This window comes from Arvicanthis niloticus, chromosome 22, assembly GCF_011762505.2.
Source record: "Arvicanthis niloticus isolate mArvNil1 chromosome 22, mArvNil1.pat.X, whole genome shotgun sequence".
In the NCBI taxonomy this organism is placed as follows: Eukaryota; Metazoa; Chordata; class Mammalia; order Rodentia; family Muridae; genus Arvicanthis; species Arvicanthis niloticus.
Genome location: NC_133429.1, coordinates 23090998 through 23163086, shown reverse-complemented (window position 1 = coordinate 23163086; position 72089 = coordinate 23090998). Strand labels below are relative to the sequence as shown.

Here is a 72089-nt window from a genome sequence, read left to right as displayed (position 1 = left end):
GAAACTGGAATTTCTCTTCAATGAATACATTGGTATTGTGAAGTAATGGGCAATAGGTATTGTACTTTGATAGCTATTATATGGCTGGAAACATGTGATCTTGAGTTTCTGCTGATTTTATACTGGTGGAAGCTGTGTGTTGAACATCAGTGAGAAATGGAATTTCTGAGGATTGTTTGGCTGCCATAGCTTCCCTCATAGCTGAATGGTTCTGTCCACTTCAACAGGTGCTATACGTCATTTCACATTACTCTACGTTGTTCAGGCTCAGAGTGACTGTAATCAGAAAACATATCTTAATCAGAAAACATATCTAAACTTTGTCTCAGTCTGGAAAACAGAGTCATCTTTCATCACTTTCAATGGTCAAGCACAACTCAACAATCTGAACCCATTGTCCTTCATGGAGACAATGCATCAGGACTTTTCAAATAATCATCATTTTAAATACAAGAAGGCATGAGACACAGGAAGATTGGATTTCTTAAAAAGTATAACATGGTGAAGAAAGAATACAGGACCTGATCAGATTATAGGAAGGGGCAAGAGGCCAGGGTGATTATATTGTACTACTGCCCAAAGCAACCAGGAAGAAGACTGTTATGAATAGTGAACATAGATGCAGAAGAACAGACAACAGTCTGCATTTATTCTTCAGGAACATAATCATTATACCCTTCATAAAAGGCATCCCAAAGCACTTGGGAGGCAGAGACAGGCGGATTTCTGAGTTCGAGGACAGCTTGGTCTACAGAGTGAATTCCAGGACAGCCAGGACTACACAGAGAAACCCTGTCTCAAAAAAAAAAAAAAAAAAAAAAAAAAAAAAAAAAAAAAAAACCCAAAAACAAAACAACAAAAAAACTCCAAAATCAAAAGGCATTCCAAAAACTAATTATGATATGCGAAAAATTACAATGCTATAAATTACATATATGTGAGAATTATCTTATAGCCTTGAGATTTTCTGTATTAGTACAAATCAGTATCTCTAGGAGAATATATATAAAAAGATCATTTGACTTTCATTACCCCTTTTTAAATGACATTTACTTATTTGTTTGTTTGTGGGTTGCTGGGAGCAATGATAGAAGCCAGAAGACCACTTTGAGAGGTTGGTTCTCTCCTCCAAGGGATCAAACTCAGGTCATCAAGGCAAACAGCATGCTGATTTACCCACTGAGCTAGCTCATCAACTCACATTGGCTTATTTCCTTTTAGAGTTGTCAATAGAAGTTACATGTGATTGCACAGGGATGGTCAGATGTCAATGAATGAACCTGTGTTCTTTTTCCCTCGGGGGAAATTAATCTGTGAATTTTTCATGTATATCCCCTTAGATCATTTCTCACAGAGAGGCAAGCTGCTTTATTTGGATATCAATAAAATTAAAATGACCACAAAGATTCAACAACTTTACTTTTATGAACTAAAAGTTTAACGTAATTATAGAGAAGAAACCATTGCATAGAAATGCATGCTAACAGATACAATGAAGAGACAGTAAATCTAGTTAAGTAACAGATAGATGTGCGTTTATGCTGAGTTAGAACCATGTCTACCATTGCCATGGGGTGAGGAGTAATTTTAGGTTAAAGTAAAAGCTCAACTGATTAGCATGTTCATCTCATCAAAGTCTAGAAACCCAGATTAAGGACATCCTGTTTCTTATCAGGATCAAGGCATCATTTTATAAAACGAAGCCCTGAGATTGCAGTGGAAATATCTCCTTCCCCTTAAATACCTATGGGAAAGAGACTTCTAAATGCTGCATTTGTTTTGGCTCAAAGGCAAATTGTGGGTATCTGAACCCTCATCAGTTTCACAATTCTCTGTGGATTAGCCCTGTTTCCTCAGCAATTTTTCCTTAATCACAATGGAAACTTGGGCAGAGATCTGTTTATATTTTCCACCAGCAAAATGGTACTGTGCGAAGAAGCACTCTGTGGTATTCAAGGCACTTTGCTGATCTCTTCTTCTTGGTAGTTTGGAACAGAACATGTATAAGGCTACAATATTTGGTTGCTCTCAGAGCTCATTCCAGAGCAGTTTGTTCAAGTCTCAAACCACAGGATGGCTGGCTCTCATACAAACATCAAAAACTTCTCCTGGGATAGTATTTGAGCATGGTTGTGCATCAGCAACCATCTTCGTTGCCACAGCTGGACACCTCCAGGGAGCTATGTGATCCATTTCTGTAGTCCGGCAATGAAATGAACACTGATGGAAATAGTTCACATTTTACATGTACGCGAGCTTTTCTACTCTCTTCCTCGAGCTGTATTTGTTTTTTTTTTCCTTTATCTATTCTTCTCCATCACTACTTTAAAATTTGTGTCTATCCTTCCAGATTATTATAACAGGAAACATTCTTTTGCTATTTGAGAACGCAATAATAGATCACTGAAAAGGAATGGCATACATTTTCAAAAGTGCTTTGTGAGATTCCACAATTGATTGCATAGTCTATGCAACAGACTTTTGGTAAAAGTAAAAGCACTTTCTTGAAAGTAGTAAATAACACAGTAGAGAAATCATGGCCAAAAAAAGGGCAAAGAACACCTTTAAACATGCTGTGTAAGTTAAGAATTTTCGAAAAGTGTTTTAAATATGAGATGACACCATCAACTCTCTATGAACTGGGAACAAAACTGCATATTCCCTAAAAACATGTGGCTGAGAAGCACCTCACATATCTTTTTTTTTCTTTTTTTTTTCCACATATCTTAAATAAAACCGACTTCAATAATAAAAGCTTATTTATGCATATGCTTTATGCAAATTTGAACACTACTACTTTTGTCAGTGAAATGCTGCTTCCAGTGCTGGTCTAGCCTCTCAAATCAGCCTAAGATAAAGATCTCACACAGTGTTACATTTCAAGATAAACATTAAGTCCCCTTTAATCCCAGCACTTGGGAGGCAGAGGCAGGCGGATTTCTGAGTTCGAGACCAGCCTGGTCTACAGAGTGAGTTCCAGGACAGCCAGGGCTACACAGAGAAACCCTGTTTCGAAAAACAAACAAACAAACAAACAAACAAAAAACCATTAAGTCCATCTTCCTGTGAATTCCAAAAGGAGATAACTGGTGACAAAGTCATCATGGCACAATGCCAATACTGTCTCATAAACAACCTTGGATTTTAATCCTTACTTTACCAATAACTGTGTGGTTTGTTTTGTTTTGTTATTTTGTTACATTTTGTTTTGTCCAGCTATCATGAAGCCTGGAGATTTCTTCATTGACCACTGAACTAAGATAATGAGAATGGCAAAATAGCTATTTCTAGCTTTGACCCATCCCCCCCGAGCTCTGGAAGCTCATCTTTAACCCCTTAGTTGACATTCCCAACTGTATTGCTAAGTACCTTCTCCAACTCTTTATAGCTGAACCAATCTGATTCTCAATTTCTTGATTACCAGGTTTGAATAAGGAGATGTGGAAAATGTCTGTGACATTCTTGACTTTGTCTTCATAAATGGTAGCATCTTCCATCTATTTTCTCAGAGCCAAAGAATAAGCCATGCTTCTTTCTTTTGAAAGCGTGTATCAATGGTAGTCTATTCTGTGTCTGTACAGTTCTCTCATTGATCCAAATCATCCCATTCTCTTCAACAAAGTCCCCTGAGAGAAAGCAAGTTCTGTAAAATGAAGAATGTAATGCTTCTTGCTCAACTGTTTATGCCTATTGCATTCCTAATAGTCATCATGATACCAGGCAATTGAGAGGAGAAAAAAGAGCATTAAATAAAATGAAGAAAGAAGAAAAGAAAGGGAAGAAAGAAGGGGGGAAGGAAAGAGAAAAAGAGACAGAGAGAGAAGAATTTCTTAAAGATTATACAAAATGAAATCCTCATGAACAATGAAATGTTACATTACACAGCAAATGAACTTCAGAAACTATCCGAACACAGACTTACTGACTCTCTTGATGGGACAGAGAAATTAAGCAATTTAGAACTGAGTGTGCATGGCTTTTCCATTGAATAACTATGTCACAAACATGAACCTTAATTGATCTCTTGAGTTGTGTTGCAATAAAAAGAAATATGAGCAAAATTATTTGTGTTTACCCTTGACTGTCATGTTTTAAAACATAGTAACTCACAATTTTTCATTCCTTTAGAATAAACATCACATCCTTTATAATACTGAAAGTGTTGTTTCAAAAGATATTAAGAACAGTACTTATAAAAGTTTATTTCTTCTTTTAACAAAGTAGGCAGTTCCCTGAGTGATTTTGTTTCTGCTTATTTTACTTTTCATTTTTAAAATTTTTAAATGCATTGTGATCTGATCTTAATCTTTCTCTTTCCTGAACTTCACCCAGATCTACCCAACTGTCTACTCATCTAAATTGATTCTTCTCTCTCTCTTCTCTCCCTCTCCCGTTCCCTCCTTCTCCTCCCTCCCTCCCTCCCTTCTCTCTCTCTCTCTCTCTCTCTCTCTCTCTCTCTCTCTCTCTCTCCTTCTCACCCTCCCCCTCCCCCCACCTTTCTCTCAGTCTGCTCTGACTGTAGTATGGTTGATATATCCATTGACACTTTATTGGGAAAACCTGATTTCCCCCTTTCCAAAAGGTATCAATAACAAATAACTTCTTCTTGGCTAGAAGATGGGATTGTGCCCATTTTTCCTCCCCAGTGCTGGGATTTTGTCTGGTTTGTATCTGTGCAGTCTCGTATGTACTGTTACAGTCTCTTTGAGTTCATAAATGTTTCAATTCTGTTATATCTGGAAGATGCTTTTTCCTTGAACTCATCCATCATTCCTGCTTCTTACAGTCTTTCACCCTTGTTTTCTGCACAGATCTTTGTACTAAGGGGATTGATAAAGACATCCCATTTAGAGCTAAGTAACCCAAACTGCCTGTCACACACATTATCCTATTACCTACAACAGTGACCTGGCTGTGAGACACACTGATACAATATTGGAACAAATGTTATGGGAGTGAACAAACACTTAGATTAGGTTTAAGACCCACTCCATGAGAGGGAGTCTATACATGACACTGACTAGGTCATGGAACTAGGAGAAAGTCTACTGGTATTATTCTGCAGCAATAAAATGACTCCTAATGACATCCTCTTGCTTATATATCAGTATACCATTCAACTATCATCAGAGAAGTTTCTTCTGGCAGTAGATGAAAATTAACACAGAGACTCAACACTGGACATTGTTTTTCATTTTAGATATTGAATCTAAAACTCTGAGGAACATCTCCAAGTGAATGTGGTCATGTTAAATGATGTTGCTTTCAGAACTCATCTCTCCCTTTCTTCCAGTCCTCTTCATTGAAATAACAAATAAGTACAGCCTATATTACCGTTTTTTCTCTATTCTCATAAAACATGTATACACAATTTTGATTTTGTTTCAATTTCCTAGGATTATGTGAGCTACAGAGCTGGATAAGCAGGAAAATTCATTGTTTCTAATCCTGATAACCTGAGTTTTATCTGCAGAACCCACAGGGTAGAAGGAGAGAACCAAGTCCCACATGTTGCTCTATGACCTATGCACATGAGTCGTGACACGTGTGCACAATATCATACACACGGCTTCACATAATACACAAAACAAATAAATGTATGATTTAAGACATTTTAGACATAACATTATAGGGATTACCCTACAATTTGCTTTCTGACAAGGATTGGAAACCTACACAGTAAATACATGTGACTGAATATTTTTTAATGTTTACAATTTCATACACGTATACAATGATCAATGTTCCTTCTTTTTCCTTTCTCTGACTCTCCATATATCCATCTCAACATACTATCCTAACAATTTTGTCTATTTTCCTTCTGTTTCTTTTTAATAATGCAACTTCAATTAGTACTGCCTATATGTGCATAAATGTGGGAGCCATCTACTGGAGAATAGAAAACCTCCCAGTGGTCATGTCCTTAAAAAATTATTTTATGCAGCTTTACATTGAATGGGTGTGTCAAATTCTAGTTATCTTTTCTTCCACTATAAGTATTTTCTAATTTTCAGGATCTTTTTAATCCATAAACAAGGCTGTTATAACATCTCTACATTTTTACCTATAAACGGATGTGAAATGTCTCTATTTCTTCCTCTCCCTTTGTCATCATCTCTTCTCATTCATACTTTGACTCCCATAGGATGTGCTTCAATAGTAGACTGCTAGATTGGTGAATAGAGAATGTATACATACATACATACATACATACATACATACATACATACATACATACTTACCAATTCTACCATATTTTCTCTAAGTTTAAGACTTTTTTGTTGTTGTTGTTTTCGAGACAGGGTTTCTCTGTGTAGTCCTGGCTGTCCTGGAACTCACTCTGTAGACCAGGCTGGCCTCGAACTCAGAAATCCGCCTGCCTCTGCCTCCCAAGTGCTGGGATTAAAGGCGTGCGCCACCACTGCCTGGCAAGTTTAAGACTTTTAACCAGTGTGACTTGCTCTATATGCTTGAACACTTTCCATCTTTTGAAATGTCCTGCTGTGGAAGTCATAGCCTTGTTTTGTAGACTCTTTCAATCACCCCCAAAGCATAACCAATTAGTTTCCTTGATTTCATTCTGCTATGATTATACTCTGCAGAAATTTTAGCATTCTGAATTATTCAAGGTAAGAATATGTCTTCAGGTAAAATGAAGATTTACATCCAAATTAATGTCCTCGGTTTCTGTGCCTTGCTTTAATTCTATATCAATCCTAACCCCTTTCCCACATGGTGCTGCTCAATTTTATGTGTGCATATGTTTGTGCTTGTGTGTGCATGCATGAGTGTGTGTGTGTGTGTATGTGTGTATGTGTGTATGTGTGTGTGTGTGTGTGTGTGTGTGTGTCCACTTCTTTTTTTCCAGTACTGGGATTTTGTCTGGTTTGAAATTGGGAATGCCTTGTAATATATATGTGTGTGTCTGTGTGTGTCTGTGTCTCTGTGTGTCTGTGTCTTACACACACATATATACACACACATACATACATATATAACATATGTATCATATTATATATGTAATATATCATACATATATGCATATGTATGCACATATATGTATGTATATCTCACTAATGGCTTTCTTGTCTTGGTTCAATAGAATTTTCTTCTACCTTAGAAGTGACGACTCCAGGAATATTTGACACATTGCATCCTTACTCTCTTTGCATAAAGCAGCTCACCGTTTGTTGTTTCTTTTCCAGTGTTAATGTAAGGGATTTGGGAGATAGCTCAGTCCACCGTGCACTTGACTCATTTGTCTACTGAGCACAAAGAAGCATACAGACTTGAGTTTACTCACCAGTAGCCATGTAATAAGTAAGCGTCTGTAATCTCAGCACTGCACAGGTGCAGTCGGGTAAGTCCCTGCAGCTCAGTGACCAGACAGGTTACCTGTCTAAGTGAGTTTGAGACTAGTGATGGACTCTGTCTTGCAAAAACAAAGTGGAGAGCTATCCTCTATCACATGTAAATATTTGTACCTGCACACACATGAACCTGCATACATGCACATGCATACACAAATACACACATGGCGGAGAGAGATTAATATAAGATTGGAAATTTAGATTGGTGGTTAGGCATCATTTTTATGGAATGTGATAACACCCTAGTCACCACCCACAGCATTATACACACAGACAAAAAAAGTTAACACAAAATCTGAAAATTATTTTTATTATCCATGTTTAGGTAGTATCCTAACATCAAAACATACATTCACATGCTTTTAGGAAAATCTTATTAGTATTTATTTGTCACTTTGTCCTACCTGAATTCACTGCTACCCAGGTACCCATGGTATCAGAACACACTCTACCCTCTTGACAAGAGCATCCTCCTCCTTTCCCATGTGTGTGTATATATGTTTTGAGATAGGGAATCATTATGTAGCCTTGACTGTCCTTGAACTTATTATGTAGACTAGGCTGGCCATGAACTCATAGAGATCTGCCCGCTTATGCCTCCCAGAGGCTAGGATTAGAGACATGCACCACCATGCCTGTTGAGCATATGCACCTTGTCTTGATAGTCCACCGTGACCTTGAGTCATCTGTGATTAAATCCATGGCCTATACTATAAAGCCATCCGTGACAACACTCTAAAAGATACACTGTCTGTACCTGCTAGGCATAGTGTAGATGTTACAAAAGAATGCAATGTGGTAAAGTCACATGAGGACAAAGACTGTTATGAAAAGCCACACCAATTTTAGACCATAGGCTTATGAAAACAACGTAAACCCAGCTTAGGTCCTCAGCTGATATATTAGTGGTAAATGTAGTATCTGTTCACTTCATGGTCCAAGAGGGACATAAAGGATTGGGATCCCTACCTCTATATTTCAGAGAGGAGATGAGCCTGCCTTTCATTCTAACTGCCTTAGAGTCTAAGATGACTCCTGTTTGCAGTAGATCCTGCATCAGGAGCAAGAATCTTCTCACAGCTACTCAGTCTGGGAACTGCTCTAACTCTTCAAGCTGGACCTCTTAACCATTTTCATCCCAATCCTCCACAGCCTCGACTTTCTAGAACATCAAAATGGATTAAGGGTCCATTAAAAAGGTAACTCCCTCTGTCCTTTCCTTGTCAGAACTACACCTACACAGAACATCAGGGAGGTGGTATTTTCCCATGATAGAAACACAAGGAGTCATTAGACATTAACTGTGTGTGTGTGTGAACACTGCTATGAGGTAACCTAGCTATCTACCAGGAATAGGAACCGGTATTGTTTCCAGAGATCTTACAGTTTCTTCTTTTCTGTTCACATATACACATGTAGTCATCCAGACCATTGGTGGACACATTCAGAAAGAAATGATTTAAGGGAGCTTATCCTGTTAAAAATGGCAAGGTGACATTCTGTTTATTGAAGGAAGAGAGAAAGCAATCTGTAAGATGAATATCCAGTGCAGTATCCTTGCGACATAACAAATGGACTGCCATTGGGATGAGTAGAAATGAGTTGGAACTCTAACATATTCAGAGCGGGCTGTCTAATCAGACGTCTGAGCCTGTACCTTATACAGACTATTAAAAACGATTGATGATGCCATTTTTCTTATAAGTGGCCTTTGAGCCTCTGTTGCGGTGTAGTCTATATCAAAGGAAGCATCTTAAGATGTCCACTTGCTTATTTGTTGTGAATAGTTGAGTGGTGTCCTTCATAGATGCTAAATTCAAGAGCCATGGTCACTTATGGAGTGCATTCTTGGGTTACATAACATTCTTGGGTCTGTGCTACATATGGTTTGGGGCAATTAAGATATGAATCTAGTGGCAACATATTATATAAACAATGCACGTCAGACAGAGATTCAACAAGCAGTACTTTTAGTCTGCTGCTCAGAATCATAAAGTTAAGAATATGCTTCCAATTATTATTTTATGTTTGTTGAATGTTTTGTTAAACATAATACAGCCTTGTTTTCCACAAAGACACTGTACGTTTTTACTGTGCTCCACTTTGTCTCCTGAAGGAATGGCAATGGGATTGCTATGGCTTGAATTAGTTTGTATACGGTTTTTAAAGGATACATCAACAGGAGATCATGATGCTTAAGAAATATGATAAATATTTGTTTTTATAACCTGACCTATACATTTTAGAGCACACTAGTTTATGCTTTAGCAGATGGTCAGCTACTGAAAATCATGGATCTTCATTTCATTTGAAGCTAAGCGGTAAGTGGTTCTATTGGACCTGACATGACATGCTTACTCTTAAAATGCCTTTAGTCATTAGTGTTTCCGCTAAATACAAAGATCAGTCACTTCCACATCCCCCAGTTCTTGATGAGAGTAGAAGCTAAGTTCCACAAAGAAAAGTTAGCATACGATTATTTTTTTAATATAGTACTATATGTTTCTTTTTTCTTTTTTTAGGAGGGGGCGGGGAGAAAATGGTTTCTCTGTGTAGCATTGGATGTCCTGGAACTCTGTAGACCAGGCTGGCCTCAGACTTAGAGATCCACCTGCCTCCGCCTCCGCCCCGCTCCGCCCCCGGCTCTGCCTCCGCCTCTGCCTCTGAATACTACTAAAGACATCCACCACCACAGCTTAGATTTATATGTTTTCTTATATTAATGGTTAATTATCAATAATTTAATATTAATTAATAATAATTAACCATTATTATTAATGTGTGTGTGTGTGTGTGTGTGTGTGTGTGTGTGTGTGTGTGTGTACACTAAGAGTTGCCACCAAAGGCTAGAAGAGAGCATCAGACTCTGGACCTAGAGTTCCAGGTGATTGTGAGACTTAAATTTTAGTTCTCTCCAAGAGCAGCCAGTATGTTTAAATGTTGAGCGGTTTTCTTCATTCCAGTTTATAACTCACAGACCAAAGATTTTAGGCTATTTCCCAAAGCGCTACTGTGAGAAAGTTTAAATGTTACAATACCATGACACTAAGAAGTAATTTTAAACATTTAAAAATATACACAGGAAATGAGAGAAAGAAAAAAAAATCACAGATTAAATGGCACCGCTTACACACAGAGAAACAACAGGTTGAATTACAACACCAAATTAAATCTGGATCCAAAAGCCGATTTGTCTTCTGTACATTTTTCATGCGGTTTGGCAACTTTGGGGCCTTGAAGGGTAGCAGCCTGGTTATAGAAGCAAGCACTCACAGTATGTGTTGGAAGATACAGACTCTCAGATGATGTTGAAATCCTTCCTAAATGAACGCTGTACTGGAAATAGCAGGAGCCTCCTCAATCATTCCAGGATGGCCGATCTTGTCACTATGGCTCTGACAGTGTCTAGAGTACTCTTATGAGTCAGATGGCTGGAAGAACCTCCATCTGAAGATCCCCGAAACTAAGAGCGTTCGCTGGTCTCCCCGCTCCTGCCAATGACATACAAAGTAAGGGAGCTCTGAGTGACTTGTGCAGTAGCAAGCTATGGGTCATTGTTGCATCCCTTTATCCTCATAATTGTATGTGAGGAGGACTATTTCTGTCTTCCATTCACATTTAAAAAAAATGAAAATTAAGACTCTCATGACTTGCCAGCATCTACACTATGGGGCGGGGGCAGGACATTTTATCACACCACCATAGTCCAGTTTGGTTAAAAAAAAAAAAAAAAAAAAAAAAAAGCCAGAAATCTGGGACTGTTCTCCTTCACCCCCGTGAGTGAACCACTGTGAGACGTTTAACATCTTGGTTGCTTCTGAAATTAATTTTTTTCTTTTCATTTATCAACATCACCAGATCAAATTTTGCCACCTCTTGCTCTAAGGACAATCTCTCTCTCTCTCTCTCTCTCTCTCTCTCTCTCTCTCTCTCTCTCTCTCTCTCTCTCTCTCTCTCTCTTGCTCCCTCCCTCCCTCCCCCTCTCTCTGTCTGTCTTTTCCTCTCTAGTTTCCATATCACCCTGCTATTTCCTTCTTTCCTTATGTTTCTTTCCCTCCTTTGAAAAACACAGATATTTACATAACAGTTGTAAAATTACAGTTATAAAGTATCAGTTTTAACAGTAACAGTAGCAGAAAGCAACTTTATGGCTGGACATCACCACAACATGAGGAACTGTGTTTAAGAGTCACAGCAGTAGGAAGGTTGAGAACCACTGATCTAGATGACCTTGACATTTAAGTAGGACAATTGTAATCCCTCACTTGTCACCACTACTAAGTTAGATGAACTCAGTTAGATACATCTACTCTGTAAACCCCTTTCTGAAATAAAGTAATTAGATTAGCATTCATACTAAGTCCAATGGCTACTATATGAACAAAATGTTGAAATGCATGTAAAATGTTTAGTGACCTAGTCAGTATTAAGACCACAAAGTAAGGATCAATCATTATTACAAGGTTGCACAGTAACACAATAGGGTTCAATAATAAATCAGTAAAGATACAATTTTTTTTACCTAATTTTTCAGTGTTCTTTTCATCTACAATGCTTATTTCTTCTTATTATCTCTTTTACTGTGGCTTTGATGAGAAGCCAGTGAAAAATTCAGCCTGAGAATGACTGTTACTCATCATGGAAGTGTCACTGTCCCCTCCAGATTTCAACATCACACTTATCAAAGCCACATAATGTGGACCAGAAGGAGAAATACGCCTAACTCCTGCTATAAGACATTATTGTTTTCATGAAATAGTGCTATTTATTTCATCCTGCCCTCTTAGGATTGCTGTACCAGGAAGCCTAGAAGAATGGAATTACTAAGTTACAAACCAGGCTAAGTGTCATAGTAAATATTGTTTATATTTCAGCTTAGCCATCTCTATTGTGGTTGAAATGAAGAACACACGTGTTTTGAAAACATTCTTAGAGACCATTTCCTCAAGGGAGAGATAAGAATTTTACACATATCTAACTATGAAGAAGGAATTTGTGCAACTCACTGAAGATCTTAGCCAGTGAGTAAATTGAACAGCACACACAGGCAAATTGGCCTGAGATGCCAATCCGCCTGCCTTGTGGTCTCCACACTGATGCTGAGAGCAAAATGGCTCATCACCCATAGCTGTTGTCCTATGCACGTGGCCCTTCTATTTTTCTTCCCTGGGGGCATGCTCAAGGCCTCACTGGTGGTCAGTTTCTCAATGAGTAAATAAGTCCTGCTTCTTGACACACATTCCACAGGCAAGCCAGATTTGAGAAAACAAGAAGCCAAACATGCCAATAAGAAATAATAGAAGGCTCACAAACCACAAAGAGTTGGGGTGGTGGTGCTGAATAAGGGGACTTTGCTGAAGAGCCAGTGCAAGCATTACTCAATGTTCTTTTTCAGTAAACATCCTTAGAATGGAAGCCTTAGATAGTGGATCTCGCCAGCTATTCCCAAGCAAATCCATCGGGCCAATTGTGGTTTATAGTCCAGGATTTTGTTTTGCTGTATCATCTGTGTACTTTTTACTGTTGTATTTCTTTTGGTTAATCTTCCTTCCTCCTGGGAAACAAAACTCTGCAATAACAAACACTGTCTGTGGTAAGTCCCTAAAATTCCAGCGCAACAGATTGTAAAGCCTGCTGGCCACTCCAAACACGAATGCACTATTTCTCACTTCGGCCACTCATTGCCAACTCTGTCTTGCATGTGTCGCTTTCTCTGGTTGCCCATCACCAACTGCTCTATGAAAAAGAAATTTTGCCATGAACAGTGCTTCAATGAAAATCAAAAAGTTATTTGACATCCTAATCATATGAAGACTATGTCATTTCTTCCTTATTGCTCTCCTTCTGTCCTACTCTATAAAACAATTAAGTAAATTTTTAATTGTGTTTGTGTGTGTGTGTGTGTGTGTGTGTGTGTGTGTGTGTGTATGTTTACCTCAAAGAAAGCTGTAGAGAAAAATATAATGGCTTGAACATAGTAGATCATCTTGGGATACATTAAACAGACTTTATTAGAAGTATATTTTACTTAATAGGAATTCACTTACAAGAATCCTGAACTCCCCAAAAATTAATTAACCAAGTCTCAGAATCACTCAACGAACCAGATGCTCTTGAAGAGAATCCCATGGTACCAACAGGTAGAAAGTTCTCGCTGTTGGGAAAAGCAATTGGGAGTGCAGGGAACTCTGGCTACAGCAGCAATTTTTCTTAGTGTGCTAGAGGACAGGCTTGATTTCTGCTTGCTATTCTGATGTGATTATTGACACCATCCTGCCATCCTCAATGAACTCTGCTTTTGAAAGGAAGTTATGTGGGTATTCCAACTGAACAACTGGAAGGCAACTATTCTTCCTGTAAAGAAAGGCAGCCTCTACTAGTTTTCTGGATAGCCATGATATCCTGTCCCCTTTCAAGGGAAGCCAGATCTAGATTTTAGGAACAATCCTCTAATAGTTAGTGCTAGATCAGCTGTATGAGTTTTCTTCATTTTCATTTTGTAGAACCAAATTTTGTCAATGACAGAAGCTCCTACGTGTTGCCGATGTACAAATTCTTTCAACCTAGAGCTTCTGCAGTCTGGGAGACTCCTATACTGCCACATGACTCTCTGGTTTCAGTGAGCAGACCCAGGTTTACTTTAGAGGTGTTTTAAAGGTCAGACAGGTCTTATTTGACTACTTTGAAAAGGAGTATTCATAACTAATTAGGGAACCTAAGCAAGAGATGGCAGTAAAAGGGCAAACTCATTCTTAATAAGCTGATTGGCTGACATCTGCCTTTAAAGGCTTTTTCTGTTGCTGGCAATCCCGTTCACAGAGCAGCTGTTCTGTGCCCGGCGCCCGTTCAAGCTTTTTAATTTGTGCATCTGCAAGGTTAGTACTGATAAAAATGAAAGATCATTGGAGTTATCACGCAAGTCTTACATAAATTGAATATAGGTTTGGAAAAATTGTGATATGAGCAGGATCTAATCAATAATTGGGTCAGGATTACTGGATACGTTTCTCATCATAAATCCTGTGATCTCTGGGACTTAAAGTCCTTTTGCTAAGTAAAAATGAACAGCTTAGGATTTTTTTTTTTTAGTTCACATAGGTTGCTAAAAATACAGGTACGCTGTCTATACCATTAATAAGTGTTTGAATGGCTCTGTACACAAAAGGAAACCTATATGACAATAACAATGGTTCTCTGCTCTGCCCCTCACAACATGTGTGTTGTATGCATGTGTGCACATGAGGGTATGGGTCCACCAGCCTCTGCAGGTGTATGTGACACAAGAGCTTGACTTCAAGGTAGTCTTTTGTCATTCTCCCTGTCCGTTTTTGGAGATAGGGTTCCTCACTGAACCCAGGGCTATTCTAGCTAGATTGGTGGCCAGTGAGTCCCAGAGGTACTACTGTCCTACGGCCCCAGCACTGTGCTACAGGTATTTGCTACTATGTATGTCTTTTACATAGGTACTAGGTGTCTGAACTGAAGTCCTCATGGTTGCATAGAAAGCGCTTTCCCCACTGAGTGATCTGCCCACCCTTATAGTAATTTCTGTAGAAGCTGAGCTTGAGACAATAATTTTAAATGTAACCGTACTAGAAATCATTTTGGTGAAGTGTGTGTGATACGGTGAGAATTCATTCAGTCAGAAATGAACCTTGACTATAATCTAGTCTGCTCTCCTAAGGGGCTCTAGAACTTGGGTTTTATCACAAAACTGTACAAGCATAGGAAAGCGTAGCTATCTTATCTTTCTCCTGAGGATTTCCCAAGACCATGACTCCCATTGACTGGAGCAGGATATGGGTATTAGTAATTGGCAGGTAATACCTGCAAAACCAGGTAAATAGGACTTCTAGTAGTCAGAGAGATAAGATTTATCTGTGACAGCATCTGCTCCACAATTATGTGATAGAGGTTCAGCTAAATAGTTCTCTTTCATTTTTTATTTAACAATAGTTTTTCTTTTTCTATCATCATCATCATCATCATCATCATCATCATCATCATCATCATCATTAACTTTAATCATTTTTTACAGTTCAGTTTTTATTCTCTTCCAGGTCCACCATCTGACAGTTCCTCATCCCATTCCTATTCCCCCATCTCCAAGAGGATATTCTCACCCCCATACACCCTTCACAGACACCATGCCAGAACTCTCCATTCCCTGCGGCCTCAAGTCTCTCAAGGGTTAGGTGTGTCTTGTATCATTGAGGCCAGACCAGGCAGTCCTCTGCTGCATGTGTGACAGGAGCCTCAGACCAGCTAGTGTATGTTGCCTACTTGGTGGCTCAGTACCTAAGAGATCTCAGGGATCCCAGTTAGTTGAGACTGCTGGTCTTCTTATAGGGTCACCCTCCTCCTCAACGACTTCCAGTCTTTCCCTAATTCAACCACGGGGGTTCCCGACTTCAGACCATTGGTATGGTGTAAGAATCAGCTTCTGTCCCAGTCAGCTGCTTGTTGGGCCTCTCAAAGTGCAGTCATGCCCTGCTCCTGTCTGTTAGAACACTATACATCAGTAATAGTGTCAGGCCTTGGAGCCTACCGTCAAGATGGGTCCCAAGTTGGGCCTGTCATTAGACCTCTTTTCCTCAGCCTCTTCTCCATTTTTGTCCCTGCAGTTCTTTTAGACAGGAACAATTCTGTGTCAGAGTTTTGACTGTGGGATGGTAACCCCAACCCTCCACTTAATGCCCTGTTTTTCTACTGGAGGTGGATTCTACAAATTCCCCAGTGTAGGGCATTTCATCTGAGATCCTTCCCTTTGAGCCTTAAGATTCTCTCACCTTCCAGGTCTCAGGTACATTCTAGAGGGTCCCCACACCTTCAGAGGTTGAATATTTCCATTCATTATGCTGGCACTTGGGGCTTCATTCCTGGTCCCCCTCCTCAATACCTGATCATGTTCCTCTTTTCTCCTCCCTGCCCCCTCTCCCACTCAGGTCTCTCCCTCCCTCTGTTTCCTGTGATTCTTTTCTTTTCCTTTCCAAGTGGGATTGAAGGAACCTCACTTGGCCCTTCTGGTTGTCAACCTTCTTGAGTTCTGTGGACTGTGTCCTGGGTTTTCTGTAGTTTTTTTGGCTAATATCCACTTATTAGTGAGTACATACCATACATGTCCTTTTGGGTCTGTTACCTCACTCAGGATGATATTTTCTAGCTCCATCCATTTGCCTACAAAACTCAGGATGTCCTCGTTCTTAATAGCTGGATAGTATTCCATTGTGTAAATGAACCACATTCTCTTTATCCACTCTTCCGTGGTGAGACATCTGGGTTGTTTCCAGCTTCTGGCTATCACAAATAATGCCACTGGGAACATAGTGAAACGCATGCCCCTGTTTGTTTAACAGTATTTAAATTAGATGGTTATTGTTTTCTGGACAGGACAGTATTTTCTTCTTTGACTGAATTGAAGAATTCCTATAAGTATTTATTGTCTCCAGTAGATGATCTCCCCCCCTCCACTTATTTCCACTCCAGGGATAGCCTTCAAATTAATCTATATACAAAAACATCTTCATATACTTCATACACTTTGAATCTCTACATTTTAAATCATATTATTTATAAAGCATCACAGTGTCATGATGCAATCAAGCAATTCTGCCAGTCATTATGAGACTACTGCAATCAACTGTGTCATATTCCATAGTGCAAAATTACTGACAAATATAGACAAAGGTATCTTTGTTTCTCATAGTAAGAAAGTACATCATTTTTAAAAAGCTTTCTGAAAATAATACTACAAAAATGTTCATGTGTGCGTTGTATGGCTGTTAAAAAATGATATTAACAGTAAGAACTACAATGCCTTTAACAACTAGTTTATTGGGAGACAAAGGCCATGGATTTTAAGTTCAAGGGCTGTCTGGACTGTGAAGTGGGTTCAAGGGTCACCTAAGGAATTTATATTTTTACTTACATTTTTACTTACTTGCTTTGTATGCTTGTGTGTATATGTGTGTAGGTAGGTCCACATGTGCTAGAGTATGCTAGGGAGGTTAGAGGAAAAGTTATAGGAATCATTTCTCTCCTTTCACCATGTGGGTCCTTGGTGGTCAACCTTTGTTGTCAGCCTTGCTAATGGAACCCTTTGCTCAATGAGACAACTTGCTCGCACCCAAAGGTAACTCATTGAAACTCCTTTGGCAATGTAAAGCAATGAATGATATGGTGGCAATACTTGTTTAGCATGTACAAGGCCCTAGTTTTAGTTAATGGTATTGTGGGAAAAATTCATTGGTCATATTCTTTACATTATTTTAAGTGCCTATTATAATGACCAACGCCTTTAAAAATCCAGAAGTCATGTCTAATGCATAATTTCTCAATTAAAAACAATGAGGAAGATAGTTAATTAATGTCTTTTGCTGTATTTTTAAAAGACAACAAAACCCGAGCCAACCAGGTTTACATCATATGATTTGGTATTTGCGTTGCCACTCCCCACCCCAACGCTTGCACCAGAGGACAGAGGACATAACTGCTGGTGGTTTGGAAGCTTTTGTGGAGCTCTGACACTATATTTGGTGGCACAAGTGAATTGGCATTTCTCAAGGGAGCAAATGAAACAATCCCTCAGCAAGAGAGTTTTCTTTTTCTCAGTCCACTAAGGGTCTGGGAAATGAGCTACATTACCGTTTGGAAGATTCAGAATTCCAACTCTGGCGTTTTCCTTGGTAAAAGTGAACTGTACATATTTTCCAGTTTTTATTAGATATGCCCAGAACCTTACGAATAAGAACTGAAACGTAAACTCATCTATCCAGTCTATAAAAGACCAAGAACATAAAAGGTGCCACAATTAAAATTTATTTTAAGGTCTCTTGTTCACGAAATAGGCCACGGTAAGTCAAAAGAGGCTTAATATATCCTCTGTGCCCTTTTTTTGATAGCGCTCCTGCAAGGCTTAGAAATGAAAATAGGGATCCAACTTGTGGCTCAAATGTGCCTGAACTATCCTCCCCCTGTGATCTATCCCCAATCCTCATCCAGTTATCCATCTGAGCACACCCCCAATGCAGCTATGTGTTTTGTTTCTGAAAATAAGAGAGTATGGTCTGCACAGCTCTCCCCCTGTCTGCTACAGAGGGTCTATGTTCAGCCTATATTCCATCTCTTTCATAGAAATGAGATAGATGAACAGCCGAGGAGGCTCAGGAATGGAGTAATGATGACATTTCTGTTCCGTATCTATGGTGGTTTGAATATGCTTGGCCCAAGGAGTGGCACTGTTAGGAAGTGTGGCCCTGTTGGAGGAAGTGTGCCACTGTTTGGTGTGGTCTTTGAGACCTTCCTCTTAGCTGCCTGGAAGACAGTCTGCTCCTGGCTTCTTTTGGATGAAGATGTAGGACTCTCAGCTCCTCCAACACCATGTCTGCCTGCATGCTGCCATGCTCCTACCAAAATGATAATGGACTGAGCCTCTGAACCTGTAAGCCATCTGAAATTAAATGTCCCTCATAAGAGTTACCTTGGTCATGGTGTCTCTTCTCAGCAATAGAAAAACCCTAAGACTCTATCCCAGAGTAAAAATCCTGAAGGTTTAATTTTAAAGGGTAAGTCTAAGAATATCTCCATAAAAATAATCAAATAATAAAAATATCTTTGCATTAAAATAGGTTTGGCCAAAATGGTTACAATAAAATGTCAAAAGTCCACATAACCTAGTTAAAAACATGTATTTGGGAGCCAAACCACCAGTCAGTCTGTTATATAAACCTAATATCTCTCTCTCTCTCTCTCTCTCTCTCTCTCTCTCTCTCTCTCTCTCTCTCGGTGTGGTATGGTATGTGTGTGTGTGTGTGTGTGTGTGTGTGTGTGTGTGTGTGTGTGTTGTATACAATGGAATCCATAATCAATATTATTTGGCTTTTAGAAGACAAATGACAATCAACAGCGTCATATAACATGTAGGTAAAGCAGGACTTCAATTGCTCGGCACATTGGTAAATCTCTGAACCTAGCTTTTACTTTCAGCCAGTCTCTTCCTGAACATATCTCAATTCAGTCGCACAACTTTGCGTTGTCAAAGCTAATAATTGCTCATGATACCTCTAGAAACTATGCTGTGGACAGCTTGATTTTGACTGTTTGGTCAGACTCGATGCAGAGAGCACACTCCTGTACACTAGCTCTCTTTCAGTTGGTGAACCTGGTCATAATTTGTAAGCCCAGATTCTGATTGTAAGGTATTCTGACAAGTGTATCCCATAGTTTCAATTCTACTTCCTCTTAATGCACATTATTCTCAGTGATGGATGTCAATACTCTCTCTCTCTCTCTCTCTCTCTCTCTCTCTCTCTCTCTCTCTCCCTCCCTCTCCCTCCCTCCCTCCCTCCCTCCCTCTATCTCTCTCTCTCTCACCCTCCTTCCATTTCTAGTTCCCTTTTCTCCTCTGTCTCTTTCTGTCTTCCCTGTCTATGTCTCTTCTATCTCTGTGTATCTCTATCTCTTTGTCTCTGTTTTCAGCTTTATCTCTGTCTGTCTCTCCTTAGCTTATTCCTATAACTCTATGAATACCACAGAAGTTCAGCACATTCATTGTTTCATTGCTTATTGACTCATCATTCTTAATGAAATGCCTGTATTGGAAATGTGATTATTTTTCATTAGAATTTGTGCCTTCCTTGAGGTTTTATTTATTAAATCAAGCGACAAGCTTAATGGTGTGAAAAACTGCAGAAGAATATGGTCCCAGTATTTTATCTAATCTCACGTTCAGCTGTTTCCTTCAGATTGAAATATTCTATCTTGGACAGAGAAGGGAGACTCGTGAAAGTTGGGAAACTCACAAACTTCATTCACAAGGCATGGGAAGATAAGAGAATTTCAAGACTCACAATCTACCTCCAAGGTTGTATAAGTAATAAAAGATTGTTATGGGAGAGGAGACACTCCAGTGTAGCTTGCTTAATATTAGACAGCTATGCAACTTTCATGAGTTATTACAACTCAAAGCAGAGCGTTTTATTGATACAGCTACCCTTCAGTCACCTATGATCCCATAAGAAACACCCCTTCATCCATACTGCTATAGCTGACCTCAATTAACTCATCAGTTCATCATACCTCTCCACCCCCCTCTCCCTCTAATTGAAAATAACTGTTTTTTATACACTGATGCTCAATCTTGGGTGAATTGACATTTGCTCACATCACTCCCTTGTGTTAGCATGCTCCCTGTCAATGCTTTGACATGTCCCTATCAATAAAGAGTATTATTCTTTAAATATCAACTATTCTAATAACTTAACTTTATTGATAGGACATGGTAACAATGAAAAACTATTTCTGAACATTGATCCAGGAGAACATATGGCTTTTGATCTCTCAGAATGGTGTTACTAGAATTAACATTTGAGGAAGCCAGATATAGTCACTGGAAAAGGAAAATCAAAAAAAAAAAAAAATAAAAACCTTCTCTACCAATAACACTTAGATCAACTACCCAACACCAGCACTGAGAGTTGGGCAGATATGTACATTTCCAGAGTCACCAGATGACTAGTTACATGAGGAGATCCAAGTAAGAGCAGTAGTAGAACAGCCAAATTAAATCAGCTCAAATTGCTAACCAACAAAGTCATAATAAAACAGATAAAGCTAGTGTATTTTTAATAATTTTTGACATACTAATAGATCATGAATTAAATCTAACTAAAGATAATAAATAACACACAATGCTTTTAAACAGACACAGCTGCTAGTAATTTTTGTTTGCTTCAACCAAATTCAGAAAATTGTTTTCTTTTTGAGTCTATGATGTTCCTTCATTATTTGGTCCATTCTTATATAGTATTTATAGAATGTTTTATTAATCTCCTTTTTTAAATAAGACATAAAAGACACTACAACCATCCTCATTATGTCAATGAGGACACTGAACCCAGGACAGTGGGTTCAGATGACAAATTTGGGATCAAGGCCTATTGCTCTATGGTATATGCTTTGCTGCCTTACAGTCCCTCTGCCTGGCTGCAGCAATATCATTTAATATTGGCAAGAATAGATTAAATTTAGATTTTACATTATTAAAATCTTTTACTCTTGATATGTTTGTTTTTTAAAGAGTCCCAATCATGATTAGGGTTCATTCTTCATCATAGATGATAGATAGATAGATAGATAGATAGATAGATAGATAGATAGATAGATGCATACATGCATACATACATACATACATACATAGATGATAGATTGACTGACAGACATACAGACAGATAATAAACAGAGAGGTAAATAATAGATGGATAAATATAAATGTATGAATATATACATGTGTTCATTTTAAGTACAGTTTTGCTCTAAAATTTCTGATTCACTTTCCAGCAAATTTTTATTTAGCAAAAATTCTTTGATGTTTACTAATGCTTCGACTCATTTCATGAACAATCTGCACCTTTTATCTCTGAATCATCTAGGCCTATTTTGTCAATGAAACTCAAAATTGTATTTAACACTTTTTTATTAATAATTTGAAAATGTTGCATGCCCCTCTTCTGGATAAATTTTTCTTTCCTTCAAAAGAAAAGTTTGAAGAGAATATTTGTGTCTTCTTCAAGCTAGTCCCCTGCTCCAAAAAAAAATTTTTGTGTTATGTAAAGTTTATTAGTATCTCAGGTCATTATAGTTCAAAATAGGATTTGTAGTCTCATTTAAAATTCTAATAAAATGATGCATTGCACACTAGGAAAACAGACCCTAATATAAAATCTAATTTTTAAAATAACATATTAAAACAAAATCTTAAGTGAAACTTATTGAAACTGTGGGCAGTTCTTTTAAAGCCTTACACTTTTAGAAGCATTACTATAGTGTAATTGATAAGTGAAGTCTAGTCAAAGTGGCATTGGAGTGAGAGGAGCTATGTCATCCATCTGTCCCAAACAGATACTGCCTCTATAGACTTTCGAAAATATCGTCATAAAATACCAATGAAAATTAACATTTTGAATACACTAACTGGCGTAGCATTTATTTAACATCAATAGTGTACTTGGAATGGTTTTTTTATTCCATGACTTCTGCTAAAATTCTCACAATGGAAGCAGTCATGTTTGTTATCTCTTATCAGGTGTCCTATGCTGGGTATTCAAATGAACTTGTAGAAAGAAGTACGTCTCTGAGTCGTCCTTACTTTCATTGTTAAAGAAGGTATCCTAGGGAGGAAAGAGAAGGCAAGAAGATGTAATTACCTTACATTCTCAAATATAATTTTTTTAAAAAAATTAAGGAGCAAAAAAGAAAGTATCAAGTTCAGCCCACTGCTCAAATGTTATCTCTAACCTACAACACAAGACCTGTATCAGCAGCAGCATCAGATTTTTACAAAGGAATTATGTCAATAATCTTTTAATATGCTTTGGAATGAAAATCTGCTTTAGTAAGGTATACAGAAGACTCTAGGGAATGATAAAAATTAATACCTATTAGTGAGACATGCAATAAAATCTTCTGTTGGGAAGAAACCAAGGGAAGCTGTGTAGATTCCCTCAGGCTAGCCTCTCCTTCAGTCCTCACTTCGTGCAGAATAAAAATGTCATATCACAAAGTGACTAATTCCAGTGCTTCAGAGGCTTGCCTTAATTTCTCTTATGAAATGACATGACAATTACCTTATATCTAACCAAAATGTACAACATAGACAGAAATCATAATCTCTACAAATAATATCTAAGATGTGGAGTAGATAGCAGATAATTACCAGAAGAGGTATTAATTTACTTGTATTTTAATTTGGAAAAACTAGTAAAATGGGTATCTACCAATACCAATGGTATTTCTACCAATATTTTCCATTTGTTTAAAGTGAAGAAAATGGCTATGCTTTATAATCACACAGATAATAAATAATATTGTAAAATAAATTAATACTCTAAGTGCTAAAAGCATGAGAAATATTATTTCCCTGGGATGATCCCCTAATTAGATATCTAATACCAACTGAAATATGAGCTCTGAAATCATGCACACACAAATAACACTAAAAAGCTGAGAAGGCTGTGTTTATGTGTGTGTGTGTGTGTGTGTGTGTGTGTGTGTGTGTGTGTAACAATAATAATTAAAGAAAAGCCATGGATTTGAAAGAGAGTTGGGGAGGGGAAGAAGGGGGAGAGAACAAGGGCAAACATGGGTTGGGATTGGATAGAGGAAAGGTAAAGAAGGGTATGTTAAAATTATAGTTTAACTTAAAAATCTTTTTAAAATTTACATATGGAAGAAGAAGAGGAAAGACTGTAATGGCCAGGGAGTTCATTGTGAGGTTGTGATTTCTAGTAGTGTCAGAAGCTACATGCATAAAGTCGCCAACACAACTGTCTAAATATGAGGTGAATAAGGTCAACAATGGTAGCTATATCAAAGTGGAATGAGGGAAAAACCATACAATCATATATATATATATATATATATATATATATATATATATATGTATATATATGTGTGTATACATATATGTATATGTTGTTATAGGTTATACTTTATATACACATATCTACATATACCTATATAACAACAATTATTGAAAAAGGAAGTCATGAATTTGAAAAAGAACAAGGAGAGGTATATGAGAGGATTTTAAAGGAGGGGAGGGAAGGGAGAACTTATGTAATTATATTATAATCTCAAAAATAAAAGAAAAATACATACCCTAATATCAAAGCCCATCCTTACCGCTCCTTTTTGTAAACTCAAGAGTCGTCGAAGACAAATTCAACATGTAAAACCAATGAATGCCATGACTGATGTTAGAAAAGCAGCAATGGTCACCAATGGAAAGAACTAGCTGCTTTAGAATAAATCTGTCTACTTACTAACTCAGTATCTTTTTAAAAGTGAAAAATAAGAAAATTACAGATAAAAAGAAACAGTATTCTTAAATTGTTCCTGGTGTTCCAGAGACAATTGTTCCAGTTGTCTCTGTTTCCTTTCCTCCTTCTCTCAAGTATTTATTAGACAGTAGAAGAACATTTATGAAATTAATTGTGGGGATAATTTAGATGGTTCTACTTTGAAGACCATACTTAAGCATATACTTGGGAATAATTTTTCTTGCTCATCTTCACTCACTGTAATAGTGTCTTTTTCTTCTCTATGAGTCTTGTTTTATATGCTTTTTCAGAATATGAAAACACAATCTCAGCCAGCGGCAGCCTTAGTAAGTCTAGATCAAATAGCAGTTACATTTAATAAGTTCATAAATAAGACAGGAAGCGACTGCTAATGGAATCACTCCTAAAACTTTACAGCACAATAAAATCATGTCATTCCAAAGGGATAACACATTTCAAAATTCATCATAATTCTAATAATATGCATGATGATAAAGTTTAAAAAATAGTATTTGAAATGAACAGAAGTGACATTTATGTTCCACTACAACTATACATTTGACCTCACCTCAGACAAACTGTTAAATATCAAATTTCATATTCTCTATTGGAAAATTAAACTACCACTATCAACAACAAAATACAGCTTGCATGTTTTTTACAAAACGTGAAAGTCATTTGAAAGAAATCCAACAAGGTAGCCTTTCACATTATAAGCATTCAGTGATTTATATCAACTCAATGATATATACCAATGATTTATCACTTCTTCATGCTGGTCATTCTTTACCACCTATGTCTTTTATCTCTGTATCAACTGTCAGAACAACAACAACAAAAACCAGAATTTCATGCTTAGGATGGTACATCATCACATAATATCTCTTATGTGAGATAAAAGATTCCAAAAACAGATTTCCAAACCATGCTAATAACAAATGATCCCTTAAAAGAACTAAACTTTTATATCTGTTTTCATTAACAGTATTGAGGTTCATATGGAAGATGAAAATGGACATTTGCGTACTTCGAGGTTCACAGAAACTGAGAACTAGACAAGACATTCAAAAGGAAAGTGGTGAGCTCCAGTTCAAACAATGGAGAGTTGTGAACATTTGCTACATGCTGAGACAGAAGCTTGTCCTTGTAAAGTTTTTATCCTCCTGGGGAGGACAAAACATTCGGCCTTACTTGACTTTTGTTTATGAGGAAAAGGTGGATACAGACTGAGCAGTGCAATGAATAAAATCTTATTCAAGATTTTAATTAAACAGATACACAACCACAAGAAGGCATGTGTTGTATAGAGAAGGAGACAATGAATCTGACAGGAATCAGGAACTACTCATATATTACTGGGGATGACAATCTTAACCTTTTAGATGAAGCACAATGGAGACAGTGGGTGAGATAGGTGTCATGAAGGTAAGCAAGGTAGGTGTTTTGTGGAGTACAGTAATGTATGTGTAATTGAAAAGCATATGAGGCAGTTTTTGCATGGCCTTTCCTTCAGTCTCTGCTCCACACATTGTCTCCATATTTCCTCCTTCTAAGAAAACTTAATTGTGTATAAAAAAAAAATGGAGAATGAGAGAACTCCAGAAACCAGTAACAGCTCCTGATAGTGCACCTTAATGTGTGAGAAAACATCGAAAGGGAAAAGTTTGGGTCACCCAAGAGTTTCGTTCCAGACTTGGTGTTGACTATTAGATGTTCAAAGAAGGATGTTGTCAAGTAGATGAATGGTTAAAGTCAGGGGGTGAAGACAGCTTGGTTGGTTGGTTGTTGGTTGCATATTATGTAGATTTTAGTACCACAGGTCTGATGCATCTACCTAAAGCAAGTCTGTAGTTAGAAAACATGAAGACCAGAGACTATGGACCTATAACATCTGTCTATTACAAACAGGGGTGTTAACTATCAAGTTCAATGAGCAAATAGTGACCTATTGAGATAGAAGAAAAATAATCTAAAAAGACAGTTATAATTCTAAATTCCATCAGGAGCCAACAGGGGTGGGTGCTGCTGTGATGGAGACCGAGCCAACAGGCCAAAAAGGTTGAAAGGACAAGCTCAAAAACTTTAATTTGCACTTATCAGAGATTGTAGTGTGATTTTCTTCACACTATCAAATAAATGTAAGTACCAGTCCAACAGAAAGCCAAGACAATTCCAGCTCATCTGTCTTGAAGGTCAATATTGTGATAGAGCCAATGCTGAATTTTTAATAATTTGGCCAAGTTGAGGCAAAATATCCCTGATGGATAATTTATTCAAAAAGCAATGCAAAAAGCCTGTAACTCTGGACAGTACTGGCAAAGAGGAAAACAGACAAGTCAAAGAGGGGAAAGTCAGAGGGGAGATTCTGTGACTTAAGTTCAAATGTTTCGCCTTCAGGGGCACCAAAATTCCATGTGGACTGAAGCCAGGAAACAGTTGTTGCAGCTTCCTTTTCCTTTGAGTTACTTGGTCAAAATCCCTGATGTCATTGTCACACCCCTTTTCCTCCCTAGTCTATAACTACGCATGCGTGTGCGTGCACGTGTGCGTGTGCGGTTGCTCACGTGGCCCCTTAGGGCCGGTTTCGGTCAACGATGTGGGAGAATTTCTAGACAGCAATATAGGTCGAGGTCGCCCCTCCTAAGTAAGTTGAATTTTGAAAATGTATAATTGCTTATAATATGAGGTTAAGCTGACCCCATTACTCCAACGACTGAGCCTCTTCGAGGAACGTTTATTACGTAATCTCTACCCATGGAGAAACAGGCCGATCTGAGCCTCAAAGGGGCAGTTCAGGACATCAAAGTCCCAAGTAGCTTCATTCCTTTGGAAAGTTGCTGATAAAATACGACACTGTAGGATTTAGCAGTCCGCTTGAAGGAGGAAGAGAATTACACTACAATCTCTGATAAGTGCAAATCAAAAGTCCTTGAGCTTGTTCTTTCAACCTTGTCGGCCGGTTGGCTCGGTCTCCATCACAGCGGCGCGAGCTCCTGTTGGCAACTGCAGCTCTCTCCCTTCGATCCCTTCCCACCAGGTCCTGGAATTTGCCCACCATGGCTCTTCTCACTGCGGCAGCCCGGTTCTTGGCAGCCAAGAACTCATCCTGCCTCATCCTTGCCGCCCGGCACACCAGTGGTGCTTCTACGAATTTGAAAGTTGTACTGAGCAATCTGATACCTAAGGAGCAGACCAGGGTTAAGACCTTCAGACAGCAACATGGGAAGACAGTCTTGGGTGAAATCACTGTGGACATGATGTACGGTGGCATGAGAGGCATGAAGGGACTTGTGTATGAGACATCGGTTCTTGATCCTAATGAGGGCATCCGTTTCCGAGGCTATAGTATCCTTGAATGTCAGAAACTGCTTCCTAAGGCTAAGGGTGGGGAAGAACCCCTCCCCGAAGGCTTGTTTTGGCTGCTAGTAACTGGACAGATACCCACAGAGGAACAGGTATCTTGGCTCTCACAAGAATGGGCCAAAAGGGCAGCTCTACCTTCTTATGTGGTCACCATGCTAGACAATTTTCCGACCAAACTGCACCCTATGTCTCAACTCAGTGCAGCCATCACAGTCCTCAGCGGTGAAAGCAACTTTGCCCGAGCGTATGCAGAGGGAATGAACAAGGCTAAGTACTGGGAGCTCATCTATGAAGACTGCATGGACCTGATTGCCAAGCTACCATGTGTTGCAGCAAAGATCTACCGGAATCTGTACCGGGAGAACAGAAATATTGAGGCCATTGACCCTAAGCTGGACTGGTCCCACAATTTTACCAACATGTTAGGCTACACGGACCCTCAGTTCACCGAGCTCATGCGTATGTACCTCACCATCCACAGCGACCATGAGGGTGGTAATGTAAGCGCCCACACATGCCATTTGGTGGGCAGTGCCCTCTCAGACCCTTACCTATCCTTTGCAGCAGCCCTGAATGGGCTGGCGGGGCCTCTACATGGACTAGCAAATCAGGAGGTGCTTGTCTGGCTGACGCGGCTGCAGAAGGAAGTTGGCAAAGACGCGTCAGATGAGAAGTTACGAAACTACATCTGGAACACACTCAACACGGGACGGGTTGTCCCAGGATATGGTCATGCGGTGCTAAGGAAGACTGATCCACGTTACGCCTGTCAGCGAGAGTTCGCTCTGAAATATCTGCCTAAAGATCCCATGTTTAAGCTGGTTGCTCAGCTGTACAAGATTGTGCCTGATATCCTCTTAGAGCAAGGAAAAGCCAAGAACCCTTGGCCCAACGTAGATGCTCACAGCGGAGTGCTACTCCAGTACTATGGCATGACGGAGATGAATTACTACACAGTCCTGTTCGGCGTGTCGAGGGCACTGGGTGTACTGGCCCAGCTCATCTGGAGCAGAGCCCTAGGCTTCCCTCTAGAAAGGCCTAAGTCCATGAGCACGGATGCTCTGATGAAGTTTGTGAACTCTAAATCAGGGTAAAATGGGAGACTGGGGCCCGGGGGGAGGAAGCTTTAAAATAAAGTATAATTTTGTTTTGTTTGCTTTTAAGACTTAAGATTAAACTGTATCTGAGGCACTGAAAATACATTTGAGGTTAAAATATAAACAAAGACTTGAAAGACAAAGTGACCCCCTTCTCTCCTCACCAGCTCACCTCCCCCTCCTGGTATGAGTTACCCCCTCCCCCCAGTCCGTAGAATGACCGGGACTGATGCAGGTGGTCAGGGTTAGATCTGGCTACCCACCATCTCTAGAGTAAGAGTCCGGCTCCTCTCTTCCTTAAGTCAAAGCAGGTTACAGGAAAGCTGCAGTCACTCAGTGACGCTTTTGTTTCTATTCTGCCAGCCCCTAAATCATTTAGGCCATGGACAGGTCCCCTTTATGTCCATAGAAACCATGTTGGATGCCAGCTCTGTCAAATGCTAGGGCCTTTTCCCATACACACCAGCACCTCCTACCTAGCAATATCTTTTGGTTATAGCTGGAGGTGCTTTGGCAACTTTTTATGCTATCTGATGACCATAAATGGCATGGTATTTATTGTGACCAGCACCCAACATTTGTATCTATTTCTCCTTTTAAATTATAGCATTAAAGTTAAGGTCTGGGGGTGTTCTGTTTCCTTCCAGGCTTTCTATACCCGCTGTGCCTCAAGCTGAGGAGGCTCTGTGTCTCCCTGTCCTGGACTCTGCTAGGGGCCTCTCTTAGCAGGTCTGTCCCATCTGTGGTCTTCCCGGTCGTCTGGCTTTATCAGTCCTTAATGTGAACTAGGTCTTTTATTTCCATGGAATATAAGCCACAATCTTCTGACCTAAGTTTCTCCTGTTAATATGCTCTGGCACAGAACAAGGGCTCAGGAATGACCAGCCTCTTCAGGTTCTGGACCCAGGGGTTCTGGCCTTTCTTTTTTGAACAGCAATTATACATAGTTCCCATTGAATATTAGATAGACCTAGGGCTAGGGGCATTTTAAACAGTAAGCCTTCTTCTCATCCCTTGTCAAGGAAACGGTCTTTAATTATCAGTGCCTTTTGCTCTTCCCTTAAGTAAGAGCTCATAGCACGGCATTTATCTTAACAACCCCATTTGCACAAATGTTCAGTGATTCAGAATGTTCTACTGTCTTTTCCCTAAGAGATGCACTCCTGTTGTGCCCACTCCTTATCCCCAAAACTCCTGCCTGTGTTTGTATGGACCCCAACTCCAGCACCACACTGTTGAGATGAACACACCATAAACCCCTGGGTTACCTGTTATAGAGCCATGATACAGACTTCAGGTTGTTCTGCAGAAAATGAAAAATGATAAAAATGTTTGTATTAACAAAAATAAACAAATAAAGTCCTTGAGCTTGGTGGAGACAATAAAGTGTGGGCTTTGATGTCTGAAGTTGGTTAGATTTCATGCTTCTTCATTATTCACCGCGGAGTCTGGCATTATGAAAATAACACGACCTTTTTAAACCTCAGGTTCCTCTCCTGAAATGGATATTAAGTGACACCTACCTAAAAGGTTGATGAATTAGACAAAACAGAGTCCAGGGTGAACATGGATGTGTGTGTGTGTGTGTGTGTGTGTGTGTGTATGCGCGCGTGCGCACTCATGTTTGCACACACGCCTTCAGGGGTCAGGGAATGATATAGACACAGCAAGAACTATGCTTGTTATATAAATTAGGTCATAATATATAAGTAAATGATGTTATCATCCCAAAAGCTTAACAGGATTCAGTCCAGGAAGGACAATGAAGCCTTTGCCTGGTCATTTTCTGCCCCACCAGTTGCTTATAGGAAAACTCATCTCATTCCACACCCAGATCTTAATGGGAAAGACTGGAAATCCATGTTCTTGCCCCAATTTCCTTAAACACCCTGTGTCTTTCTCTGTCTTTCCATATCACTCATACAATACAGCTTCTCTACCTGACTGTAGCTGGGCTTGGCTGAGGTAAGGTTGGGGCCTTTCTTTTCCTCACAGCCTGTCACATGACCTGTTCTGGTACCGTCTCCCCACTCTCACACTTGTCCTCTTATCTCCAGACCTACTCAGTACTGCCTTGTAGCTATCTCACTACTGACAACTTCTCCCTCTCTTCTTTGTACATCTGATTATTAGCCATCTTAAAACCTCTTTCAGGTAAATGTGATGTGAGGTCTTACACTGGAACCTAGAGCAGAAGAAAAAAATCATAAGAAAGAAGGAAGGAAGAAAGGAAGGAAGAAAGGAATGAAAAAGGACAAGGGAAGGGAGGGAGGTAAGGAATGGAAGGGAAGAATAGTAGAAACAAAACTTTAAAAAATCTCAATAAAGTGATATACTAATGTTAGTTTCAATTTTGACATATGAGTTGTTCTATAAGATGTTACCCAGTATGAGCAGAAATTAGGTAAGAATTATCTTTGTAGCTTATCTGAAAAACTAAAATTATTCCAAAATTAAAAGTTCATTTAAGAAATTCACACTCTCAGCTTTTCTGGAAGACTTCCTCTTTTCAAATGCCTCTCCCTGCTCCTGCCTCTTTCCTTGGTTTCACTGAGTGAGTGTACTCTGCAAGATTTTCTTCATCTGTCTAATAATGAAAGTGAGCATAAGCCATGGTTCAGAATCTAGACCGAGGTGTTACAAACAGAGTATGTTAGTATATGTGAGAGAGTGTGCATGTGAGTGTATGTGTATATGAATATGTGTGGATGTGTATCTGTGTGTGTGTGTGTATATGAGTGTGTGTATGTGTTGAGTGTGTGTGTGTATGTGAGTGTGTGCATATGAGTGTGTGTGCATATTTGTGTATATGTGTGAGTGTGTTCATGCTAATGTATGTGTATGTGTGAGTGTGTTCATGTGTGTTCATGTGCATGTGTATGTGTGAGTGTGTATCTGTGTGTGTATGAGTATGCATGTAAATGTGTATGCATGTGTATATGTGTGTGTGTGCATGTTAATGTGTATGAGTGTATCTCTGTGTGTATATGTATGTGAATGTGCGTATGTTGAGTGTGTGTGTATATGAGTGTGTATATGTGTGTTGAGTGTGTGTGTATATGAGTGTGTATATGTGTGTGAGGGGTGGGGGAAAGACCTAGATATTGAATAACAGATCAGGAATTGGTACCCTGCCATCTAGTTCAATGTCCCCCACTCTCCAGTATTGAGGATTGAGCCTGGTGCCTAACTCATGCTGGGCAAGGACTCCCTATGACTCAGCCATATCTCCCATCCCGTTTTCATGTTTTATTGTGAGGATGGTTCTCACTAAATTGCCCACGATCTTCCTGAAATTGTTCTCCTCCTACCTCAGCCTCTTGCGTAGTTAGGATTAAAGGCCTATGATGCAAGGCCAAGCACCAACAAGTATTAAATCTCTGTTACCCCTTTCCATAGCCTAATGCAACCGTGCTCCTGCATTGCTTCTCTCAGTAAGTGCAAATGTTATCACCCATAAAGTTGATGGAGTTAAAAAATTCTTTCCTAACATTTCCCGCTCTTACGGAGCCAATGAGCCTTGTCTTTTGTCTAACTCATTCTACAGTCCAGTAACTCACTATATCAGTTCTTTCAGCAACACAAACACTTGTCTACAAACAATTCTGCTTAAAATAGCCCACATCTGATTATGCCTCTCCTTAGCTATGATTTTTTCCTTGTTGCTAAGTGTGCTTTGATAACTGCTTTTCAATTAACACTTTGGTACAAAGCAGTTTTTATAACATAAAAAATAAACACACTATAAGAGCAATACTTAAATACCAGACTTTCAGACAAAGGCACACCTACCGGTTTACTTGACATGGAAGGACAAGTTTGATGTGACTGTAATATTTGTATGACTTTAATTATGTTGCTTTGCTTATGTGTGCTGGATGAACGTGAGGGTGGAGAAGTGGTCCCTAGTTTGTAACATTTTCTTCTTAGACTCTACTAGTCTAATAAGTAAGAACAGAAACTCAAGGCAGGAACCTGGAGCAGAAACTAAAGCAGAGACAATTGAGGGGTGCTGCTTACTGGCTTGCTCCTCATGGCTTAGTCATCCTATATTCGTACACAATTCAGGATCACCTGCCAAGCAGTGGCACTGGCCACAGTGGTCTGGGCACTTCCATAGTAGTTATCAATCATGAAAGAGCTCCACAGGATTGCCTATAGGCCAATAAGAGGAAGGTATGCTCCCAACTGAGGCTTTCTCTTCCAAGATGATCCTAGTTCTTGTCAAGTTGACAAAAAAGTAACCAGAACATGCAGAAACCCAAACCAGTATGGTGTGTTTTCACTTATGGAAGGATGATAATAATAATAATAATAATAATAATAATAATAATAATAATAATAATAATTAACTTTCTATAGAAAACCTATTCCATGAAACTTTTCTTATGGAACATTTTGCAACTAATTCAAGTTTAGAACTATATAAATGTTATTCTTCTCCAAACAAAATATTTTAGACAAACTATATACAGTATAACCCCTTCCCTCATGTCCTCTTAGGCGATGCAGCAATGACCCTTTGAGGACAGAACTCACGTGGAAGAACTGTATCACAGTCTCCTAGGAACATTGGGTTTTAAACATTCATATCCACACCTTATTCTTGCAGGCTCAAATTTTTTTGGATATGTGAAGAAAATACTTTTTCAAAAAGGTAAATAAGACTTCAAATGGTATTTGTGCAGAAACCTTATTAGAAACTACTGCTCGGTGCCTAGGACCTCTAGGGTCTCAAATGAGCAGTTATTTGAGATGCATGAAGTTTTCAGAAGCTCCTCTTATACCACATGGCCTGCCTCTAGCCCGTCTATGAAAGTCACCTTGTAATTTGCATAAAACTACAACTGTCTTTAATATTCATAACAAGGTACATAACTTTATGAAATGCATGCCTTATATCTATTGAAAGCTGATTCACTTATTTTAATAGTGAAGAATAATTATTTTAGGGACATACAAAGAATTCAATCTTAAGTTTTTCTGCAGTCCAGGCTTAATCTGCATTCATGTTGGTCAATAAACATATATCAAGGACTATTCTGCATAAGTAATATTCTCATCCATCTTCCTAAGACTCTCTTGAATTATAAAAAAAAAAAGCCATATTCAGTACTGTATCCATTTTGATTACTTAAGTTCCCAATAGAAATGTTTTGGCCCAGTGTAAATTTTAACCATCATGCCCTTAAACTGTAGCAAAAATGATTTCATCTGGTTTTTTTGAAATCTACTATTGATGATAGTTTCCACTAGATAAATTTCATCTCGGAGTAGAGAGGCAAGGAAGATGTGTGTAATATAAATTGATATGCATCCTGTTTTCTTTTTTTGCAAAGAGAATTATTTACAATCAGGAGCTACTGTAATTAAGTTTTGTGTATCACTCCACAAGGCATCCCTAACCAAAAAAAAAAAAAAAAAAAAAAAAAAAAAATGCTCTCATTTCGAACTGCTTTCTCAAGCCAATGACATTCCTTCTTAATCTCTATTTTACTTATGCTATAGTACATGTGGGTTTTTAAAAAATTATTACTGTAAGATGCTTCAAATATATTTTTGGAAGTGGATGATTAATATGAACATATATCTTAGATTCACAAAAATAAATACCCATTTACTTTTAGCTACTGGGAGGTCTAGTGTAGTGATTATCTTTGGTAAAAAAAATTTCAAACTCATTTTAATTTTTTCTAGTTTCAATATATTTTTGTTTTTTTTTTTTACTAAGCTTGCAAAATAATAGCATTTTCATGATTGAGGAACCTTGTACTTTATTCACATGCAGCCCTCCACTGCACATTCTTGTTCTGTCTCCTACTAGTCTCCCTCTGTCTTAGTCAGGGTTTCTATTCATCTACAAACATTGTGACCAATAAGCAAGTTGGGGAGGAAAGAATTTATTCAGCTTACACTTCGACACTGCTGTTCATCACCAAAGGAAGTCAGGACTGGAACTCAAACAGGTCAGGAAGCAGGAGCTGATGCAGAAGACCATAGTGGGATGTTACTTGCTGGCTCACTTCTCCTGGTTTGCTCAACTTGTTTTCTTATAGAACCAAGGACTGCCAGCCCAGGGATGCACCACTCACAATGGGCCCTCCCACCCTTGATCACTAATTGAGAAAATGCCTTACAGTTAGATCTCATGGAGGCATTTCCTCAAGGGAGGCTCCTTTCTCTGTGATAATTCCAGCTTGTGTCAAATTGACACACAAAACCAACCAGTACAATTGACCCCTTGTCAACTTGACACACAAACACATCACTAATTAAGCCTTAACCCTTACTTTCTTATTCATTCCCACAACCTAAATAACTTTATAAGTCCCACTGTTGTGGGGAGCGGAACTCAAGATGGCGCCTGCCTGGTTCACCATTTCAGGAAGCCTGGGTGGCACGTAGGCTAGGGTTTATTGCACATGCATGCCTTCAAAACCAGTACCACCTGGGTGACTCTCACATATTACCTAGTCCAGCCTCAGCATGAAATACAATCTTGGCTATCTCTGGAGCACAGCCTCTTTGTGCTCTCAGCAAAAACTTCCCAGATTTCACCTCAATGCTGCTGGTCTCTTATTAATCCCCACTAATTTCTTAGCTCCAGCTAACCAGCATCAATAGTCCCAGTAATGCAAAGGTTTTGCTTTATTAGTTCTGGTATCTTGTTAATCACAGCTGATTCTTTAGCCCCTGCTAACCAAAACCCCAGAATCTTCACAATCAGTACAGCAACAGCTCTGATAAGAGTCTTTAATCTTCCCTCTGAATTTCACAAGCCAGGCGTCCATCTTCTGCACTGTTCTCAACATTATCTTACAAGCTCCTATAGAATATCCCACAGTGCTCTTAACAACCAATGGCTCTTCTAGCCCAGAGTTCCAAAGTCCTTCCACAGTCTTCCCCAAAACCTGGTCAGATTGTCACAGGAATACCCTCCTATGCTGGTACCAATTTCTGTCTTAGTTAGGGTTTTACTGATATGTACAGACACCATGACCAAGCAACTCTTTTTTTTTCTTGGCAGGGGGTGGGGAGGATGGTTTTTCTAGACAGGGTTTCTCTGTGTAGCCCTGGCTGTCCTGGAACTCACTCTGTAGACCAGGCTGGTCTGGAACTCAGGAATCCACCTGCCTCTGCCTCCCAAGTGCTGGGACTAAAGGCCTGCACCATCCCTCCCTGGTGACCAAGCAAGACTTTTAAAAGACAACACATATTTGGGAATGGCTTACAGGTTCAGAGGTTCAGTTCATTACCAAGGTGGGAACATGGCAGCATCCAGGCAGGCATGGGGCAGGCAGAAATGAAAGTTCTAGATCTTCATCTGAAGACTGCTCGTGGAAGACTGGCACCCAGGCAGCTAGGACTAGGGTATTAAAGTCCACACCCACAAGACCACACCTACTCCAATAAGGCCATACCTCCCAACAGTGCCACTCCCTGGCCCAAGAATATACAAACCATTACATCCCTCCTTCTCCCAAATAGTCCTCTTTCTCTTTCATGTCATGCCTATGTATTCTTGAATACATACTTGATCCCATATTATTTGAATGAGACAAAATATACAATCTTTATCCTTACCTTCTGTTCCTTCTTTCCACATGCCTCCTTCCTTTATCATTTTCTTGAACCACAGAAGCCCATTTCAAGTTCTGGAGATGGCCATTGAATTTTTTTGGTGGGATGCAGGGTATTACTGTGTTGAGTAGGCTAGTTAAACTCAGAGAGATCTGCCTGCCTCTATCTCCTGGGTTCTGGGATTAATGGCGTATGCTGTCACATCTGTGCTGCTGTTAGAATACGATGGGTATTGAATTAAATCTGTAGATTGCTTTGGGTAATGAGCCATCTTCCTAATATTAGCTCCGCCTCTACATGAGTGTGATAAGTCTTTCTCTTCTAGTGTTTCCAATGCCTTTTGTCAGTGTTTCAAAGTTTTCATTGTAGAGGCCCATCACTTCCTGGGTTAATTTGATTTTTCGGTATTTGGTTACTTGCTTGTTTTTAATGACATTGTAAATAGAATCCTTCCTCGAACTTCTCCCTCAGACAGTTCATTATTGATATGTAGAAGAATGACTTATTTTTTTTGTTTGTTTGTTGATTGTTGTTGTTATTCTTTTTTGGGTTCTAAGACTTAAAAATATTGAGTTTCTGTCTTGTCTCTTTCTGCATCTCTCTGCATATTTCTGCATCTCTCTGCCTCTCTCTCTCTCTCTCTCTCTCTCTCTCTCTCTCTCTCTCTCTCTCTCTCAAAATTAATTTCTTTAATTATCTTCATCAATTATGGCCATGAATTGTATTACAAGTATGTACAAGTTGGTCATGAATTGTATTAGTTTGTGAGATGTCTTCATTGTCTTGGAATATCTTCAATTTTCTACCAGTTTTGAAGTATAATTTTTCTGGGTACAGTTATTTTGTTGGCAGTAAGTTATTTCAAAATCTGAAATATAACATTCTTTGCTAGGTTTGAGAGTTTCTGCTGAGAGGTCTGATATTATTCTGATGGACTTGTCTTCAAAAGTGAATTGGCATTTCCTTTTACTTTTTTTATTTTTTTTATGGTGACTTGGCATTTTTCTATTGAAGTTTTTAATGTTTGTACAGTATTGACCTTTGACTACAAAATTTTGGAGTGTCTTCCCCATTCATGTCTACTTAGGATTCTAAATGTCTCTTGTTTCACTTCTTTTACTAGATTTGAGAAGTTCCCTACTATAATTTCATCCAATAAGTTTTTTTATGTTTTTTTCTTAATCTCAGCTTCTTTTTCTATCTCATGTATTCTAAGGTATTCTCTCTTGATCATGTCCCTGCTGTCTGAAACATAGTAAAAAAGAAAAATGTGGGATAGGAGAAGATTAAAACAGCATTTCTTGGGGTTGGGGATTTACCTCAGTGGTAGAGTGCTTGCCTAGCAAGCAAAAGGCCCTGGGTTCAGTCCTCAGCTCTGACAAAAACAAACAAACAAAACCAACCCAGCATCTTTTAAATCTGTTTAAAATTGAACTCTTCCTCAGTGGAGATGAAGTTGAAGATTCTTACTTTCCTACATTTAGTCTGATGCTGAACTAACTCAAATAGTCAAGGGTCAGATGTCAACCCCATCTGTCTTTTCTTTAGGAACTTCTCTTCTTTGTATCCCAGGAACCACTGCTGACCATAGAGAAGGCAGGCAGGGCCTCTCTAGCAGCCAGTGTCCTGGGGTGCGCCTCCCATTAGCATTTTGAACGAGGAAAGTAAACATTGCACTGAGCTCTGTACAAGTAGAGACATCTCTGTGCCTTCAAACGCTGCCAGATATTAAACACCCTATTGGAAGAACGAGGATCTAGAAACCAAATACTAGAGCTTCAAGCTGACAAGTTCTTAGCCCATCCAACAGTACATCATAGCTAATAAAGCGCCGGACCACCTGCTGACCTCTGCTAGACTCTGCAACTGCCCTTGGGAAATGAGATCAGCTCTTAGCTATTGAGAGTGACACTACTGCACAAGCTGAGCCTACTGCCACTGGTGTCTTCCTGCATGCCATTTCGATCTTTGCTCCCATTCCCAGCTACCTCCTGCAAATGTCTTCTATCCAAGACAGAGTGGCTGGGGCAGGTTGACCCCAGCTGGTTTCTTATTCCCAGGTTCCCAGAGTAGCACAGTTTTAAACACTGGGCTCCCTCTTAACGTGAGCCCTGGCTACAACCACCCAAGACATAGAGAGTAACTAAGTGCATGTCCTTGGCAGTGCTAGCCCATCTCACTGAAGGAATGCATCTCTCTCACAGAGCTCACAAGTAGATTTAATGTTTTTGAGACATGTAGGCTTTCCTGGCTGTGGTTTTGATTCTCAGTCTCTTTCCCCAGGACTACCTGCCATACATATTGGCCTAGGCTTTGATTATCGTCCTCTGACTGTAGACCGTGGCTGGAGCTTTTCCTGCTTGCTCATGTTTGCATTGTTTCCTTCTCATCTCTTTGCTCTTCCCTCGTCTTCTTTTTGCGATCATTGAACCTAGCACATTACAGCTTCCTTTCTTTAGCTTCAGATTTAGCTTTTCCTTTTATCTGTGTCATTTGTATTAACATTGTGATAAAGTCCAACGGATCAGGTAAATACAGTTGACTGCCCAAGGCTCTTTGGTTCCAGGTGATAGATACTATTGTCCAAGTTCATCTAGTTGACCAACTGCCCATGCCACACCCCAAAAATGAAAAAAAAATCCTTTTTTTTGTACAAGGATAATTAGTCCGTATTGACTTAATAGGAAATGCGCAGTCTTTCTATAATTTTGAGGTTCATAAATGATAGTCCGTTTGGCTGATATTTGTATAGTTTGCATCGAAATCAGTAAAAGTAAACTTACTAAACTTTTTGTGGTAGCACTGGATGGATGATCGTGAAACCATACACACACACAAACACACACACACACACCTATGTGTACATATATACCTGTTTATTTAAGAAATGTGTGACAGGCAGAAGTCATACCCAAGCTCTGTGCCCATCTCAAACTGTGATAAAAGAATCATTGAATTGTCCTAAGGTTTCTTAAAAAAAGAAAAAAAAAGCAAACAAACAAACAAACAAAAAAAAAAACACAAGCTTTATTACTTACGGTGTACCAAGTGTCTCTGATGAAAGAAAGTTTTACTTTTTATAGCGTGCTTTATGCTGAAAGAAAATACATGTGTCATCTGGTCACTCATGAAGCCTTCCTTCACTGCTGCGCAGTTCCTTAAGGGACTTTTCAGTATGGGCCTCTAATGTATGCTGATGGGGTCCAACTAACCGTTGATGAATTTCCTTTAAAATAAATGAAAAAAAAAGTTCATTTCTTGCCCCACCACACCCTGCATGAGGTCATTTTTTCCAAATCACACATCTTATTTATTTCTCTAGGATTTGTGATTGTAAACTGCTCTGGAAACCTCTAAATATTTTACAATGTATTTCCTTACAGATGTTGAAGCAAACAAGCCTTTCCTTCCCTGACTTCCAGGTCAGTGAATCAGCTCTGTGCTGAGAAACTTGAACATCACTGATCTCAAGTCCAAGGAAAGCTTCGTCTTAAGAAAGAAAGAAAAAAATCAAGGCTTTGATTTACACTGGTCCTTACAAGATGTAAATCTTGTACACAAAAACATAACTTCTGCTATTATCCCTATTTCTCGATTTATTTAACTTTATTTCAGTGAACTTTTTATATGCACCCCCTTTAAGTTTTATATTTATTTCTCCAAAGCCTGCCATTCATTCCTTATTCCAAAATTGGCAATAGGCGGAGCTCTGCTTTCTTCTAATGTAATTTTTCCAGACTTCTTAACGACTAGGTCAATTTCCTGTGATTGTTCTCCTATAGGATTTCCTTAGACCCCTCCTAAGGCCTTTGGAAGGTACTGAAATTGACAAAGGTTGTAGGGCAAGGGGCTGGGAGCATTATCTTCACAATCTGAAAAAGAGACTGAGTCACTATGATGTAACTAAGGGAAAGCTCAGGTTAATGAACTATTTTGGTACCATGACTTGAGCCCGGGACTTTCAGCTCCAGGAGACTTGAGCTGCGTCTTTCAGTCCCTGGAAGTGATTCTTTTAAAAGTCATTCCTAAGGGCAGGAAGGAAATCTGACATCATTGAGAAGCAGTTTCCTGAGAGGTACCGAGAAGATGAGAGAAGCGTCTGTATATGCAGGAGCCTTTGGCTATAACCATCTAGTTGGATCCAAGATAAGAACAAGGTAAGGGATGAATAGCAATGTCAAAAAACCAGAACCAAATAGAGCTTGGTGTCCTGATGTCATAATCAGTAAACCTTGACCTTTACAAAATGTTTCCTGAGCTATGTAGGCTGTGGTGTTTACTTTTCTTTGTTTCTGCTATTGTGTTAACAGTCTACAAAGAGAGCATCATAAGCAATCACCACCTTATGCTTGGAGGCTAGGAGAGTGATGAGCACAGACCATGAAAAGTCTAACACTATCTGCAGATAGATAAGCAAGAATAAGAAGCAGGGGTGGAAGGGAGGGAAAGAGGGAGAATAGAAAATAAAAAAATAAAGAAGCCACATGTGCATCCATAAAGAGGAATTTGTAAGAAGGAAAAGGTAGAATAATGTTACATAATTTTATGGTTATCTTAAAACTTTAGTGTATATTTATTTTTTGAAGAGAATGTTTCATTTAGATTAAAACTCCGAGTTAAGTATCGTTTCAATGAAAGCTACCACACCCCTACAGTCTTCCCAATACACAGTCAATAAGACTAGCAGATCCGATAGCTGCATTTCCTCTCTTCTTCCATGGTCTCTCTTTCACATAAGAACACAACATGGTGTATATGAACAGCACAGAGTGTGCAATGTTCTTTGCAGTCTCTGTCAACCTGTCAGCTATGTCATCTGGGACACCTTTTTAAATGTCTCTAAACCCATTTCATGTTTTTTTTTTTTCCATTCGAGCATTTCATCAAGCCCTTGGGAGAATTATACGAGACCATATTTGCTTCACTTAGCATCGTGGTTGGCAAAACAAAGCTCAAAGGACTGGAAGGGCCAATATTGTCAGTTTCTTATGAGTAGTCAAATCTATGCACAATGCTAGTTTCTGTTCTTGGGCTCCCAGCATAGGCCAAAACAGAATTTTGTTTTGTCTAACTTTTTGGCTTCCCTTTGTCTCTCAGCACTCCTTTTTCTTTTGCCCTAACATTGTCTTATGAGATTGACATGAACAAGTGCATCCTATTTTGTGATGCCAAGTTCTAGTTATGTCTGTGCTCTGGAATTCCCAACATTATGCCTCTCTGAGCTATTCTACAGCATCGTACACGTCATATCTAGGGATCAAAAGAGCCATGGGCATAATGTTTGAACACTTCGGCATAAACGAACGGCTACTGCCAGAATAAGCTTTGGAATGAGATGGGCTAACTTGTAACTCATGATAGATGAAGATACAAAAAGGGAAAAGGGATACTTTGCCTAAGCCAGCCATCAGTGTCAAAGTTGGAAGCTGAGTTCAATTCCAGATTAGTCTAATTTACCTGAATTTACCCACATCAGCAATGGGAAGCTTTACCAGCTGCCATGAAACTAGAAAAAAAATGTTTACAAAAATAGCGATAACCTGATCCATTAGTAAAAACTGCTACTAGTTGTGGGTCATAAGTAACTCATAAGCATGTTATTGTTGAGTGTTTTAAATTGACCATGAACTCTATGTCAACTCAAAATAAAGCATAGGAACTGAAAAAATAAGGTATTTATCTGATTCATAACATTGCCTGCTGTGATGTGATGCTGTATTTTGAATTTTCAGTTTGAAACTTAAATTACACATGCCCCTGCAATGTTGAGGACTGAAACTCAGGTTCTCATGAATGCTAGACATGTACTGAACACTGTGATATACCCCAAACCTTCTCTATTGAATTCTGGTTTTTAAGAAACTTTTACATTTAATTATTTTGTGTTTGGAGGTTGGTGTGTAGGGGTGTGTGTGTGTGTGTGTGTGTGTGTGTGCGCGCGCACGCATGTGCATACACATGCACTTGTGCATGTGCATGTGCGTGCATTGTGCATGAATGCACGTCACAGCATGAATGTCAAAGTCAGAGGTCCATTCTCTCCTCCTTCCATGTGAGTCCTTGGGATCAAACTGAGATCATCAGGCTTGGGAACAAGCACCCTTACCCACTGAACCATCTTGCTGCACTCTTGCATTCTTGACTCTGAAAATTCTGTACAAGTCAACCTTGATGGGCCTTAATAGAGTAAGACCAACTGGTAGCAATGACAGGGTGACTTTTATCCACTCTTCATCATCTCACAGCACTATCTTTTGAATGAATAACCTCAAGCTCACCTTGTGAGTTGATAGACCTTTTCAAAACACAATATTCAAGGAAACGTCAGCGTCTTGGATTGTTCTCCGAAGCAATTATTTCATACATTAGAAACTAAAAGAAGTATTATAATTCACATATTATACACAATTCACATAGGAGAGAATTTGCCCATCAATTGAAGTACTGTGTCTCCTCCTTTTAAGAAAGGCTGTTGGCTCTAATTTATAGCACTTACTGGCATGAGCTGGAAAGGAACAGCATCCAAACATCACCATCGGCATGACAACAAGGAGCTAAGTTCTAATTGCATTGGCACTCAAGTAGCAGCTAGAATAAGCCAAACTGCCATTAATTATTTTCTTCTCTAATCAAGACCAAAATCTGATTTCACCACTAAATAAATTCACCATATTCTTGACCTCTGAATGGTGTTCCCAATTAATATTGAATTATCTCGGTGCAGCCCTTTTGGCTCAGAACGTATGCTACAATTGAATCCATCATTTCTTGAGGAGTTATGGCTGTCTTACACAATCAACATCAAGTTGAACAGTTTCCACTAAGCTAACTGTGCCACTAGCATTTACTCAAGAGTCCATAGTGTCACACTTTCTTAAACATTTGCCTCATTTCAAACACATTGAAGTATCAGACACCATTTTTTTTCCCTGAGGAACAATATTTATTAGGGTTTCATAAACCATTGGGAAAACCCAAAAGTCAATATTCACAATAAAACCTTTTAATTCTATAAAAAAAAATTGAGACGGGGGGGGGAGCTCTTATTAAACACATTTATATTTAATTCCATTTTGCAACACTTCAATGCTTACTCCTGGTTCAGCAAAATGTTCGGCATTCTTAACTGTTAAAATGCTTGGCCAGGCAACTTTTATGCTTTTCAATGAGGTGTGATCATTACTGTTTTGACATTTATGGGGTTGGAATGTGTCCATGGAATGCTTAGGTATAAATATCTGCAACTGTTTGTATTGCCGAAACTTTAAATCATTTTAAAAATAAAGCATAATTATAGTTTCTATATGATCTATAATGTGTCAGCAAGTTATCAAACTTGACCCTTTGTTTTCCTAACATATAAACACAAAGTTACCATTTTAAACTCACACTTAAAACTAATGATGCATTTAGCCATCCAGCCCTTGCTCAGTACAGGCCACTAACCATGGCTAGGGCTAGGTTTCTAGGTCACCATGGCAAATGGAGCATAGCCTTCAAGGAGACTTAGTGAAGGAAGAAAGCAAGTTATCTGATACAATCCATGTGTTAAGAAAACTTGTCACAATATATTATGTTAGATTTTATGTGAGCTAAAAGGATACAGAAAAGAGCATCCAACTCAGTTCTAAGAGGTCAGGAGTGGGTTAAGGGGTGGGAGGAAACAACACACAAGTGCACTCCTGGAAGAGTACGTGTTGCCAGGAAGAATAGCCTGGACAAGTACAAATGATGTCTAGAAGGAAGCTTTCCTTAGGAGTATAGAGAAGTGCACATGTTGTAGACCCAGTGAAGGCTACAAACAGCAAGGCTAAGTGAGGAAGAAGTTGAGTAATTCATCTTTTTATTCTGTGCCAAGATATTTGGGCAGTAATGTTAAGCCAACAGAAGTATGAAAGTTTTTAACCTCAAAGGAAAGGGAAGACAGGTAGAAAAGAAGGTAGCACTGTCAAGTAAGACTTACAGAAACATTCTCCAGCTACAGAAAGGTTTCTTGGTCCACCGTGATGTGAGTAGCCTCTGTCCCACACCACGGTTGTCATGAACTCTACCATATCTTCTCTGCTAGAACAGACTAAGATGTTCTGAAACCATGAACCAGAATAAACCAGTCCTCTTCTAAGATGTTTCTGGCACATGTTTTATTCACAGTAATATGACAGGACTCATTCCAGAAGAAGCCAGGCATATATCTCAGAGCCAATGGGTACTTACTGTGCAAAACATTAATTCCACTGTTACTCCTGGGTGTCCAAAACATGCATGCCATGCCTGCAAGTCACATACATCTCCCATGATACACACCTCTAAGGAGGATAATTCTCTTTTTCTCACCCCAGTAAGTTTGTCCTGTAGATGTCAATGTAAAGGAACACAAGAGGACAGTTGGGTCATATACTGTGACCACTTCTTTGTCAAAGCACCATTAGAACTGGTCACCATTTGCTCAGTCTCCTACATTGCTATATCTTTAGGACTAGAAAACATCTTAGTTTTCTATATGGGGCTTCTATGAGGCACAGAAGAGGCATGTGTAAATATAATTACACACAAAAAATGATGTAAACTTCGAGGAAACATTGTTAGAGGTGACAGTCTTTGAAAGTTAGATTGGATTGTCCGTGTTTATATGTTTAATTATCACTCAAATTTCAGAACTAGGATATTTATACATACCTTTCTAACAAAATAAACATATCTATTTGAGTCCTATTGGAAAAAGTATATTCACGTAAGTTCATTACATTATTAATGCTTCAAAATAACTGCGAAGATAGGAATTGGTATTTCTATTTTACGTGTGGTAAAGACAGTTTCCGCTAAACTTAAATAGCTGCTTCAGGATGACTTGGGATAGAGTAAAAAGATGGCAGATATGGGCTAGAATTAATTCACTCCATTCCCTGCATCAAATGTTAATGTGCTGGGCACAGGAAAGGCTCTGGCAATGAAAGCATAAATATGATATGAACAACTGCCCTTGCCCATCTTTGTCTCATACAGGGTTTGTAGGGCTTCGTTTCTTCTTTGCCCAAACTGGGCAAGGCAGTGCTAATGAGAACAGCATCAATGACCTCTACATTCTTCATGTAGATAGGCATCCATGCTTGTTTACTCTGGCTTAATGGTCCTGAGTCTTGCTCTAGCAATTGGCATGGGACTAAGTTGTTCATATGATGGTCTGACCCCGGTTAGAAAAATCTGGGGATTTCCATTTTACTATTCTGAATGGCATTGCATGACATAAAACATTGCAATCAAATTTTGCCCGGTAGATCCTGGGTTGTTTGCCCCCTTATCAAGACTAGACAGAAAACAGATAATAAACTTTATTATTACCCTAGGATCTTCCCTACTGAAGAAAACACACCCAGTCAAAGGCTGTGTCAAGTGCACATAATTTGGATGAAAGAGCACAAGAAAGATTCTATGTCTCCAAAGTGAAAGCATATTATATTCCTGTCATCCTGCTGAGGTAAGATAGTGGCTAAGAAATATGTAACGTCTTTTGAAAATGTACTCAAACCACTTTACAAAGAGTGAAATAGAGGTATCAGTTTTAACATAGGTTAATTTTTAGATGAAGTGGTTTCTTTTTAAAAAAAAAATCTATCAATCAAATACTGCTAAAATATATTGTCAGTCAAAGCATAAAATTGATTTATAAAAATGAAGTTACTCAGCAACAATTTAAACTCTATTTTGGTTTCAGCAACTTATCATGGGGGGTATGCTGGCAGACTTTTTCCCTAAGAATCTGGTCGTAACAAAGCAACAAAATAAAAAAATACATTTTTCATCCGAAAATCATTTAGCCTTCAAACCTTGTACAATAAGTAGGAAAAAAAATCCTCTCTGGGGATTAAAGCATACTCTGTGTCAGGCTAAGGAGAACTAAAGTTAGCAAAGCACATTTTCACATCTTTCTTTGTAGTGAGAACTGAAGATGACACAAAATCTATTCCATGATAATAATATCTTTCAGTTTTTCTATTATTCCCTAAAGACCCAAATATCTGTCACTCTCAGATTACCAGCATCTCTACGCCAAAGTAAAACTAAGAGAAATCCTGAGACCCGGTTTTCACTTTATATAATATCACACCAGTAAATAAGACCTACCCTGGGTTCCACAAATAAGTTCATTGGAGTCTGAAAATCAATTGAATCCTTCGGATAAAACTCTAAAATAAATAAAAACTTGCGTTAAATTTAAATACAAGAGTGTCTCTAGGGCCGTGGTTCTCAACTTGTAGGTCACAACCCCATAGGGTTTTTATACCAGCTAACCTACATATTATACATTTGCATTACAGTTCCTAACAGTAGGGAAATTGCAGATAAGAAGTAACAATGAATAATTTTTAATGGTGGGTGTCACCACAACATGCAGAACTGTATTAAAGGGTTGGACCATTAGGAAAGTTGGGAACCACTGTTCAAGGATGTTTACACTTCATGTATTGATGGTAGAGCATGCAGCCTATAAAAATCTAGACAGTCTTCATCAAAGGGTGGGTGTTTGTCGGCAGAGTTTACTTCTCTCTCAGAGCATGGATTGTTCTGATTATTTTAACTCAATTAGTATCTTAGAAATTATAAGTTCTACGTAACACCTACATAAGCCGTAAAGAACACCACTTCTCTTCTCAGGTTGATTAGATAATGAGAGTAATATAATAAAACAGAGATCTCCTTAAAGTCAAGAATAAATGAAAGGAAGATGAAATTTCATAGTAATCTATTCTTCATTCTCCATTTATAATTTTTCTGGAAAATAAAATAAAATGCATTGGAAGTTAGTCTAAAGGAAATCCAGAAAGGGGAATTACTACATTTGTGAGTGTGTTTGTCACCCACGAATAGAAAGGACGTTTGATATAGGATCAGTACAGAAAGCTGAAGCTTGGGGGAGATTCCTGTGGACACTGTGGGAAAGTGTACTCAGAACAAAGATGACAAAGACAACACCAGGAGATATGACAAAAGCACATACTGGATTTTTAAAATTCCTAATAAAACTAAGACTAGTTAAATGCTCACTAAGTAAGACTGTTGGTGGTTCAATATGTTGTAGTCAAGCCAGGCCACATTTCACCTGCATGTGATCCTAAATATCTGGGAGGCTGAGGCAGGGGGATCACAAACAAGTTTTAGGCGTATGTGGGCTACAGAATGAATTTCAAGCCAGCCTTGGAAATTTTTTGATATCTTATTGCCAAATTTAAATGAAGAAAGAGGAGGAGTTGGAAGAGGAGGAGAGAAAGAAGGAGGAGGAGGAGGAAGAGAAGGAGAAGAAAGGTAAAAAAGAAGAAGGAAAAGAAGAGGAGGAGGAGAGGCGGAGATGAGGAGAGGAGGAGAGGAGAAGGAGGAAGAAGAGGAAGAAGAGGAGACAGTACTGGGAACATAACTCAGTCATATAAGGCTTGCCCAATACGTTCAAGATGCTGGTTTAAAACACAGTACTACTGTGGTGGTTTAAATGAGAATTGCCCTCATAGGCTCATATATTTAAATGTTTGGTCTACGGTTGGTGGAGTGGTTTGGAAAGGATTAGGAGGTATGTCACTGGCAATGGGCTTTGTGGTTTTAAAGACCACAAAGGCCCAGTCTTTTTCTCCCTGCCTCCTGGGTGTGGATCAGATGTAACCTCTCAGCTACTTCTCTTGTGCTATCTTTCCTCATCTACTGTCACACTCCTTGCCCCAGTGGCTGTAAATTCACCATCTGAAACTGTAAACAAGTCCCCAATTAAATACTTCATTTTATAAGCCCAATTTAAATGGTTTTTATAAGTTACCTTGAGCATGGTGTCACTTTACAGCAATAGAACAGTAACTAAGACAACTACAAAATTAAAGGAAGGAAGGATGGGAGAGAGGGAGGAGGTAAATAAGAAAAGGAGAAAGAAAAAGATGGAGAGAAGGAAGAAAGAAAGGAGAGATATATTAAAAAGAGTGTGTCAAGACCTTAGTGGTTGCCAAGTTATGAGAAAAAAATTGAGTGGGGATGACAGTTTCAGGGGTTTCAATCCATTGTCTATGGATTCCATTGCTTGTGGACCTGAGGCCATATAGAATATCATGTATAGCACTTGGTAGCTTCCAGGAAACATCAAAGGAAACACAAATGGGCCAGTGTCTATTTTCCAGGGCACACATCCAATAACCTGATTCTTTTCTAGGTCTCATCTCTTAAAAGTTCTGCCAACTTTCAACTGTATAAAAATCACGTGCCCAATTAACACAAATCTTTAATGGATAATTCTGATTCAAACTCTACCAAAAATAATGTAGCTAAAAATGGAATTGTAAGATAAAGCATTCTAGTGGAGTATGAGGGTAACAGTGGGGCTGGTGGGTAGGGAGAAAGCTGGAGCATTCAATAAAACAATAAAAATGGCATCAATACTTAAAGTCAGGAGGAAGACTTTAAAAACTGAGGTCAAGTTAAGACATGAGTAGCTATCTGTTCATGGGTGTTATTTTCCCAACATTTAAAGACTTTATTTTATGTAAAAATAAATATATTAAATTTATAACACATGTAAAGAATGTCTCTAGGGTGTTCACACGTTGTGCTTTGAAACCTATATGGATAGTATAGAGAAACCTCATGAAGGAGGTGTTAAGATATGGGTCCTGAGCTGGTTGATTTGCATGGAAGAAAGGCATTTTGGGAGTAGTGTCTACCATCTCTAGGAATTAGCTGACTCCTAAAGGACACTCCTTCCAGTACCATCAAGAAAAAAAAAAAAGTCTAATTCAGTTGGCTTTTGTCTTTGTTAGGGCTATGACTGTTGAGACAAAAAAAAAAAAAAAAAAAAAAAAAAAAAACAATAATCAAAAGCAAGTTGCAGGGGGAAGGACTTGTTTGGTTTATACTTTAATTTTGGCGTTCATCATTGAAGGAAGTCGGAACAGAAATTCAAGTAGGGCAGGAACTTGGATGCAGGAGCTGATGTTACAGGGCCGTGGGGGAGTGCTGCTTACTAGCTTGTTTCTCAGAACTTGCTCACCTTGATTTAGAACTCAGAAAACATCAGATGGTTACTGGGCCCAACACAAAAATCACCTGATGCCATTTTCAAAGGACTTGACTGTCAATGCCATACTACCCTGAAATTAGTGAATCACCGCTGAATTTACATATATAGAGAGAGAAATACTTGTGACCTTTCAGCTTGGAGAGTAATTCAAAACATCAACTTCCCTCAAATTCTCAACCTATAAAGCAGTTCTTGGTCCACTGAATGATGGCAATAGATTCTATTACAGAGATGAATTCGGTGACTTACATTCTTGGATGTAGACTATTATATCTTGAGGCAGAAATGGACTGCGCCTTCCCCTATCAACACTAATTATGAAAATGCCTTACAACCTAATCTTACGGAGGCATTTTCTCAAACGAGGTCCCTTCCTTTCAGATAACTCTAGCTTGTGTCAAGTTGTCATAAAACCAACCAGTCAAGAGAGCTTTACTTGTTATAGTGATTTCTTTCCTACCAAAATCAACTAGAAACTCAGATCAAATGTATTTCTTATGCTTTATTTTAAGCATTGAACAGCATGTTCACAGAGCAGTATTCTCTCAGAGATGGAAAGCAAATAACACTTGTAAACACATCAGCTTGACGGCCCAGAGAGCTTCCAGTGTACCAGACATAGAAACAAACAGAGTCCAGCATTCTCACAGTGATAACAATGTGAGGAAACTATCTTAGCTAGAATTTGTATAGTAGAATATCTAAGTAAAGAATTTTTTAAAATATTTTTTTAAAGAAGAGGAAAAGGAAGTGAGAGGAAATGTCAGTCAAAATATTTAAAGAGAACTCACTGAATTCATCATTGACCTGTGGGTGTGAGGAGTGAAGCTACATGAGCCTAGGAGGGAGAACTTCTAGAACACAGTCAGCTGGGCCATCTCTAGACTTTACTATGTTAAGGGAGGAGTCTACAAAGTTCCCAACTGAAGGAACATGATCTTAAAATGAACAAGCTGCAGGGTGGAATCATCAGAAGAAACCTGTCTTGGAAATAAGACTATGTCAGACTTAAACAAACTGGTAATTTTGGTCCAATCCAAGAAAACGTTTAAAGTAGGCTCAAATGGAGCACGAAGGTTTCTAATAACTGTGCTAGAATACATCCCAACATAACTTAAAGGAATGCAAAGAAGATATAACCTGACAACACAGTGTTTATAATATCTACAAATAATTAAAACTTAACAGGTATGCATTTGTGTGTGTGTACATGTGTGTGTATGTGTGTGCATGAGTGTGTGTGTATATAAACATATGTGCGTGTGGTTATTCACATATATTCTACATATGTGTGTATGTGTGCAGAAAAACAAGTGTGAAGTCATTAAAAAACTAATTTTAAAGTATCATTTTAAAATAATTTACAATTACAGATTGCATAACCAGTAAATAAATTGAGGGGAAAAACAAACATATAAGGAATAAATAAGCCAAATGAATGTCTGAATATGAAAAAAACTTTGATTCTTTTTAGAAATTTTATATCTATTAGATACTGAAGAAGAAAAAAACTAGTAAATGCAAAGATGTTGAAATGGGAAGCATGGAAGATAGAGCCACCGCAAAGTGCAGTACAACTACAACATCACACACAGATGTATTTAGAGTTCTGGAGAGAAAAAAAAAGGGTTTACCAAAAAAAAAATTTTTTTAGTTAAAAAAAAAAGATGGGCACATATTTTCCAAAATTATAAACCTGCAAATTGAAGAATCTCAACAAGCCCAAGAAAAATATTCAAAAAAATGCAGGCTAGGGCGTATCACAAGCATATTTCTGAAAATGAGTGATAAAGAAAGGACCGTAAAACAGCTAGAATGAGGAAGACAAAATTATGTTTAGAGGAAAAGACAAAGATTAAATGAGACTGCTTGCCTGAAATTATATAAAATAGAGATAACTCACTCTGTATGTACTAATGTGTGTATCTCTGTATCTATGTGTATGTAGTTCTTGGGCCTTTTGTTTCGCTCTTTTTTTCTGTTTGATTGTTCTGTCCTATTCTGGTTTGTCTTTTTGTTCTTCTTTTATTATTTTTTTTAGATGCCTATTTGTTTTGACTGAGAAAGAGAAGGAACGGGTATGGATTTGCGTAGGTAGGGAGGTGTGGGGGATCTGGGAAGCATTGTGGGAGGGGAAGCCATAAGCAGAGTATGCTGTACAGAAAAAACTCTATTTTCCATTTTAAAATTTTACTTTAATTTGAAATTTTTGAGGAAAGAAAATATTAAAACAAAAAAAATCATTTTAAAAAGGATAGAAAGGGTAGAAACACATCAAAAATTCATGTTTGCTGATTCTTGAAATTGAATTGCTTTCAGTAACATACCACGTGGAACCTGCACCACAGGACATGAGTCAAAAGTGGGCACATTTAGCTGCACAGACCTTGTCCTATACATACATAGGAAAATTCATCAATATACAGTGAAACTGAGAAACAGACACTAATACCATAAAAAGATGCATTTATAAAAATACATTTCAAAAGTTATGTTATTCAAATACTAATAAGAAACAAAATGACATTGTTATGTGAATATAATTCAAGGTGTAACAAGTAATTCTAGAGAGGTAATATTAGGTCTCAGACAGTCCAGAAATGTTTCAGATACAAAGAAATGACAGTCTTGTCTTAGTTCAGGCTGGACAATAGAAGGATAAAAGCCAGCATTCCTCAGGAACTCGTGAAACAGGTTACACATCCCCAAAGGGAGTCATTTACCTTGCCTCTGGTAGAAGAAACTTATGGCTCTCAATTGATGTATACCTGTGTCAGCTAAATGCATATCAACGTCCATACACACTATCTTTCAGGCTCCTCCAATCCCTATTCCCAGATATTCGTCATATATGTCAAAGTCCCATGCTAACCTCCTGCCTCTTCTTACCTCACATCCCTCTCTCACTATAACCCCTGCACTCAGCTCTTCTTGGATTCTCTATCTCATCATCTCTCTTCTCTCCTGCTTCCCTCACAGATAGGCCTGGCCACGTCAAACATGTTTCTTTTTCTCTCTGCTCAGACTTTTCTAGATGCCTCTGGATATTTTCTCTCTCTCTCTTATTCACAATATCCAAACCCTCCAATAACTAAATGGCCATTTTGTCAGTTTCCTTACTGTGTCCCTTGCATACCCCTAAGAGTTTATTTTATAAAGACATTGAACTCTTTTAATCCAGAGGTTACAAGAGCTCCAACATTATACATATTTAGTAGCATAGATTCAGAAGAAATGAAACAAAACTGATCAAACTAAATGGAGAAGTGAGCACACTATATTAGCAATTGACACCGATTAGTTCTACACCATTCCATTGTCAGCTAACAGAACCAGGAAACAAGAAGCATTAAACGGTCAAAGTCCTCCATGATGCTTTCTACAAAACTGACCCAACTGAGATTTTAGACTACTCCACCCAGCACTAACAATAATACAGTGTTTTTCAATGTATGTAGTGCTACCTGAAGGGGAAAGAACACTGGATGGAGGGAGAGTTTGTAAGCCTATGTAAGTTAAGAGCTGGGACAGGTTATGAGAGGAGAAGATAGTGATAGGTGACCCAAAGGTTAGTTTTGTTTGAGATCAAATAAGGAGCTCAACAGCTTCTTAAGCATGTATACAAGATGTCCATCCCTATATGGTTAGGACTATTTTTTTGACAATACTTGTAAAGAAAGGTCCTGGTTTGTGACCTAGTAGTTTGAGGGAATACACCTCTTTTTCTATTGCATAGAGAAAGAAGGGACAGGTTAGGTCCAGGAAGTAAAAGGCTGGAGACCAAGGAAGGGCCTCTTGGAGCCTCTGAAAGGGCTTAGTAACAGGTTTGAGAAGAAGATCCTGGGTAGGGCCTAAGGCTAATTCATATAAGGGGTGGGAAAGGAGAGATAAGGAAGGAACCCAGAACATAAAAAGCCAACTATTCCTAGGAATTACAGCATCTTCTCTTTAGCAGAGGGAACTGTTAGAGACTGGATTCGGTGCTTTCCATCTAAGGTAATGGCTTTGTGGGTTGGAGTAATTGTTTGTCCCAAGTAGGTGACCTGAGGGGTGGACAATTGAACCTTAGAAGGTGAGACTCTGTAGCTTCAGCTGGACAGAACACTTGGAAGAGCAGAGGTGTTGGTTTGGCTAATCTCTAGAGAGCGACTGCAGAGGAAAATGTCATCAACACACTGAATAAGCTTAGATCTAAGAAGAGGAAAAAGAAAGTAGGTCAAAAGCCAGGGCTAGACCAAATAGATGTAAGCCATTCCAGAAGCGCTGAAATAGAAGAATCCAGGTGAGTTAGGTAGAGAAGTGGGTGTCAGGGTCAGTCCAGGTAAAAGCAAAGATGTTTTGTGATTTAGAGTCTAGAGGGATAGAGAAGAATGTATCCTTAAGATCTAGGATTGAGAGATGTGAGATCCCTGGGGTGATAGTGGAAAGAAGCAGATAAGGGTTAGCCACAACAGAATGGAGAGGAACCACTGCAGAATTAAGAAGCTGGAGATCTCTAACCAGTGATAGGTCTCATGAGTTTGTTTGTTTGTTTGTTTGTTTAACTAATTGCAGTATAGTGTTAAAAGACTTCTGACTGTGGAGTTATAGGTCCTCTGTCCAAGTGTTTAAGCTTGGCCCTAATGTCAGGGTAGCACTGAGAAAAGAAATAGGTTATCAAAAGCTGTTTACCTTCTGGGTTTTCAGGCTCTAGATTAGTGTATTTTAAGAGGGCCTTTGTAAAGTGCTCTAAAAATTGAGATAGGTTTTCCTGCTTGTTCTGGATGACCTAGGAGGTCCATCTCCTAGGCTATTCTAGACACTGTGAAGTTGCCAATGAAAATTACTATCACAAAATTAATAAAAAAAATAATGTGAAGGAGTCTCTAAAAACTTAGTGGAATCATATAAAATATTTATAAATAGACATGTGCAAAACACCAGATGGAATTTTTTTAAAAATTTAAAGTAGGAAGTGAAAATTGGGGACAGTCTTTTTGAAATGCAGAACAATTAAAAGAATGAGGGAGAGCTGAGGAATAGTTTAGTGAGACAGTGGCTGCCAAGCATGAGTGAGACCTTGGGTTTAATACCCAATACCAGTAACCAACAACAATAATTGCTATCACTACTTGTACAACTATAGTTATAACAAGTGGAAAAGAAATTTAAACAACAAAAACAGAAAAAAACATTGTGAAGGGCATGGCTCTTGCCACTCTGTGGCTGACTTCTTCCTTGTTGACTATAGAGAAATCACAAAGGCAAGACAGATACCCTGATTTGGTCAGTTCTTGTGGTGTGTGAAACAGGAAAAGCCCAAGAGTCCCTTCTGTCAGCTGCTAGGGGCCAGAAGGGCCAATGCTGAAGGTTATTTCATTGTTTTACAATTGGATGGATTTTTATTAGTGTTCAGAATTCAAGGCAAAAAACAGTCCTCTGAAGAACAAGTTCAAATCTCACCAGCCCCTACTAAATAATCAAAGGAGTATAAAGTTTTGCTGAAGAAAGAATTCCCAAATTGGATGTATTGAAGGAATGACGGAAGGAGCACTAAAGAGTTTAAAAGAAAGAGCAGTAAAAATATTTTGTAGATATTTTATAAAGCACTTTCAACAGAGAGCTTATATGTCTAAAATAAAAAATAACTGATTAATGATAACCTCCTTAAAGAGTCTCAAGAAATAGAAACCTCAGGACAGAGAGAAATGGGAACACATGTCTCAGATGGGCAGCTAATGAAAGGCTGGAGGCTTTCAGAGCATGGGGGCAGGGTATGGATGTTAGGAATGAGTCGCAGAAGGTAGGGATGAGCAGAGATGTAGGAATGGGACCAGAAAAGCACAATAGCAACCACTTTTCTGTGGAATAGTGTAAGAGAGAACTCTCAGAGATGATAGGTGGAAGAGAGGGAGAAGGGTATCGAGGGCAGTCAGATGTAATATTTACAGAAAGAGTTCCACGATGGGTAAGGAAGGCACTCTTGTCAGAACAACCTAAGACAGGCTCAGTCTTGTTTATGCAATAAAAAAGGAGGAGATGTGGAGAGTTTTGGGGGGTGCCTGGCAGGAATCTGACATTGGACAAGGAAAAGAAAATGGGCTTCAGGCAGGAATCTGACATTAGGCTAGAACAAAGAAGCAATTTCAGGCAGGAATCGATATTCTAGGCTAGAACAAAGAAGTAATTTCAGGCAGGAATATAAACCTTAGGCTAGAACAAAGAAGTAGGCTTCAGACATGAAAATGACTTTGGGCTAAGATAGGGAAGGTAGGCTCAGATATTTTGGTCATCCTAATAAGCCCTTAGAAATAGTGATCATAGGAGTGATCATGGACTCTGTTTACTGCCTTGCTTGTTCTTTGACTATCGTCTATTTATTGTCTTGCTTGTTCCTTGACTATTTGATCTATTGTATTGCTAGTTCCTTGACCTGGAACTGACCTTAATACTTGCATGAAATTAAAATTGTATAAAAGCAAAAGGGAGAAGGATAGGTGGGATAGGGAGCTTATGGGGAGATGGGGAGAGGGAATAACATCTGAAATGTAAATAAATAAAATATCCAATTAAAAAAATCTGCGCACAGTATCATATCTGCCCTGCCCCTGTTCACACACCCTTATAGCCATGTTCTTCCCACCACTGCACACTGCATACCCAGCAACTCCCTTTCATCTTGCTCTTTGTTTTAATGGTTTCCCTTTCAATTATGGCTCCTTGGGAAACAAGTCTCCAAGGTGGATGGCAGCAAGCCATGTTTGGGTTGCCAAAATTCTCCCAATCACGATCATAATGTAATAAACCACACCTCCTCCGCTGAGTATTTATTATTCTCTGGAACTGTAACTATCTAGGTAGACACTGCAATAAAACAGGCACAGTAATTGCAGCTTTACTGACAAGCCACCTGGATTGCAAAGGACCTTTGTGAAGAGTGTGGTTTACACACCTCAGAATTATGAAGACTGGAGCCTGATCCCTGTGGCTCTGAAGGACATTTTCTCTTTCATCATACTGACCTGTCATTCTAGCCTTTTGCACCTGTCTTGCATATTATAATTACTTCTTCACACCTTTATACATCTTACTACCAGTTTGTCAAGCCTTCCAGGTTGCGAGTAAGAATTCATCATTGTTGCTCCAATGCCAAATATAACATAACGCATAATCAATGTTTGTCAAATATTTTATATGTAAAATTTAAAAACTCAAGGGCTGGTGAGATGCCTCAGCAGGTAAGGGTGCTTCCTACCAAACCTGATGATCTGAGGTCAATACCAGAACTCATGTGATAGATGAAGATTAGTGGCATGCACACATGCATACACTTAGACTATCAATGTAAAAAAAAAAAAAAAGGCTTCATTATATATGAATGAACAAATGAACAAGAAGTTTCCATGGTGAGCATGTAAACAAAACAGAGACTATCCACTCTATAATTATAGCATTTGTAATCACATGAAGCTCTAAAACTCTCACTTGCTGTCTAAGCTATTCTTTTAAATTGCTTTAAAAATAGAACACACAAATGTGACATAGACACACACACATATATATATATTCCTAAGTGCATATATAAAACTCCAAGACAAAGTGGACCACGTTCATTAGCTGCCAGTCCAATTTGTTTCAACAAACGTTGGCAGAATGTTTCCCCTGACACATCTGTGCCTATATTTGAAGGTCCCTGTAAATGTGTCATTGTTTTCAAACACAATTGATTTGTAAATTGACTTGAAATTTCTAATTTTACAGAAGCCATGGTTGTTTACATAGCTTTAAATGGCAGTAAACCACCAAAGGAATGAATCAGCAAGCCACAGAGCCAAAAAGCATGATTTATTCAAGTAAGTTAGCATTTTATGAAAGGGGCCTTTTCTTGCTCTTTCCTGGAGCAACATTGAGAAGTAGAGGATCTTGGAGACACAGAAGGTGAGAGCAAAAATTGGAGGTAGTGGAGGGGGGTGGAGGAAGCAGAGACTAGAGTCAGGATGTATGAGAGAAGAGTAAATTTTTTTTTGTCTTTTCCACAGTCTTTTTGTTTTTGTTTTATTGGATATTATATTTACAGTTCAGATTTTATCCCCTTACAAAATTAAGAAAATATTGAAGGCTTTTTCAAATGAAAAAACTAGCATATAACAAGTTGTATGACTTGTAATAGTTTTCGCTTTCTTTGAACAAAGTAAGTTGTGTATGTACGTTGTGTATATGTGTGTGTTGTGTGTGTTGTGTGTAATGTGTTTACATGGTATCTGTGTTGTGTGTATGTGTAAATTATATGGTCTGTGTGATGGGTGTACGTGTATGTTTGTGTTGGCTGTATGCATGCAGTTTGTGACAAATGTGGGGTGTATTTGTGTTGTGAGGTTTGTCTGTATATGTATGTGGTATATATGTGGTAGGTGTTTGGTGTGTGTTTTGTGTATATGTATATGAAAATAGGTATGTGGTATATGATTTTGCATGTATGTGTATGTGATGTGTCAGTTTGTGTATGTGTGGTGTGTGTGTTTGGTTTGTGACTGTGTATGTTTGGTGTATGTATATGGATATTTATATGTGTATGCGTGCATGTGTGCATAGGTGTGTGTCAGTCCATGGCTGTCCTCCATATTGTGTTTAGATCTATCCCCAAACTAGATGTGGTTTCTTAGAGAAGAAGGTTGTAATTTTCTATGTATAGCTTTGCAGTCACCACTATTTGAGTATCTGGTAAATAATAAGCATCATGTTTTCTGATGTTGTTCCTTTACTGATACATTGTAACTATTTGTCACCATTTGTTACTGGAGATGGTTAAAGAAGATCCAAGTGGCTTCAAATTGTTCTTCATGAAATTGCTCATTCTCTGGAAGAAAGACCTATCTCAGTGTGTGCCAAACAGTTTTTGAACAATTTTCTGAAAATATTTTGCAGCAGTCTAAAATGGGATGAGTCAGAGAGTGATGATGTTACTTTGATTACATTTTCCCATCTGCAGGAACTTTTCATACATCATTTTTCTCTCATTTAGAAGTTTATTATCACCAAACTTGGGTAGGAAGCAAGAATTAGGGCAGCAAATTTATTTTCAATTCTTTTAGAAGCTAGGATAGCTTAACCTAAGTACTTACCCTTTAATAAACATCTGAAAGGTGAAGAGCTAGGTGTGAATATCAAACATTCCCCTGATCATTTCTATGTCTTCCAATTCCCTCCCTTTCTGTATTTTTATACAAAGAAACTCTTCCTCAGTTCTACCTTCACTGTCTCTGCCCCACCTCCTTCATCTCAGTTTATGTGCTTACCCCTCTCTCACTGAGCTTCAAGGACAACTTGAATATCCATGAATATCTCCTCTTTCTCTACTCTTCAAAGGCTGTTTTGCAGTAACTGGCCACTCCACCCTTCTTGAACTCTCTAGGCATCTATGGCTGTGACGTCTCTCCAGTCACAAGCCATAAGAACACAACTCAATTAAATTGTTCAAACATGAAAAAAATTTGTTAGCTCTTATCTAGGAAGTTTCAGGAATGATTATCGCTTAAGGTACTGCATGCTTTAGAGGTTGAAACAGTCCTAAAAGGAGTATATTGGTCAGTTAAAAAGGTGAATATCTCACACTAAGAAAGGCATTGGGAGATCTAGATTCATATCAACCATCCTTGCTAAGTGATTTAGTAAGAAAACCATGCCTCTAATTTCTGTGTTTCAGCAAAGCCTATAGGAAAGAGTCTGGAATGCATTAATCCCAAAGATGGGAAGGGAAAGACTACTGACTCAAATCATCATGGTCAAATTAATTAAAGAAAACAATTAATTAAAGCAAGCTTTTTAAATTTGTGTACATGGGTTGCTTTCCTTTAAGGTAAGATTCAAGATGTCAGTCTTGGATGTGAGGAAGACAGTGTTTTTACAGTTCAAAGGTGAGGGGGTTCCAAATAAAGATTTTGGTGGGCAAAAAAGGAAAAATTACAGGAGCAGAACCTCCTAAAACAGGACCTCCTAAAACAAAGACATGACAGCAGTGTGATCATAAAGTAGTCATAACAACAAGTAGTCATAACAACATTTTGAAATAAAAGGTAGGGTTGCAGAATGGTTATTAGTTTTTTTAACCAAAAACATGGGTACTGTTTCCAGGAACAGGGAATACCAAATCATTTGTAGTTAAGGGTGCAGGTAGGGCATAGCCCAATCCTTGATAGAAATATTTAATAAAAAACAGGAATTAACCTAGTTTATCTTTGTTGTAAGATGGCTTTTAAGCCTAAAATGTGGGTTGGCTGGTTTATCAAATGCCAATATAAATGGGTAGCATACCTGTCAGGTCTTCCGGATTAGATGCCTTGTGGTAAGATGCGCAGATAAGAAAAAAGGAGGGCATTTTCAACAAATGGTGTTGGTTCAACTGGAGGTCAGCATGTAGAAGAATGCAAATGGATCCATTCTTATCTCCTTGTACAAAGCTCAAGTCCAAGTGGATAAAGGACTTTCACATAAAACCAGATACACTGAAACTAATAGAAGAGAAGGTGGGGAAGACTCTTGAGTACCTAGGCACAGGGGAAAAGTACCTGAAGAGAACACCAATGGCTTATGCTCTAAGATCAAAAATTGACAAATGGCACTTCATAAAATTGCAAAGCTTCTATAAGGCAAAGGACACTGTCAGGCAACCAACAGATTGGGAAAAGATCTTTACCAATCTTACATCCGATAGAGGGCTAATATCCAATATATAAAAAGAACTCAAAAAATTAGACTCCAGACAACCAAATAACCCTATTAAAAATGTGGTACAGAGCTAAACAAAGAATTCTCAACTGAGGAAACTTGAATGGCCCGAGAAGCACCTAAAGAAATGTTCAACATTTTTAGTCATCAGGGAAATGCAAATCAAAACAACCCTGAGATTCCACCTCACACCAGTCAGAATGGCTAAGATAAAAAACTCAGGTGATAGTAGATGTTGGCAAGGATGTGGAAAAAGAGGAACACTCCTCCATTGTTGGTGGGATTACAAGCTGGTGCAACCACTCTGGAAATCAGTCTGAGGCAGTGCCTCAGAAAATTGTACATAGCATTACCTGAGGACCCAGATATTCCACTCCTGGGCATATACCCAGAAGATGCTCCAACATATAACAAGGACATATGCTCCACTATGTTCATAGCAGCCTTATTTATAATAGCCAGAAGCTGGAAAGAACTCAGATGTCCTTCAACAGAGAAATTGATACAAAAAAAAAATGTGGTACATTTACATAATGGAGTATTACTCAGCTATTAAAATCAATGAATTCGAGAAATTCTTAGGTAAATGGATGGAACTAGAAAATATCATCCTGAGTGAGGTAACCCAATCACAAAAGACCACACATGGTATTCACTCACTGATAATTGGATATTAGCCCAGAAGCTTGAAATATCCAAGATTCAACTCACAGACCACATGAAGCTCATGAAGAAGGAAGACCAAGTGGGGGTGCTTCGGTCCTTTTTAGAAAGAGTAACAAAATACTCAAGGGGGCAAATATGGAGATGAAGTATGGAACAGAAACTGAAGGAGAAACCGTCTGGAGACTGTTCCACCTGGGTATACATCTCATGTGCAGTCACCAAAGGTAGACGCTGATTTGGATGTCAGGAAGTGCATGCTGTCAGGAGCATGATATAGCTGTCTCCTTAGAGGTCTGCCAGAGTTTGACATATTCAGAGCTAACCATTGAACTGATCAAGGGGTTCCCAATGGAGGAGTTAGACAGAAGACTGAAGGAGCTGAAAGGGTTTGTGGCCCCGTGAGCAGAGCAACAAGACCAACCAACCAGAGCTCCCAGGATCTAAACCACCAGCCTGGGAGCACATAAAGAGGAACCCATAGCTCCAGCTGTGTATGTAGGGGAGGATGGCCTTGTCAGGCATATGTGAAAGACAAGATCCTTGGTCCCATGAAAGATGAACACTGAGTTTGGGGGAATTCAAGGGTGGGGAGGTGGGAGTGGGGGGGTAGGTAGGGGCACATCCTCATAGAAGCAGGAGGAGGGGGGATGGGATAGGGGGTTCCTGGGCGGGGGGGGGGGGAGAAATGGGGCAAGGGGATAACATCTGAAATGTAAATAAAATATCCAATAAATTTAAAAAAAGAAACTAAAAGTAAAAAAAAAAAAAAGATGCACAGATAAACATGTAAGGAAATATATTGAGCCTCTAAGAAAAGAGCACATATATGTGCACACATCACAGTGTCTCTGTCACTGCTGCTTCCATCTTATGTCTCTATGTGGTCTTCTTTGTTGACTTCAGTTCGAATACATGTCTGAATAACTCTGGGATTGGTCTGTGCTCTCTGTTTCTCTACTCACTATCTCTTCTCTGTTGTTGACAGAAACTATCCTGAACTACAAACTTTCCAAGTTTAAATTTAGTAGAGAAGCTAAGGACTGCCCAGGATTACTGCCCCAGATGTAAACTCTCTGGTGAGTGACAATTGTAGCCTTCTCATTATTTGTAATTCTCTACATGACTGCCTAAATGCATCCCAAATCAAAAAATGGTGCTTCTGATTTCCCTAACCAAACTTAGTTTCCCTTTGGTATCTAGTTAAATGAATAAGATAGGAAATGCCCTTGTCTTCTTTTGCCCTGGTTACCTTTAACTATCAACTTGACACAGCCTAGTCTCTGAGAGGAGAGTCTCACTTGAGGAATTGCCTAGATCAGATTGACCTCTGGGTATGACTATGGGGGGTTGTGTAGGTTGTTAAATGATACAGGAGAACTCAGCCTACTGTAGGCAGTACCATCCCTAGGCAGGTGGTCTTAAAATGTATACAAAAATTAGCTAGGATTAGGAGTAGTTAAAGAAACATCCTGCTCCATTGTTGCTGCCACACTTCCTTGGCTGTGAAGTGAATTCCTTGGTCAAAAGCAAATGATGTACGGAATAGTGAGTAGATATGCTTTTAGGTTTCTGTCTTAACTTCCCTCAATGGTAGACTTGACCTGGATTTGTAAGCTGAAAGACACTGGCTGGTTTGTTTAGTTTCCCCAATACACCAAACAATTATAACACCAAATTACCTCTCAAATCCATCCATTCTTCCTTCCATCCATCCTTCTAAAGTACCATCACCAGATCTAAACCAGTCTAACTTCTCTCTCAGATGGCAACAGTAGTCCACTCTGTTTTCTCCTTGCTCCTCTGGTCCAGTTGTTGCACAATTGAAGGGACTTTCTAGCATCCTTTTGCCTTGTCTCCATAACTTCCCTTGTCCGTCCCTCTACACAAGACACCCATCCTTATTTCCTTTCTGCTCCTGAAATAGGCAAAGTCATGTCCTCTCAGAATGCTCTTTCCCAGGTTCCTTGATTTTTTTCTAGCCCTTGGTTTTAAGCAGTCTCCTTTTAGAATGGCCTTTCTTCATCATACTTCTTAGGCATCTTGAGATACTATCACAAAATTACCACAAGCCAGGAAGCTTACAAACAACAAAAAATATTTGCTCACAATTCTGAAGACTAGGATGTTCACAATCAAGACATCAGTGGATTTGGGGTCTGGTGAACACTCAGTTCTTGTTTTCATGACAGTGTCTTCTCAATATGTCCTCCCAGGGCAAATTAATCCTAGGCTTTCTCCAAGGTCTCTTTTTAAAACTACTAATGACATTAAAGGAGGCAAAGTATCATGATGTCATCATCGTACTAAGTCATCAGATCTAAATATCATCAGAACTCAAGCCGATCTACATCCATTTCCTCCTTAGCTCTCTTGATTTTCATTCTTTGCAAAGAATGCAAGATCTGTGAGCACGTGGAACCTTAACTGTTTAATGTACAACAAAATTGCCAGAACTGAGAATACTACACAGGCACTAGGAATCTATGTGGAAGACTGGAGATTCCCGTTTACTTCTATTTCTTCCATGAAGCTTACTAGTACTTTCCAGGCCCTTTCATACCGGCTTATTTCCTTCTCTAACCACTATCTCTTCCTGTGGGATGTAATTTCTAAGAAGATGTGGGCATCTCACTCTGTCTGCAGTACCTGATTCAGGTCCTTGCACTGACCTGACACCTGATAATGTGCATGTTCAAAAGACAGTTGAACCAATCATCAACAGTAATTGCTTCCTGACCTTAAGCAGAGACCGTGACTCTCTTCTTGATTCTCTGACTTAAAAAGAAAAATAATAATAATAAAATAACACTAATTACATTGTAAAAAATTACCTATGTCTTCATCAACATCTGCCTGTAAGTAAAGGATATTTGAAGTATTAATCATTACAGCAGATTTTGATTAGGTACAATTTCATCAAAAGGTGTACAAAGACTTTGGTAGTGGTACCTATGCCTTCTTCACCTCTACACCTTCACAGAAGTCCTACCTACTCCAGTCTCACCAGTCTTCCTTTATTTCTGTCTTAGGCATCTCAGATCCCGGCTTCATTCCCTTCCCTTCCTATCTTGTCACTTTAGCATCAATATCCCACATATATGGTCCTCCCTACCTGTTCCTCCATCATCCATAATTTCACAGATTCTTATGACAACATACATTACATTCACTAGTGAGCGAACACGTGCACTTTTGCTTTTCTACTTGTGTATCTTTTCCCTCTTTAGATACAGCTATTTTCAAAATCTGGGCCCCTAACTTAAGTGTTTGACTTTCATAACTTTCATGTCACTAACCCATAGTTAGTATCAATAAATGCAGTTAAAGGTAGAATTATTATGGTAGTCATATGACATGAAAAATTAGCCTGTGGTATTTCTTATAGTCAGGCTGCTTATAGTGAGGCAAAACCTGTATTTTTGTGTCATTTTTGTTCTCTCAAAATTGTCTGAATTATCTCATCTTGCCTTCATGACATACATATTAATAATTTATATTTTTTACTGCAATAAAGTTACATTAAGCCATTGCAGTTTGAGACAACTGGCATAGAAGAAAAGCTTAATTCTCATAAGTCTGAGGTACCCAAGTTTTCAGTGGCACTTGGCACTTGGCACTCATTTTCAATCTTGATTTGATTCAAGATATAACCACTAGTACTTTATTGCCAATACAATACCTCCAAAAGATCCCCTAAAAAGAAAAGGCTATGTTCAGTTCAAATACTAAGCAAAGAAAAATAAAGACATAATTTTTGTATACTGAAATTACAATAAAATAAAGACAGTCTGGAAGTGAAGAAAGTATGCTAAAAATGGGTGTTTTCTTATTTTATTGATCAAAAATAAAAATTGACTTAAAATATATTTTTGGAAAGAAAGTTGTTTATATTAAGAACGAATCATTTTAAAACCTCATAAAGTTTCTTCAGAGGCTGTGTATTATAATAATGTAAGAAATGCATTTATTTGTAATATTTGGTATAGATAAAACAGCACTGTTTCTGATAATGCTAAAAATTCTAAAATATAAATATTCAAAAATGATAAGTGACACAGTCATTTGACATAGTTGAAATACTATTACAATGGCAATAAGGTCTACACAAGTTAATTTGAGTGGCAGGAGATTATCTTACTCTGTTTAATAAGCTATGAAGTCATGTTTTCTTAATTTCACTCTTATAAAAGTATTCATAAAAATGAAACAAAAATACACTCAAACACAAATGGTGTTTTCTTTTTGTGACATGATTGGAGTTTTTTTAACTATATAGCAAAATAACTCTCATCTTTTTCAATGCAGAATGATCTATAGTTTGCTTCAACAATACAACCACACACCAGCATCTCTGCTACAACCATCAAGGTTTATAAATCAAGAAAAATATTAATTTCCCTTTCATCTAAAAAATTTAATTGCTCATTGAAACTATATTAACTTCCACAGAAAAGATATGGATCAAATTATGGAAGTAACCTATAAATATGATTAGTCACATATAAGACCTAGGGACACAGAAAAGAAGGTTGGGAAGAGATTGTCACACTAAAATGTGAGGTAAGGTCCATCTCATCATAGTGCTCACAATAAAGTTATTCAAAGTCTATAATATTCATCTATGCCTTCTGTTTTCCATGTTTCGTTGTATCTGCTCTGATGCTGCTTGGAGTTCAGCTCTATCTCTGCATTTTCTATATAGTTCACTTTGTCATTTTCCACTGCTCTAAATGGTTGGCATTTATCAGACAGTAGACTCTTGGTAGTCTACCGAACTGGATTTACCTAGCTTAATTCAATACTTCTCTAGTACATCAATAATGTTTGGAATCAAGGAATGATCATATAAAGATGTCCGAGGAAGACTGATGTGCCGCTGATAAGTGCGATTATTCCAGTTTGGGCTAGACTTGAGAAATGTGAGTCAGACCCATGATATTACAGGCAGGAGAGCAGCATGGAGTCTGCCCAGCCAGAGGAAGAACTAACTGTCCAAGGGATTTACCATGGCTTCTGGAGGCTCTTAAACCAGAGACCCCTGCAAACTCCTAACTTTTGTTTTTATGGAAGTCCCAGGAGAATAGATCAAGTAGTAAAGTGGTATTAAGTACCTAGTGAGTGACTTCAGGGCAGAGTCAAACAGGACTGAACATTTCAAAGTATCACCTGTCTGTCAGAGACGGCTGCAAAGGGTCCTTGGGGAAATTTGAAAATTTAAAGCAACTGGTTTCAAATGGAAATGTAAGGACAAAAATGGGGGCTGGAGAGATAGCTCGATGGTCAAAAACATTGGCTGCTCTTCCACATCTGAGTTTGGTTCTCAGCACCCACAAAATAGCTCACAACCATCTGTAACTCCAGTCCCAAGGGATGCAACATCCTCTTCTGGTTACGGGAGACTCACAGAGGGAAAGCCACTGGAATTTAAGAAACGAGAGATTCTAGTAGATGCCACAGATTGCTTAAATTAATGACACTTGAACAGAATTATTTTCCTTTCTATTTTTCTGGAGTTTCCATATGTCCTACATCACTCCTCACATAAATAAGGGAGGGATTTGCTTTTGAAATCTGAGTTCATTTTCACCAAGTCTATTATCTACAATAGTTCAGATGTGATCAAAACCACAAGATTGGATAGTAAAATTCCTTGTTAGCTTTGTTTTTTTTTTTTTTTTTTTTTTTTAGATTTAATGATCTGGGATCTTGTAGATGACATCCAGGAACCTGCCATTTAACATTATTATGGGGGGGGGGAGTGGGTTCTGTGTATACTGTACTTGTGAATCAGTGGTCCAGAGTACAAACCTAAAAACATTTGCGTATCTCTCCAGAGCCAAAATTAATCAGCACACAGTGCTTCGAGGCTGTTCTGAGCTTCACAAAGCAGAAGGCTTTCCTGAGATGCACATTCTTTTCAGTATTTTTCCTGAAGTCCTCCTGGAGACGTTACTCAATATGGCATTTGGTTAATGGGTTCCCAGCAGACTTAAACAAGTCAGCTGGCCCTTTAATATCTTTTGTCCTCTTTAAGAAACAGAGTTTGGGGTTTTGTTTTGCACGCTGCCCTTTTTTTTTTTTTTTTTTTTTTTTTTTGACCACTCCCCCATGCTTTTGCTCCAGCATTATGTTCATACAAACTTATTTCTGCTATTCATTTTTTTCCTCCATTTAAAATATTCATGAAAGACACTAAAGCAAACCCGATGCACAGAATAAGTGTTACTGCAAAATGGTGAGGTGTCTCTCACTTCTGTGAGACTGGCCTTGTGGGGAGGGGAGAGGAGGGGAGGGAAGACTGTTTGGTAACCTCATTTTCACACACATACACACACAAAGCCTTTGTTTAGGACCTATCAGACTTCACAGTAAGCTTGGGAAAGATTCAAACCAGGAATTATATTTCTTTCTAACAGGTATGCTAGTCCATTAAAAGGTGTGTAGCTCCTGTTTAAAGAGAAAATGATTTAAATTCATATTTGTAAAAGGGTCATTAAAAGGTGTGAAACTATTCTTACTGGGAGATTTAGGGAGATGGTTAAAGGACAGAACACACACACCACATGCTTTTGCTTTCTTCTTCACTCAAATGTAGATATTCTCTTGAAGATTAAAGCACTTTTTGAAATTGTATAGTGGGAACTAAAGGACTATATTAAAATCACACATCAAGCTGATTCCAAATAGTGTTAGGGGTTATTTTCTCACATGAGTGCCCTCTAGCTAGATCAGAGACAAGGTTATATATTCCCAAACGGAACCAGTTAGCTGCAGTATCCAGTGTGTGGCACTTAATGAGTCCAAGGTCAGGGTTCAGCTCCAAAATAAGCTGGTTACTGAGACAACAGTGACAGACTCAGCAACCTGTCAGTACAAAAGGATTACAGTCATCTGGGGGTAGGGGACGTTCATTTTGGCCTTGCTTTCATTTTTGTTCGTACAGTATTAATTTCTGTATCTTATTCCAAACCACCCACATCCGTCAAAGTTTCTGAAGGCAGAGCAAGGAACCTTTGATTTTGAAGGAATTCCCAGGTAATTAATAAACTAGTCAGGATTTTGGAGTTAGGAGTGTTAAAGGGGTGAGCTCAAGCAAGAATTTAACCCAGCATGATGCTTGCTGTTCTTTACAACACAAAACTGCGAATTCTACACTGTAGGTGATGAGAACCACTCAAGTCTCCAAGGAGTTCATCTTTCTACCCCTATGCGTGGGGATTCTCTGGAGAAGCCATGAGTTCAAAACTAGTTCAAATCTCAATGGCAAACAGAAGTAGCTCTCTGCCTTCATCTTCTCCATAGGCTGCAGTGAACTTAAGTGTTGACCTTTGCCCTGGATGCCATACGCTTACTCCCCAGTCCGAAGTATTCTGCTATAAGCAGAATGACCGTAATGAATCTTGGATATTTTCCGCAACCTTAGAAGTCTACATCCGCCCCTTTGTATCGAGAGTTAGACCAGCAGAACCAATAGCCCAACCCAATGTCGTGGTAAACACTTCTTTAAATGCAACTATCAGACTCATTCCACGATCATCTAGTGTGTAAAAGTCCAAGTCGAGATCAACATTTTTTCAAAGTTCGACAACAGTAAATGACATGTATCCTCCGTCCTGCCACGTTATTAGACATGGATCCTCCATCCGATCTGTTTTATTATTTTTAATTTTTAATTGTTTTTAGAATATGGACTTAAGCTCAATGCCATCTGTTGTAAATAAGCTCCGTAGATGAAATGGTCCCAGGAGAGAAAGCTGTTGTATGACATATTCAAAACTTTATTATAAGATGGACTTTGTGCTGAATGACCGTGCCCATCTGTAAGCCAGAGTAACTGTTCAAGGATGCTGAAAGTACACTAGTCTTGGGCTGGGGTTACAGCTTAGGGAGAGAGACTCTGTATAGCATTTGTGAAGCCCTAAGGTCAACCCCAGCATTGGCAAAGAAAATTTAAAAAAAAAAAAAAAGCTAAGCAATGCCCAATGCATGAAATACATACATCCTTTCCAGCTTAGGATGAGTTCATTAGGACAGAAGCCCATACTGGGTTAACTATCATCTATACTTTTAAAACAATGTCCTTTGCTAGAGAATATTAACATTAAAGGGGTTTCTGCTCTGTTATTAAAGCAAAATGATGGCATAAAAATAACCTCTTTCCTGAATTCGGCACGGTCCTTGACTACAAAGAGGCTACAAAGAGAGAAGACGGGTTACTGTCGTTCTGAGACAGTCAGCCAAATGGTTTTACAAAGGAGAGGAAACTGTGGGTAGATGAAAGTTGTGCCTATAAAGGAGATGTTACTGCAGTTCATCGTGGTTAGGTTGTGCGCGCCCAAAGGATAGAGAACTCAGGTGCGAGGTGAAGTGGCAACAGTTACCATTTAAATAAGCTCGGCGTTTGGAGTTTTTCCTTTAGTGTGCTGCTGGGACTTGCCCGTGGCTTCAGGGAACTTCATGATTAAGTCGGAACGGAGATCTCATGCCTCGTGTTTAATGTAGCAGAGGCGAGGTTATTAAATATTTCTCGGCAATTAATTGCTTGAGCTACGCCCTTTTTTCACAGCTTTGGTTTCGGCTGTGCGGGAGAGGAGAAAACATTTAATTGCCCCTAATTTGTTGCTGTACTTCAGCCATATGAGCACTGTGCTGAGGCCTGTAACTCCAGTGTAGAATCTGTAAGGGACTTCACTGTGACATTCCCCGAGGAAGAATACGTTTTCCTTTTGTGCAACACTCTGACCTCCTCTTTGATCCATGACTTTCTTTGAAATTAAGGAAATTAGTAGAAGCTGCCAATATGTAGCAACCTCAGTGCTGTTTGGAAAGAAAGCCCTTTCTCCTACTCTATTGTCTTTGCATAGTCCGATGCAGCCTCACTGACCTGTTGGCCAGGATTCTGAGAGAAATTTCTGTGTTGATAGAGGCGGAAAGCCAGATTGAAGGTAATCTTTCTTCCCCATCTGTCCAGTCTCTGTGTTACCTGGAACCACCTGAGCTCCGATAGCCCCTTCTAATCTGCCTGTCTCCCTGTTTTCTGGACCTCTAATTTAACACTGTATTCAAAAATTCTTGCCTCTTGGCTTCAAGACAGACTTCTTTTTTTTTTTATTCTTTCCAATTTTCTGTTTAGTACTTACCATTAAAACTAACATCATGTGATTAGTGCCAACAAGTTCTTGTCTCTCTTCTGTCGCTAGAAAATCCATAAGACAAAAAAAGGCCAAATTTATCCACCTTGTACATCCTAAAGTCCTCATCATCTACTCTAGAGCCTAACTTGAAATGATACATGCCCAGTAACTATTGGATGGGTGGGTGAATGGATAGATGAGAGGACTGAATGGCTGGATAGATGACATTGATAGATGGACCGACTGACTGAATGGGCAGATGGGTAGGTGGGAGGATGGATACATGACATTTCCTAAGCTCTGTTATAGATCCATCCATATCCCTGATCAAGTCCAGAATACTAATTTGTATGTAACCCAAGATACATAGCATACTCTAGGAATTTTCTGAAGATTTTATGCCAGGTTGTAAGTTTTATTTTAAAAAAAAAATGAGTTAATAAATTAGAATCTTTAAGAAAATTTAAGATGACAGTAATAGCTAAGTCAGAGTTGGCCCAAAAGTGGGGAAATAACACAACTTCTATGACTGTTGAGGCTGAACACTAGGGTGTGTCATGATGCACTCATCTAGAGGTAATGGGAAAAAATCAAAAATACAATTCAGCTGGGCAATCATACTGCAAACCTTTAATCCCTGTACTTGCAAGGAAGAGGCAGAGACAGAGTTTTGAGACAAGGAAGAGGCAGAGACAGAGTTTTGAGACAGAGTTTGACCCTGTCTCAAAAAGAAAAAGAAAAATCAGGGGGTCTCCAAATTCAACTGTATCTTCTGCTCAGCTGCTTATCCAAATTCAATAAATGAAGAATGAAGCAGAAACAGGGGCAGTATAATAACAATGAGTATCTTAAATCAATATGAGCAGAAATATAAATACAGGTGTTGAGAAACAATGGAACCTCCTTAAAACTGGGGTCAGATTTCATTTGTTCTGCATAAGGTCTCTATCAAGAAGATAATGCCTACTTTTTTGCTTTGTTTTTACAAGTTTATTTAAATTAACCCTTCAACAATTTCATATACGAATTTAATTTTTCATTTATTATTATGATCATCGTTACTATGGGATGTGTATATGTTGTATGCGTGACTATGAGAAGACAACGTTCAGGGATTAATCAGCCTTTTGTCACAAGTGCTTTTATTCACCAGGGCATCTCACTGAACACTACTGGCTAATTTTACAATAGGCTAAAGCTCAGATAAGCTTGTTAATTTGCTCCAATCATACTGGGATCGATATGTGATACATACCCAAACACAATCTGCTTCTAAAATCGCAGCAAGGGTGAGTGTGCACCATTTAATCTTCAGTTTGGGTTGATCGGTAACAAATCCTGCCATCTCAATGGTGTGAAGCACTCAGCCCCCTGCATGATCTGTGAGGTAGATGGAAGGTAGCCATGGGTACTAGGAGAATAGAAACAGAGGGTAATAGACCTTGTCCTTTACCCTCTCTGCATATCTTGCCTCATCTGAAGAGTTTCTAGGCAGCTTCCTAAGGCTTTTTCTAATCTGGAGGTGAAAGATACAATATGAAAAATTCATAAGAGCCTTACACAGTACCTTCAATGGTATTGCTATTTAAAAAGGTATTATGGTTTGTATATGACAGGCCCAGGGAGTGGCACTATTAGAAGGTGTGGCCTTGTTGGAATATGTGTGTCACTGTGGGTTTGGGCTTTTAGACCCTCATCCTAGCTGCCTGGAGGCCAGTATTCTGCTAGCAGCCTTCAGAGGAAGATGTTGAACTCTCATCTCCTCCTGCCCCATGCCTGTCTAGATGCTGCCATGTTCCTACCTTAATGATAATTGACTGAACCTCTGAACCTGTAAGCCAGCCCCAATTAAATGTTCATTTTAAGAGTTGCTTTGATCATGATGTCTGTTCATAGCAGTAAAACCCTAAGACATAAGGTAAGTTAATATTTTCTGGTATGAAGTAAAATATTTTCTCAGAATTCTCTCGGGTTTTAATCATCGCAAAGGACTATATACCTAGAATCAGTAAATGTGTAGAAATGTCCTTAGATAATTTAAATAATCCTTTTCCAGTTTACCTACCTCCACTACTTCTGTTGCTACAAAATGGCAGACTTCTTCCCAAACTGTTAGTATGTCCTTCAACGCTTTCACAGATTTACAGGTACATACATTGAGTTTAGTATTGTTTTTCTGAATTCTACCTATCTGAAATGTCTCTGTCTCCAACAGCACCTCGTATCTTACTATCACATAACAGTTCACAGTGTAAAGTCAAAGTATAGAATGAGGAACTTTTATGCCC

General features: G+C 38.7%; 1 pseudogene across 1 annotated transcript; it reads left to right on the top strand.

The window, feature by feature from the left end:
• Nucleotides 1-26772: 26772 nt before the first annotated feature.
• On the top strand, nucleotides 26773-30067 carry LOC143436132 (citrate synthase, mitochondrial pseudogene; annotated as a pseudogene). The gene has a single exon (XR_013106337.1). The product of XR_013106337.1 is annotated as a citrate synthase, mitochondrial pseudogene (transcript).
• The last annotated feature ends 42022 nt before the right edge of the window (nucleotides 30068-72089 follow it).